The following is a 72,089-nucleotide window of genomic DNA, read 5'->3' on the forward strand; positions in this document are numbered from 1 at the left end:
TACAATTTTTTTCCTTGTTCAAATGACACTGGAAATGAAGTGTTCATCATTTCAGATTTGTCAATGGAAGAGCTTATATTAGGGCTTGATCCATTAATCCTGACTCAGACAAGTAGTTCCACCGACTTCAGGTAAGATGCTGACTTCAATGAGAAAATGGACATTATAAATGAACCATTCAGATTCAATCTTGCCAGCTGCAGAGCTGTAATCAGGGGGCATATTCCATTCAACCCTTTCTAACACACATAGACTCAGTCACATTAGGTAAGTAGTTGACTTCAGTGTGAATATTCATGTGTTTAAGGGTTGCAGGAACAGTCCTTTATTTATCAATTTATGCCCCAGTCCCACATACAGATATCCTAGAGTGGACCCTTAAACACACATGAAGTCTCATTAGTGTATAGAATCATAGAAGATTAGGGTTGGAAGAGACCTCAGGAGGTCATCTAGTCCAACGCCCTGCTCAAAGCAGGACCAACACCAACTAAATCATCCCAGCCAGGGCTTTGTCAAGCCGGGCCTTAAAAACCTCTAAGGATGGATCTCCCTAGGTAACCCATTCCAGTGCTTCACCACCCTCCTCGTGAAATAGTGTTTCCTAATATCCAACCTAGACCTCCCACACTGCAACTTGAGACCTTTGCTCCTTGTTCTGTCATCTGCCACCACTGAGAACAGTCAAGCTCCATCCTCTGTTCACAGATCAGATTCTTAAATCTGATAAACTCTTTCAGAATTGTACCCTATAGAAATTAATACCACAACTAACTGACATTCATTTATACTGACTTCATCTGATGAAGTGAGCTGTAGCTCATGAAAGCTTATGCTCAAATAAATTTGTTAGTCTCTAACATGGGGGGAGGGATAGTTCAGTGGTTTGAGCATTGGCCTGCTAAACTCAGGGTTGTAAATTCAATCAGGCAGGGCAGAAAAGGTGGGGGAGTAGCACTGTATGTAAGGGAGCAGTATGACTGCTCAGAGCTCCGGTACGAAACTGTGGAAAAACCTGAGTGTCTCTGGATTAAGTTTAGAAGTGTGTGCAACAAGAGTGATGTCATGGTGGGAGTCTGCTATAGACCACCGGACCAGGGGGATGAGGTGGATGAGGCTTTCTTCCGGCAACTCACGGAAGCTACTAGATCGCATGCCCTGATTCTCATGGGTGACTTTAATTTTCCTGATATCTGCTGGGAGAGCAATACAGCGGTGCATAGACAATCCAGGAAGTTTTTGGAAAGCGTAGGGGACAATTTCCTGGTGCAAGTGCTAGGGGAGCCAACTAGGGGGAGCGCTTTTCTTGACCTGCTGCTCACAAACCGGGTAGAATTAGTGGGGGAAGCAAAAGTGGATGGGAATCTGGGAGGCAGTGACCATGAGTTGGTTGAGTTCAGGATCCTGACGCAGGGAAGAAAGGTAAGCAGCAGGATACGGACCCTGGACTTCAGGAAAGCAGACTTTGACTCCCTCAGGGAACAGATGGCCAGGATCCCCTGGGGGACTAACATGAAAGGGAAGGGAGTCCAGGAGAGCTGGCTGTATTTCAAGGAATCCCTGTTGAGGTTACAGGGACAAACCATCCCGATGAGTCGAAAGAATAGTAAATATGGCAGGCGACCAGCTTGGCTTAATGGTGAAATCCTAGCGGATCTTAAACATAAAAAAGAAGCTTACAAGAAGTGGAAGGTTGGACATATGACCAGGGAAGAGTATAAAAATATTGCTCGGGCATGTAGGAAAGATATCAGGAGGGCCAAATCGCACCTGGAGCTGCAGCTAGCAAGAGATGTCAAGAGTAACAAGAAGGGTTTCTTCAGGTATGTTGGCAACAAGAAGAAAGCCAAGGAAAGTGTGGGCCCCTTACTGAATGAGGGAGGCAAGCTAGTGACAGAGGATGTGGAAAAAGCTAATGTACTCAATGCTTTTTTTGCCTCTGTTTTCACTAACAAGGTCAGCTCCCAGACTGCTGTGCTGGGCAACACAAAATGGGGAAGAGATGGCCAGCCCTCTGTAGAGATAGAGGTGGTTAGGGACTATTTAGAAAAGCTGGACGTGCACAAGTCCATGGGGCCGGACGAATTGCATCCGAGAGTGCTGAAGGAATTGGCGGCTGTGATTGCAGAGCCCTTGGCCATTATCTTTGAAAACTCGTGGCGAACGGGGGAAGTCCCGGATGACTGGAAAAAGGCTAATGTAGTGCCCATCTTTAAAAAAGGGAAGAAGGAGGATCCTGGGAACTACAGGCCGGTCAGCCTCACCTCAGTCCCTGGAAAAATCATGGAGCAGGTCCTCAAAGAATCAATCCTGAAGCACTTAGAGGAGAGGAAAGTGATCAGGAACAGTCAGCATGGATTCACCAAGGGAAGGTCATGCCTGACTAATCTAATCGCCTTTTATGATGAGATTACTGGTTCTGTGGATGAGGGGAAAGCAGTGGATGTATTGTTTCTTGACTTTAGCAAAGCTTTTGACACGGTCTCCCACAGCATTCTTGTCAGCAAGTTAAGGAAGTATGGGCTGGATGAATGCACTATAAGGTGGGTAGAAAGCTGGCTAGATTGTCGGGCTCAACGGGTAGTGATCAATGGCTCCATGTCTAGTTGGCAGCCGGTGTCAAGTGGAGTGCCCCAGGGGTCGGTCCTGGGGCCCGTTTTGTTCAATATCTTCATAAATGATCTGGAGGATGGTGTGGATTGCACTCTCAGCAAATTTGCGGATGATACCAAACTGGGAGGAGTGGTAGATACGCTGGAGGGGAGGGATAGGATACAGAAGGACCTAGACAAATTGGAGGATTGGGCCAAAAGAAATCTAATGAGGTTCAATAAGGATAAATGCAGGGTCCTGCACTTAGGATGGAAGAATCCAATGCACCGCTACAGACTAGGGACCGAATGGCTCGGCAGCAGTTCTGCGGAAAAGGACCTAGGGGTGACAGTGGACGAGAAGCTGGATATGAGTCAGCAGTGTGCCCTTGTTGCCAAGAAGGCCAATGGCATTTTGGGTTGTATAAGTAGGGGCATAGCGAGCAGATCGAGGGACGTGATCGTTCCCCTCTATTCGACACTGGTGAGGCCTCATCTGGAGTACTGTGTCCAGTTTTGGGCCCCACACTACAGGAAGGATGTGGATAAATTGGAAAGAGTACAACGAAGGGCAACGAAAATGATTAGGGGTCTAGAGCACATGACTTATGAGGAGAGGCTGAGGGAGCTGGGATTGTTTAGTCTGCAGAAGAGAAGAATGAGGGGGGATTTGATAGCTGCTTTCAACTACCTGAAAGGGGGTTTCAAAGAGGATGGCTCTAGACTGTTCTCAATGGTAGCAGATGACAGAACGAGGAGTAATGGTCTCAAGTTGCAATGGGGGAGGTTTATGTTGGATATTAGGAAAAACTTTTTCACTAAGAGGGTGGTGAAACACTGGAATGCGTTACCTAGGGAGGTGGTAGAATCTCCTTCCTTAGAGGTTTTTAAGGTCAGGCTTGACAAAGCCCTAGCTGGGATGATTTAACTGGGACTTGGTCCTGCTTTGAGCAGGGGGTTGGACTAGATGACCTTCTGGGGTCCCTTCCAACCCTGATATTCTATGATTCTATGATTCTATGATCTTGAGGGGACCATTTGGGATCTGGGGCAAAAATTGGCCCTGCTTTGAGCAGGGGGTTGGACTAGATGACCTCCTGAGGTCTCTTCCAACCCTGATATTCTAAGTACTCCTTTTCTTTTTGCGAATACAGACTAACACGGCTGCTACTCTGAAACCTGTCATTTATGTTTTAGCCATTTACAAACTTTATATTAGGAATCCTCACAACAACCCTTTGAAATAGTTTAGTGAGTAGGCATTATAGTTGATATTGCACTCAATTTCTTTGTTTTTGCACTGTGAGAACTGGGCAGTCAGTGAGAGTCATTATGGCTCAGAGAAATGTATATGCTCTTCTGAATTGCTTGTTTGACTGAAAAGTTAGAGCAAAAATGTTTGATAGTCTAACGACAACAGTGCTCTCTCATGTCTCATAACAAACCTACTTTGCATTGTGAGATAAACTTTAAAAAAAACGGAAGTAGTAAAATATGCTTCAGGGATTTTTCAAACAATTTCATGCTTTCTTACTAACTAGAAGCTTGATTTAGTGACATTTAATTTCAGATAATTATTTCCACAATAGCAAAAAGTAGCCACCTGCAATGTTATATTTAAATAGAAGAATGCTGGTCAACTTAACTTCATGATGTCATAGAATCTAGTTACCAGAAGTAGTCCTGGCATTTTTGATGTTCTATTCTTTTTCCAAATGTAAACTTGACAGATTTGTTTGTTTATTTTTTTAAAATAGCTTTTTGGAAACAAACAAACTACCCCCCAAAGTTCTTGGAATTTTTCAGTGGTTCCAAAATTACGACCAGCGCCTCCCCTCCAATCTTTGGTGTAGGGTACTATGTTCTCCTGTGTATGTTATTCCACTTATCCAAGTGGAATCTCTGCAAGGTTCAAGATATGGGCAGCATTCCAGGGGTTGTCTACAATGGAAGAAGCTCCAATTTCTACCTGATTGGAGTCATGCTGCTAAGGACTTCCTTGTGTGTGGTGAGGAATTGGGGAAGGAGTCATTATATGACATGGAGGAAAAAGCCACACAGATTACTACAGAGTCAATCTGAGCTGGAACCCAGAGTAGAGGGTGGGCCCGGTTCTGCTACCAGCCACTGAGGAAGTGGCACCATAGGGACAGTGAATGGGAAGACTGCCTAAGATTGCTAGTAAGGAAGGACTTTGATAACCCGGAAAGGGGAAAAACACGTAGTGAGCTGGCTGAAGGGCTAAGTCATGAAGAGACACAGTGAGTCTCACAAAGACAGAGAGAGAGAGAGAGAGAGAGAGAGAGAGAGAGAGAGACTAATCCCCAGAAAGGCCAGGAGGGAGCACCACCTACCATAAATGGACTCCATGCCAAGGCCCCAACCATGAATGGGGCACTATTTTACTATACAAGACAGACAAAGGGTGGGAGGGATAAAGGCAGAGAGAGGGGAAGTGACTCACACAAGACACACAGCACCTCACTGGCAACAGAAGAAGCCCTATTCACTGGAGCTTGCTGTCTCTCCATATGTCCATGATGCAATATGTGCTGAAATGTGTAATGGCAAAAATAACAGCCCTGCTAATTGCATTTTATTAGCATTCTCTTAGGGCATTGTGGTTCACTACTCTGTCAGCAACTCCTATCAGTCCTGACAAACTCACTACACCTAACACACTGCTGTCATGGTATTTATCTATAAAGATCACCTTGTAAGACATTAAATGAAAGTTGGTAATTCACTCTGGTCATTCATATCATTGTGAATTGTAGGTATTAAGCCCATATAAGAAATTATGGATACTTACATGTCTTTAAAATTTGCAACCAAATGGGGAAACAGGTTTTCTTCCAGACAGGAGGAAAGATAGATATCTCCCCAACTCTAATGTAAATTAAACATTGTGAAATCAACACAAAGGAGGTCCCATTTGCATGTAAGTGAACAGAAAAAGCCAGGTTGATTTAGGAATGTAAAATTAGCATGAAAGAGCAAGATGATCTGGGATCAAAACAATGCATTTTGGAGAAATATAAGGTGAAGCAAAAAGACATTCTGGGACCCTTTTCACTGAGGAACACTTCTGGCAGGGAAGACTGACTCATGGAAAATCTGGAGGCTGATATAACTGAAAATCAGCAAGCCCTGCAGAAAAGGACTTTGAGGGTGAGAAAACTGTTTTAGCCAAAGGATTGTGCATTTTATGTTTTAGTCACTAGAAATTGTGTTATTTAACTATTTTCTGTATCTATTATCTTTATTAATAAACCTATTCTTGTTTAATATAAGAGCACTGAGATGAATTTATAATAAAAGTAAAGTGTGCTTCCCCAGCTAAGCCAACAGGTTGGTGTGTATTCTGTCTCTGTGGAGACTTGGTCATTTCTGTGAGTGTCCAATGACAGGGACTGGATAGCACAAGGGAACACTTTTCAAGGGGGTTTGGAAACTGAAGTGCACCAGATGTTACATGCAAGGCAAAGTAAGGGCTGTCAAGGTCATAAGGTATTTGTTGGGCTAGCCAACAGATTGGAGGGTCAGGGAGCTGACACACAGATTAGCAATATCAAATCTCTTTCTTGCTGAGGCAGAGAGGTAACAAGGTAACTCACAGTTATGGACACCCTGATAAAATGTCACAGGTATGTGGACACTTCAAGCTGGAGTTGTAAACTATACCTGGAAGAGACATACCCACTCTAGCTCTGATCAAGCTAATGCATATCCTCCTATGGAACTGTGGTACAGTAAAACATGGGCTGTCCTTTTAAATGGAAAAGCTTTCCTACCAGGTCCATACACAAGAGAAGCACTAAAGAACATAAGTATTTAGAAATTTGCTCACCATTTGTAGCGTATTCAGAGGAGGACGGCTCCCCAGCCAGCAAGCCAGAATCTTTAGCCAGGTTCTTTGAATATTAATCTGATCCTGAATAAATAATGTGCAATGTAGGGTGTTAATATTTTATTGTAACTTTGCCTTAATAAAGGCAAATGTTGTGCACTTTGTGTATTTGATGTTTTGGGGACTGTAAAATGTCCAGTACTATCACCAGGGATCTGCAGTTCTCTGCAATATATTTCAGGTTAGCATGCATGTCTTCTACCACTAACAGACTGGCTAGTTCCCAAAGAACATATGTATTCCCTTGTTCCATTTGTTCATGCTCCATGAACCCATGGTACAACTGGTAGTACTGTACATGGTACTTTACACAATTGAACCATGTATTCCACCTGGTCACAAATGGTTTAGGTGGAAATGCTGGTGAATCAATGCTCTATTCATTCAAGTATCTGAAAAACCATGCACGATGAGCTGGAGCTTTCAGGAAAAGTGATTTAATCAAAGCAACAAAGCATTCACTTGCTTAAAGGTATCTCTCCAAGTGTTTCCTGCCAGAGAGACTATATGTGCATAGCAATTAATACATACTGTTATATACCAAGACCAGTTGGGTACAGCAGAGTAGTTGAAGGGAGATATACTGGCCACTGGATAAGCAGTTTTCTGTTCCCTGACTGACCAGAGCAGGGGCTGCTCCAGACTAGGGTGGACACATGACTCCAATTAGCCTGCAAAGAGTCAGTTGAAGCTGTTAAGCTCATGTGAACACCTGACTCTAATTAAGGCCCCCTGATACTATAAAAGGGCTCACTCCAGTCAGGCTGAGGAGAGCCAGGGAGCTAGAGGAGATGAAGTGTGGTTGAAGGGCTGGGTAATGAAGACATCCTCAAGCTACTGGAAAGGGAGCCCTAAGGTAAGGGTGAAGAAGGTGTTGAGAGAGAAAAGCTGGAGAGCTGTGGGGAAGTGGCCCAGGAAAATATAGTAATTCTGGCAGTGAACTGTCGGCTGCCAACAGCTACTGCCATTAGGGTCCCTGGGCCAGAACCCAGAGTAGAAGGTGGGACTGGGTTCCCCACAACTCGCCACTACAGGAACACCTCCTGGGAAAGGAAGACAGGCCCCTGTCAGGACAGGAGGCTAAACTGTTCTGGAATAAGCCTGTAGGGACAACAGAGACTGTGGGAGTTCTCCCACCAACTTCCTTGCTGGCTTATGATGAAAATGTCTCAGTAAGCTGTGACCCTTGCCTGTAGAGGGAGAAACACTATGTAGCGGGTCACAGTGAGCCTCTGAGGCTAGTGTAATCTGCCAGGAAGCGTGAGATCCACTGAAACAAGGTCGGAGCTCTGCCACAGTACACAGTTTGACCACAGGTTGCAAAGCACATCATTCCAAGCCTTTGTCAGGTAGCTCAGTGTCAGTTACAAATGCTAATATTGATCAAGTGAGATACCACCACACAAGAAATCAAGGCTTGTGAAATGGTGGCATGATTAACTTTTCTGAAGTACACTGTCTTTGCAAGCTGTGATGTGGTAATGTTAGCATGTTTAGGAGGATCTACCTTGAGCACCTGAATAAAAATATTGAAAACTGGTCTATTGTAGAAGTTGGTTGTCTCATCAGTGATCATGGCAATGGAGTTTCCTTTCATTAAGAAGGCACCACTTTTCTTCTTCAATTGATCTGACTTGGGAATGGCACCACAGCCCTTAACATGTTTGGTCAAAAAATCTGACAACACGTAAATCCATTTTATGCAGAGGAATATCTGCTTTTACACACACTCAAACAACATCTGGAGTGACAGTTTCATGCTGTTCTTTTGCAGTTCTAAAACACTGAAATGATCCAGTCATAGTGCATTGTTTCCTTACCATTGTCAATGGCCCTGCTGTTTCAGCCTCATGTTTTCATTTATTTTCATTTGGTTTATGATTAGAAATTTCCATGTGTTCTACAATAGTCTGCCTTCAAACACAATCTACAGCTTTGCTGCATACAGGACAGAACAGCACATTACCATCAACGTGAAATTCATCCTTGCCAAACTCAATGACACGGTCTTTAGGGGTGATTTTTAAAATCTTCTGTATCTTTTCATAACTTTAATTACTCACGTCTGGAGGCTGAAGTAAAATTTGAGATGCATTAAAACACGAATCCCTGAACGACATTCAGTAACCTCTATGCGTCGCAAGCTGTTTTTTGGAGTATGTTTAGCTATGTAAATGTAAAGTGCATTCAAAAATCGATCACAAGAGGGGGACACTGTGCACATTTAATAAGTGACTGTGATGGGGTGTATTCCCCACACTGGCCCTGAGAGGGTAAATTAGGCCAGGCAGGTGTAATTAAGCAGCAAGTAGGGGAGAGATGTAGGCTACTAATTAGAAGCAGGCTCAGCTGGGCAGGAAGAGGAGAGGCCTGTATAAAGCCCAAGAGCTGAGCACAGCAGGACGTTACTCCCTGAGAGGAGGGAGCTGGGAGGCTGGTGTATCCAGAGTGGGTGGGAGCCAGTTATGGTAAGAAGAAACCCAGGGAAACAGCAGCTAAGGCAAAGGCAGCACAGGCCTTGGCTGGTTGTTATAGGGTCCCTAGACTGGAAACCAGAGGGCAGGCCTGGGTTCCCACACCAGCCACTGGAGAGTGGCACAGGGCATTGGAGAATTCAGTCAAACAGCTGATCCACAAGGACGGTGATTTCCCTGGAAGGGGAGAAAGTTAGTGACCTGGCTGGAGGGCCAAGCCAAAGACAGCAAGCAGTATCTCCAACAGAGGCTTCAGACTGAGAAGAATATGGGCAGAGAGACCTCTAAGGAGGGCGCAGCACCTGTCAGGGGTAATCTTCAGGACAGCCAGGAGGAGGCGCTACAAGTGATGAGGGAACTCGGTTACAGTGACACTGGTACTTTCAGTAAAATTAAGTTAATAGTTAATGTTTTTATTTCTTTTCACAAAATGTAAAAATGCAAATTCTACATTTTTTCCCCAGCAAATGGATATCTAGGATCCCTGGTGATTACTATATTTGATCAGTTGTATGTGATTATTGAGGCCTCAGTCCTAGAACCACTTTTCTCATGTGAGTCAAGTAACTCACCACCACACAAGTTTGCAGGATCAAGGCTTTATTGTATAACTCAGGAAAAAGGCTGTGTTCCCCTCAGCAGCTAGATATCACGACCAGGGCATGGCGGTCAGAACAGTAGTGATCAGAGACCAGGAACAGCACTGAAGGTAAAAGTCAGCATCAGGAACCAGGAGTCAGATCCATCACGACAGCTCACAGTGGAGTCCACCATGTTGCATAGACACCTTCTGGAACTCCACCTAGGCTTAAATAGAGTGCCTGGATTATTCAAGGATCACGAGGGAAGCTGTCAGTGAAACCTTCTGAGGTGGTAGTTCTTGTGGTGGTGCTCTCCATAGAGTCTGTGATCATGGATACAGCCCTATCACAGCTGCTGGGTAGAACGGTATAGATATTGGCCATCCTGTGACCTGTATTGTAGTCCCTGCAGAAACTCATACCAGAGTAACAATGGTTTAAGGTACAAAAAAGAAAATACACTTATCTATAAATAAATCAACATTTTCACCCTTCTTGTTAGAAGCATTTAATAGGAAAATAGCAGATAGTTTTGTTTCCTTTTTCAGATTAAAAATACGGTTTGTTCTGCTGCATCACTGAGATCCTTGCCTATTTTCCCCTCTATTCTTTTTCAAAAGACATTAGTGCTTTTCAGATGCTATCCCTGGCCTGCTTCTATAGTTATTTTGCTCCCAGGACATATAAGACTGAGCTAGAAGGTGGTTGCATTTGTAGAAAGAGCAGCAAGAAAGGGGCACACACAAAGAACTACATGTATTTTATGTTTTACAGTTTTTCCTCTGTGCCATAACTGTCTTTGTTTGCTGGGAACACAGCAAAATTCTACCGTGTGATTTTATTAAAGAATTACTTTTAAAGGTCACTCTCCCCGTCTGTTCAGTCATGGGACTCTCTGCTGAGACTGTCATTAAGTATGCCAAATGAGTGCCGGTTGTGCTGGTGGTTTTGCTGATGGGGAAATCTGTCCACTAGAAACTGAACCGAGATTATGAAGGCATTTCCCAAAGGCCAGTAAACAAACCAACATTAGATAACAAAGCAAAACATTTTTTAAAAAAATGTTATCTGACTGTCTTGGTGCAAACAAGCCAGCGGTTTGCTGAAAGGCACTTGTTATTCTCTACATCTCTAAGGCTACTTCACCCAATTATCTCAGGTGCTTCTTTCATCCAGTTACCAGTAAGTCAATTAACAATACTAATCAAATCAATTCTGAAAAACCTCATGACAATAAAATTAGTGAAAAATGCATTTACATTCAGCATTCAAAGAAAGTCAAGTATTTTTAAGATTCGCTCCCACCATATAGAAACAAAGAAACCAAAAACTCAAACTCCAAACCAAAAAATAACGAACCAGACAAAAACCCCCAAGAAACCCCCCCCCCTTGTTACTGGAAACTAAAAGGATCAGGGATCATGAAATCCATCCTATTAGGCAGGAGCATGTGTCCCACCAAACATTTGTCTAACCCTGCAACCAAATCATATATAGTTTTATAATTCTTACTCTTTGAAATTCCATTGTATGTGCAGCCCATAATAAAACTACAAAATGAAGGGAAAATTCTGCATTCTGCTCCTGCCATGTAACTCTTTTGCCTTCACTATGAGCAGACTACAGCCCTAGTAGATACGTACAACCTTACCTGTAGCAACAGTATACAGGTATATACAGAAGCATACTATTTAATAGGTACACTATTGCAATTGGTATAGTTAATGCTATCTATAACTATTGGAGTAAAAATTATATTGAGGGCAGTGTGGCTCAGGGAGAGATGGTACCTTAGAGAGAAACAAGCCTTCCTTCAGGAAGTGGTAACATATGCATGAGTTTTCCAAACAATGTCATACCTTCACATTTTTTATACTCACAAGTATATATATTTTATACTGATTCTGTAGTTTTCGTTTTACTTTCAGATTCCATTTAGAATAGATATGGGGGAAAGCCATAAAAGAAAGAAAACAATCCTTTGAAATGAACAAAAAATACCTATTTTGATCAAAGCTTTTAGTATCAGCTCTTTCTACTGCTTCTCAGTTCTCATTTTGCTCTCCTGGTGATAAGGTCATTGGAAGTATGAATTGAAGCAGGAGAGCCAAAAACAGGCTAAATAAACTGGGTTCTGTCACTACCAGCACATAGAAGTTTTAGTGATGTGACTTATCTGATGACTGAACTCTCAAAAGCCTAAAATTCCACTGCAGCTAAATTAGTGTTTAACTGTTCATAAATCAATGGAGGGTTTTTAACACAAGGATTACAGAGATAGGGAACTTCCAGCATAACAGAAGAAAATACACTCTAAGCTCTCATGCCTCTGCATTGTGAGGGAATGCTTTAGGGAAACATCCTGGGCAGAAGTTACACAGAACAAATGAAAGTGAATACTGAGAGAACTCAGGAAAACCCATTGGGCAAGAAAGCTTACTGCAGTGTGAAAGGAAACCAAAAGGAGAACTTGTGGCACCTTAGAGACTAATTAATTTATTTGAGCATAAGCTTTCGTGAGCTCCAGCTCCAGCCATACAAATCCCTTGGGCATTGTTGAAAATTTCAGCCTAATAATATAATTATACATTATACTTTTTATAATGTTATATATAATTATATACTTTTAAACTTAAAGATTATATGAAGGGACAGACTTTGCTTGCCCCTTCTGTAGATGTGCAAGGGGAGGTTACAAGGGGAGTCCCTTCTCCTCAGTTTATGCAGCCTGCCCTTGGCTGTGTAGCGAAAGAATTGAACCAAGCTCTCCCAGGTTCTAAGCTTGTGCCCTAACCACTGGAACACGCTTCCCCTCTGAGCAAAGCATGACTTCTTACATGCTCTGTAAGGCTGTGAGGCTCTCAGTTACACCTGTTACAATCTGTGCCAATCTACACGGGACACCACTCAGTGTTAGCACAGTTTATAAAGCCTTTCACACAGAAGTTTAGCCTAAGTATCTGAGCAATCATCTCTTTGTTTTATAAACTGATAAAATAGTAGGACTAAACAATAAAAGAAATCTTGAGACATGCATTCTTATGAGACGCACACTGTAGTTTCTTTTTACCTGTTATTTACTGAAATTGAGGGATGGGGCATGTTATTGCTGGAGGAACACTCTTTCTTTCAGTGCTCCACCCTGTCTAGCAGGGCTTGTTTCTATTTAAAAAAATAAATAAAAAAATGGACCTGACTCCCCACTGCATCACTCCATTTTTATGCTGGGTTAATACCATTAATTTTAAACCACTTTTTAAAATATATGGTGAATATTGCTTGTTCTGCCATTAGATGTCTAAAGCTAAAGTCCTCATCCTGCCACCTATAACCATTTGGATTGTATGTCAAACGTGTCATCCAGATTAACACTCTGAACATTAAATCTCACCCACTTTGGATAAATATCTTACTTTTGTGACTCAGTATTATTTTACTAATAGGGTTAACCCGATGTAAAACAAGAGTAACCCAGTGATGAATCATGCCCAATAGCTGTTGAAGAACACTAAAAGGTTTTGCTGACCTGTTAAAGGCCCTGGCCTATGGGATGCAGCAGTTAAATAGTGCAAATAAAAGACTTCACCATTCTATTTTGGGGATGACAAGACCAAAAAAACGGGTAGTCCCATTCATTCAAATCACTTGGTTGATTATGCAAGAGCTTAAAGCTAAGCATGTGTGTGAGTGCTTTGCTGGATCAGGGCCTTAGCTTGTGGAGTAGATACATAGACTAGTTCCAAAAATGATCTGTACCACATACAGTTCTATTTCTCCACAGGCTATCTGTGATGTTGGCAGACCAGGTGCCAGCTCATGCCAAGGCCCCTTGCCTCACTGAATACTGATAAATGCATAGCTGGAAACAGTCTGACTCAACTGTGTGTCAGCAGTGTTAAAATAGATGTTAAGTTTATAAAAAAGTGTTTAGACTTGATTAAATGCTTGTAGAATGCTGCATATATTGATCTCACTTATAACTACACCATGAGTTACAGATGTTATATTGTTATATTGCAAACCTCTGTAACTGTGTAACACAAACAGAAAAGAAACATTAATTAATGTTAAGTGCTCATCCTGCACAAAAGAAGGGCAACTGAAACCAAATGAAGCATTGTGAAACATCAAAGGACAGAGACTTTGTCAATTGCACCCCCCACACACACACATACACACACACACCTCCATGAAGAGGAGACAGGTGCCAACACCTGCCCCATCAATTTGAACTCTGGGGGAAAGGAATAATTTTGGGGCAATATTTTTAAGCATAAGCAAGGGATCCCCAAGCTGCTTAGTGTAGGTTAGCCCTAAAGAATATATAGAGCTGCATATATAGCGACGACTATCACTTTTTTGATAGTAAGACTAACTTTTGTGTGCATATGTTTACCTGCTTTAGCCTTGTAAATAATGTGTTTCTTTTTCATAGTTAATAAATCTTTAGTTAGTATTATAGGATTAGCTACAAGCTTTGTCTTTGGTTTGAGCTCTGAGGAACAAGTGACCTGGGATAAGTGACTGGTCCTTTGGGACTGGGAGTAACCTGAACATTGTGATTTTGTGTGTAAAGGACCATCTATCACAAAGGCAAACTTGCCTATTTGGCAAGATAAACCAGCATACTCAAGGGGACTGTCTATGACTCCATATTAAGGCTGTTATAGTGCTTGAGGAGTTCAGACTTGATATTTGGTTGGTGAAATCTAAGTATGGAACCCAGAACCATTTGGGGGTTTGTGGCCTGTTCCTTAACAGTCTGCCCTGAGGTTGGCACTCACAGTCATGAGCCATGCCAGACAGCTTGACAGACGCACGTAAACTACTTAAAAAATAATCTGTACCACACCCTCCTGTTTCTTCCCGCCTTGTGTAGCCATTTAGGTACAAAGTGGGAGTAAAATGTTACTAAATCAGAATGGCAACATCTTACGCTCACTTGGCAGAAGTGTAAGTGACTACACAAGGTGCAAGCCAGCAGAGAATCAGGCTCTTTTTCTGTCTGTGTGCCATTGCTGATAACTCTCCAGGACTTTAGACTGTTTTCTTTGCATAGGGACAGTTGACAAAATGTTATACTAGGGTCTCTAGTGCCTCATTTTGATATATTTTTTTCTTATGTTCCTATGGTCTTATCTCATTTATACCTCTTCCTTTATCATATGGTGCTGGTGCTCAATGCTGATGCAACTATCAGGCCAACTAATCACGTCCACAATATTAGATTGGATGCAGTGGTGCAAGTAGAATTCATTTCTTACCAATACGCTGCACCAGCTAAAGGGAGGGGGGCACGTGACCGGCCCATGTGACCCCCCCACATGACTCCTCTTCACCCCGACCCCAGCCTAGGGCCCAGCGCTCTCCTCCTCCCTTCCCCATCCCATATTATCTGGATGGGGACTCTGTCCTCCTCCTGCTATGCCGGAGACTTCTGAACTGCAGGGCTCTCCGGAACTGCAGTGGCAAAAGGAGCAGAACATGGGGCTGCAGACTCTGGACAGGACTCAGTAGACACAGCTGCAAGGAAGGGCTGGGGGCGGTACAGCCATACCGGAGGAGCTGTCAGTGTGGGGCTGCTCCTCCTGTGTCTCTCCAGTATGGAGTATTGGCTATAAATATCTTACTGGTACAGTATACTGGACCAGACCACCCTACTTGCACCACTGATTGGATGAAAAAACATCTGAGACATGATTCAAATGTTTTCATGGTACCTTAGTGAGTACATTATTGATGAGAGAACAAGAGACATTTGAAAATATAGAAAAAGCTTGGGAATCCCTGGCTTAGAAATATTGCCCTCTCCAAATTCCAAGCAGCATAGTGATAAAGGCTATCTCCTGGAGATTATAAATCTATGTAGGTATATTTAAATTATATTTATATATTTATACACATGGATATGCCTAACAATAACCATTTTCCAACTAAAAGCTCACAGTTAGCCATATGTAAGTAACACCATATTTATTGCTTGTTATATGTACGACATTTTATATTAAATTGGTATGGAAGAGAACTTTTTTTTTTCTTTCCTGTTCATGTGGGGGGAATAAGAGTAAATTAACACTTCAGATATTTAATCTCAAACCCAATGTTGAGTATGTCCTGTTTATAGATATTGTTGCCTTTTTATCAAAATATGGGTATTATCGTATTACAGTAATTTCAGCTAATTTTCCTTGGAGCTGTCTGAATGGCCAATGCTAGATCCGGAGCATTTTAAGAAGGTCTTGATTAGGTTTCAAACATATTAAAATCTTTCTTAAAAATATTAAGGTAGTGCACTTACAAAACACTCCCAAATCTCATTTTCCCCAGTGTATTAACTACTCTGTTTCCCATCCTTCGTTAGTTAATGCTGCCTACAACCCAAGGAAGCATTTATTTATGTAAAAGGCTATGTTTGTAGGATAATGTAACAAATCAATGTATTGAAAATAGATACAATTACTAAATAAATCATATTCACATGCTGAACTGCGACTAGAAGCCTTGTTTTCTGCTCTCTCAACTTTAGTCTTTATCAAAGGAAGACTCCTTTAACACATGCTAGTAATAGTCTCCTTGCCCTCTAAGCCAGATGCTAGAAGGCATCATCATTCAGACTTCCAAAGCCACTGTATTTTATTAGGAACCAATATTTTCCAGGAAAGGAATGAGTGAACCTAAGGTGGGGAAGAGGAGGACAAAGTTTGTGTTTCACGATAGTTCTTTCTGCATAGTTTCTTTTCACTTAGTATTCAGCAAAAGTAGAATAAACTTACTGCTTGTTCTACTACTGTGGAAAAAACAGAGTAAATATGATTCACCTATGATGGGGAAAAAATATGATGCCTTCTTGACCCAATTTTAAGTTACTCTTCCAATATGAGTTTTCTGGGCTCAGACTCTCCAGATCCTGCTTTAAGACATTTGCATCAGGGAAAGATAAGATATGTTTGCCATTCCTTAAGAGATGGAATGTGTTGGAGAATGAGCAGGCTGACCCAGAGGAGGATTGAATAAATGGGCTTCTTTATTGCGGTACTTGTTCCCCTCGACCCAATTATCGAGTAAGCACTGAGTTAATCACCTCACACACTCTTTTATCTAAGTTAATATGTAAATAGCTACATTTACTACAACACCTCCAAAACTCTTATTTAGTAACATAAACACCCATACCATGAATATTAATAGTCATATCCTGAATATAATTATCCCCGCCCCTATTTACAGTTTACAGCATTAAGCATATTCTACAAACATTTTTACCTTGAAGATACATTTCTTTGAAGTAATTGCAGCCACAAATTCCCTTGATCAGCAGTCCATAAGAAAGGGAAGAAGGGGCCATGACCCCAAGCTCATTTATGTAGCTGGGAAAGAAAGGGAGGGGGGAGATAACACTTCTTTACACAAAGGGTGACAATTAGACACCGACATTCCTTATGCATCTGCAATGCTTATCAATCCCTAACAAGCAGAAGAGAAGGGAGAGGGATGGCATTTTATCTATCAAGCTCAGAAACGGTCCCGTGCTTCTACTCCCTAATACCATGTCAGCACACCAGTGGTTTCCCAGGTCTCTACTTAACCCTTACATGTCCCAACAGAATGCAACATCAGAGTGCTCAAAAATCCTGCTGCATGAGTGTCCAAGAGCACAAAATGTTTCTTACTTTACATATGAAATGGTCAACAGCCTTTTCGAAAAGGGAGTAGGCACTGAGAGGCTGGGGAGCTGCTGGGGAGGCTGGGGAGCTACTGGAGGCTCTCAGAAGATCTCTCAAATATCTACCACCTTGCATTAGGGAGAAGTTGGGATGGTTTCTAGTTTATGATAATTTATTCTTGCAGGAGATGACTAACAAAAATATTTCAGCAAAGATATTATTTTGCCTGAAGAATGGACTAAATTGTACCAAATGCCAGGGTTCCCTCCCAGACTCAGGCCCTACTTCCCAGGAGAGTTTGTCCTTGATGAAATATCTTCACCCCAACTATCCTGCCCTTCTCTTCTCATTTACATAAGCTGAACACTAAACTATACTGTTAATAAAGTCTATTTTTCCATTAATAGAGTATAAACATTTTATAACAAAGTGCAGTTTAAGATAAAGGGTTTGCCTCCTTAGTTGGTTATGGTTCTGATAAATTCAGCCCCCATCTAAAGAAAAATTCTTTAATAGCTACCCTAGTCCCTGTCCACTCTTCCCCCTCCCCCTGCCACAGATACCTCACTCACAGATACCATCCACCCATGCATGCACCTCTAGAACATGAGGTTTTTATTATAGACCCAGGTCAACTACAGACATTCATCTTAAGGCTCTCTCTTTCAAACATTAAGTAAATAAGTCTGACAACATTAGTATGAAATACAGTAGACAAGAGACTATATAGGATCACTAGGGTGACCATATGTCCCGTTTTGACCGGAACAGTCCCTTTTTTAGGCCCTGTCTCGGCTGTCCTAACTTTTTTGACAAAACTGGACATTTGTCTCTTTTTCTCTTGCAAGCTGATCTTCAGTTGGCAAGAGTAAACTGGTAAATGTACAGTTGCCAAAAAAGTGGGGTGGGACCCCTAGCAGGACATGGATGAACATGCGGAAGGGTGGAGGGGGGTGAATCGCAATGCCAGCCCTGTGCTGGAGGGAAGACTAGGGAGAGCTGCTTGGGCCAGCTGGTCTGCCACATGTGCATGGAGGAGGGCCTCAGGCAGCCCAGTGCATGGAGGGACTGTGCACTGGGCCTTCTGAGGAGCTCAAAGGACCAGCCCCATGCACAGGCAGGCAGTGGGGTGGCACGGATGAGCCCCACACGCAGGGAAGAAAAGAGCTGCAGGGGGGAGGAGGTAATGGGTGGGCAGCATGGGGCTTGGACCACCAGCCCCACATGGGCAGGTAGTGAGGGGGCTCAGAGGACCAACCCTGCATGTGGGCAAGAGAGTGGCAGGGGGAGAGGGTAATGGGCGCGTGTTGGAGAGGGGGAGGGTGACCTCAGGCTGGCCCCATGTGGGCGGGAGGCAGGGAGGGCTCGGGTTGGCCCTGCGCAGGGGGTGTATATCTTGGGCTGGCCTGGGTGTCCCATTTTCCCTTTGGGAAAATATGGTCACCCTAAGGATCACCTCACACCATAGAAAAGCAGCTACTTCTGTGTCCAATCAAAGAACCTATTTAACAGCACACAATAATTGTTTAGGATCAGGAACATACCATATCCAAGTGAAGTCGTACCTAAGTGGTTAGGATTTATCCAGGATATCCTGGTTAACATCCCTTATCCTTAAAACCATAATCTCAACTTTTGTTTACACCAGGTTAGGGTCTCACTTTTACATTTAATCTGAAAGAAGCCAACTTCAGCAGCACAGCACCTGAAGCATTATTTCAGTACTGAACAACAGGAAAGAGGATCTCCTTCTGAATTACTAATGCAACTTCATGCAATATTTTGGCATTCTTTAGAATACTCTTTCCCACTGCAGTAGTGACCAGTTCCAATCCTACTCTGTTTATGAGGTCTAACAAGATCACAGCACAAGGAAACACAACTGCAGGCTTCCTTCAAATAGATGGGAAATCAAAACTAAACATACTATGCTGTTTATGAGTTATGGAACCAGAAATCAATAATTCACAAAGAGCTTGGATTTATGAAACTTGGATTATTTCAAAACAAGCCACATCACAAAGACAAGTTCAGCCCTATTGGTGACATATTGACAAGCTCCCCATTTGGCTTATACTTTGTAACAAATCCCTCGGGCAAGAAAGCCGAATCTCATTAGGCAGATTCTTCAAGGTGTCACTCTTATTTAAGATAGATGTCATTTGGCTAGTTATTATGCCTAATAAAAGTACTGTGCACATACTTGGAGCTTTGCTGCTTGATAAAGTCAAAGCAAGCTAGGTAAAGGGATTTTGACGTAAGCATTCATTAAAATATAGCCTACTCTACTCTCAACTAAACTAGGGCAGGGTTTTTTTTCCCCTTTCTTTCATCATCTGCACCAAGAGCAATGTGCAGAAAGTATTCATAGCTGCAACAGTCCTTGAGAAAAAAATCGATACAGTAAATAATACAATACTTTTCTGAACCAACGAGTAAATTTAATACACTAAGAACAAAAGGTTACTTGATAAAGAAAGGTCTTTTTTTTTTTATTGGAAGGCTGTATTATGGTGTTCTTGTCTAATAAAAGAAGGGAGGTCACATATAACTGCTGTAACAAGAGTAATAAAATATAGAACTTTACAAAATGCAAACAAAATCTGACCATGTACAAAATCTACCATAATGTCCCACTATTTCCAACAGAGAGCACAGCAGGGTTAGTCAGGTTCCTCTTCTCTGCAGAGAGTGTGTGCTAGGGCTAGAGATAGCTGAAGTCACCTTTCAGAACAATTTAGTTGCCTTACGGAGAGGATACCTTCTCTTCATTTCCACCAGCAGATCTTCCCAGTGTCTAGCCAAGATACTCGTGCACGGCACTACGGACTGGATTTGACACCAACTGTAGCTGGGCACTGGACAGCTTGGTTGCATACATTGATTTGAACTTGGAAACCTGATGACTGTCTCCCACCGACTATGGACATCCTGACCAGTCCCATGTATTAAGAAAGCATTTGTAACACTGATTAAGCATTATGAATATGATAAAGTAATTAAGTATTCACCAATTGGTCCTTAAAGTGTGTGCCTTTTACTTTAAATAAGACAAAAGATTGAGTACTCTATTTAGCAGAAGTGTCTGTTCATAATTTTGCTAACACTATACTCAGAGGAGAATCTCCTCACCCCTGAGAAAATGCTTAGAAGAAATTCACTTCTTCAGGAAGCAATTTCAGGGGAAAAAACATATGCAATTAAACCACCATATGGTTTTTCAGCTTCATGAGTGATAAGCAGCACAGGCAAACAAAGTGCATGGTCATAAATATTAAACAGATACTGATTCTTTTGTTTTTATGCCACATAAATCAGGATTTGAAATCTACTAAAGAAGTTTAGGTTAATAAGACATATTGATATGAGCCATACAAAAAAAACAACAACCCGATGATCAAGTAATGCTAAGAGTTCCACTTCTATTCACAAAAACAAGAATGAAGGCTGCAATTTTGTCCTTAATTAAGCCTAGTGTACAAAACTCATGCCTGTGTACACAGCCAGAACAAGGCCTATGAAGTATTTACCTGCCCTTTATGTGCTCAAAATAAGGTACCAAGCGTGACTTCAGTGGTACAACAGATTTTTTGCTGGTCCTCTACAAAGAGGTGAATTTCACCTTTGGGGATTTTTTTTTTTATAAGAAAACGGAGATTTTCATAAATTATCATTCAGATTTATGAACCTGATTGAAAGCTATTTCTCCCAGTTTTCACCCATAACCCCATTTTTTTCATCATGCAACATAATGGTGACACTCTACCCTGGAAAAAATAGCAAATTTATATTTATTTCCTGTAAATGGAAAGAAGTAGGTTTTTCCCCCCATGGCAAAACTAGCAAGCATCATTTTCAAAACTCCTCATTAGTAGTGTGGGTTGTTGGATTTTTTTTTTGCACTAACGGTGTGATATTTTTCATATAATTATTTAGAATATTTTGAATCAAAAGGAAAAATATAAAACCAAATGAATGGTTTCTAATATTCAGCAATTGGAAAAGTGTGCATTTTCTAATCTTCTCATCACTGAAGAATGAGCAAAACCCCTTCAGTCAATCTACGTTTCTTGAGAGAAAAACCAAGAATGAAAGATTTCATCCTCAAAGGTGAACATTCTGGAAGGCTCTTGTGTATGAAAAGAGGGGGTTATATGACAACTGTCTTGCAGTCATGTCCATGGTAATCTCTTTTGGGCAATTGCTATGATACTTTCTAGAGGTGGGCAAGAAATCAACTGTTATTCTTTAATGTAGGCATATGATTAAAAAATCCAACTGAAATGGAGCTGCCTCCCGAGAAAATTCACAACAAGAAAAGGTAGAATTATACAGTATCAAAAAGGATTTTATCTAAATGAACACAGAGTTTAGAGCATTTATATTTATCTAGATGGTGACTGTGACCATCTTTAAAAGATCAGTAACATTTTGTAACAAATCCCAAGCTTATCTTGAACACAATGTACCATTTTCTCAGAATAGATGTAATATTTGCTTTGCCTGACAATCTCATAAAAAGGGTAATTATACAAGAAAAGACACACACACACACACAGAGAGAGAGAGAGAGAGATGGTTCAACTCTACATCCAAAAAGCCAGAGGACAGCTGAAATTTCTATAGTATTCTGACAGGTTTCAGAGTAGCAGCCGTGTTAGTCTGTATCCGCAAAAAGAAAAGGAGTACACAAGTACTTCTTTTCTATTGTATTCTGTTACTGTTCTTACACAGCATTTGAATGCCTTCCAGAAGCAAAGAAAGTGCTGTGACTAGCATCTTTCACATGTGTTTTGTTCTTTGTCTTTTCCTTTACCCCAGGGGAACCTGTGTGGTTTTCTTTAATTATATATTTACACTGTGCTATGTTTTTGAACAAAGAAGAGCACCTTTACTTGAAATGGAAGGTGATGAAGTCTGGTTCTTAGTTCCTGTGACAGTTTGTTCCTCAGTCTTGGACAATCTCCCAAGAAAATTCTGACGGGTTTCAGAGTAATAGCCGTGTTAGTCTGAATTCGCAAAAAGAAAAGGAGTACTTGTGGCACCTTAGAGACTAACACATTTATTTGAACATAAGCTTTTGTTAGCTACCACAGGTTCAGCTGATTGTGGCTCCCACTGGCCGCAGTTCACCGCTCTAGGCCAATGGGGGCTGTGGGAAGCAGTGTGGGCCAAGGGATGTGCTGGCCAAGGAAGCGGCAAACTACGGCCAGTGGGAGCTGCGATCGGCCGAACCTGCAGATGCAGCAGGTAAACAAACCAGCCCGGCACGCCGGGGCTTTCCCTGAACAAGCTGGGGACTGGTTTTGAGAACCACTGGACCACATGATAATTTCTAGCCAACCACAAGCCAGGAATTCTTTTGTCTGTAGCAATGATATTTACATCATCTCAGGGGAACATTTGTGAGGGTTAATTCATTTTTGCAAAGTACATTGGCTATATGAACCCAATTTTGAAAATTAGCTTTAAATTTTGTGGGCACAATTCTACATCTAGCTACCTGATTCTACCTGTCAGTCAAGTAGTCAAACACCTAAACATTAGCATTTCTGAATTTAGTCTCTGTTCCTGAATTGTTAGATTTTACAGTTTTCTAAAATTATTCATTATAATACAGTATTTCCTGAATAATTTCTATGAATAATTCTTGGTCTGTACACTATTCATGAACATTTTTATGAGTTCAATTCAAACTTTGAGCTGTATTTCTTAAGTATTGACTGGCCACTAAGGTCACACAGTATTGTTTCTATCTGGATTAGATAAGCATAAGTGAGAGAATCAGATTTCTAACATGAACACTGCTGTGAACAACTTCAAAAATCACTTTCCATACATAAATAATTTACAATACTTGACTTTTTGGTATTTGCTACTTTAATGAATATTTCTGCCAGTAAACACTTTTACTAGAATATTCACAGAAAGTGAACACAAAAAAAGGACACAAAATACATGTGAAATGTACACATTATTTTATTTTTTGAAAATATTTACCAAATGATTGGGTTTTGTTTATTTTTTTTTTAAACTATTCACCCAGCTGTGATGGGCAGTTTCCTCCTTTTGAAATTTATTCCATGCAGGAGACTGCTGTTTTGACGTTAACCTGGTTCTGCAAAATTATAAAATAGATCTAGGAGTTATCCCTCCATGGGTAGCTATCTAGCTTGACCTTACGCTATTCTTTACAAAGAATTAGTTTCCCTGTCTGTAAGTGCACTTTTGTTTTTACCTTCTGCTCCTCCCTATAATTCTCCCTCACTTATTTATTCATGCACTCATCAATACATGACTCAGAGCTGTGCAAAATTTTGCATCTTAAATTAAACCTGACAAATTTCCCCTTTTTCCTGACTTTTACTGCTCCAAACATAGGGAAACATCTGTGCGCGTTGCAGCCGGGAGAGAGAAGCAGCATGAGAATGGGAGGAAGATCACAAGTAAACCAGAAGAAGGCACCAATATAGCCTCTCTGAACACTCTCCTCATGACCACTTCAAAGGCAGAGGCAGCTGAGGTAGCATATAGTGTGAAATCCTAGCTCCTAGCTCAATGGCAGGACTTCCATTTACTTTAGTGGGGCCATGATTTCACCCCTGATTTATAAGTCAGAGCTTCAGACAAGAGGAAAAATAAGCAAGCTGTTCGCCCACCTTCATCACCATAGCTACGGAAATAGCAGCACATCCTCTCAGGTATAGACAAGAGAATCCGGAATAGCAGAATAATAAGTGTGGTCAGAGCTGCTCTGCTCTCAATCCAGTTAAAGACTATGGGTGAGATTCACCTCTGTTCACCTGATTTGAGGGCTCAAGAGAGATTTCAGTAGCTCATGGTATTGGTTCTCTGCACATGGGTGAGTAGAGAAGTAGACCCTATTGATTCATAATCTGTCAGTGTTAGTCTTGGTGCTCTCTCATTATAAAATGCTCCATTATCGACTTCGCTCAGTTTCTGCAGGACAGAAGGGGGCAGAAGAAAATCAGTTGTGGGTGCATGATCCACTGGACCTTGGGCAGAACAGAGCAGTCTGTTCATTCCATTCCACCCCCTCTGAACATCCCAGTGTCAACTACTCTGACTGCACACCTGATGGAGACCTCCAATGTGGAGAAGCATCAGATGGGAAGATCCAGCCAACTCCCAGCCCCCTTTCGTAGCCAGAGGGGCACAAAGCAGACTGTTAAATCTGGCCCTATATATTTATGCCTGGGACATTTTTCCCACAGACAGAAAGTAATTTCATACAATTTGTATTTTCCTTAACAGAAAAGAGTGACTGGCTGATTCTGTAAACTGCACCATTTATCTACAAGTGCCAAATTCACAGCACTTCTCTCATTTCATCAAATGTTTATGAAATGCCGCAGTTTCCACAGAGGCCTTTGGTAACTGAACAAACTGAGTAAAAAATATACTGTAATGCTCCAGAAATGCCTCAAGGGGGAGGGTTCTTGAGAAAAAACTTCAAAGCAAAGGGTGGGTCTGCTTGACTAAATGAAAGGTTGCGAGGTGATGTCTCAGAGGCGTGTAGCCAACAATGGCCCAACAGGCCACAACTACATACTTTCTTCAAGGGTCTCAGCAATTATTCCACTAGTGCATTTTAACATAGAAAGCACTCCTGCTGCCAGATTTATTTATTAATATTCCAAATAACTCTGCCCACAGTCCTAAAGCAGACCTTAATATCCCAATGTGATGTCCCCAGTCAATCCATTCTTCTCTCCCCCAGGTTCATCTAGTCCTCCATTTCCTTTTCCTGGGCACAGGCCCTCAGTGTTCCATCAAAAATGAAAGTTAACCAAGATAATATCCTCCCATCCCAGGGTAATTCCAATCTTTTAATATTCCATATCTGCCTTACATGGGCTACTTTCTTTCAAAGTGTTTCAAGCAACTTCTCAGACACTCTTTTTGTGACTTCCATTCCAAGGGGATCATTGTTGACCATGAATGCCTACCTCAGGGAAGACCATCAGAAAACAGGGCAGACACCCCAAACTGGTGGTGATGTGTTCTATAATTAGATTTCACCGAGCCAGTAACAAATGTGAGCACCTGGATCATTATACCATTCTTGTCATGGAGCCACAGACAGTCCCCTCAGATTCTCTAGTATGTCTTGCTACCCACACAAACTGGATTTAGCGATAAATGGTCACTTCCACCAAAGATCAGAATCATATTTAGGTTGTTCCCAGTCCCAAGAGACCAGTCACTTACCCCTGATTAAATGGTACTCTAGCTCTTACAGCAAAGACAACACTGGTAGCGAATTCTGTAGTAAACTAACTAGAGATTTATTAGCTAAGAAAAGGAAATGAGCGTTATTGAGAGATAACTGCAGGTAAATATATATGTACAGGTGAGTCACAGTCTAATTCCAAATGGTAGCAGTGATGTAATAAATTGCCAGTTTCCCAAAAGTCTAAAATTTGTTAGTCTGTAAGGTGCCACAAGTACTCCTTTTCTTTTTGCAGAAACTCTGGGGATCTCTGTCTTCTTGTTCAGTTATTCTGCTCTGTTAGAATCCAAGCAGTCCAGAGATGAAGGATCTTTCCCTGAATCCATACTCATAGCTTCTTCTCACAGAAAACAAGCTGACAGGGCCACTACCCACATGGGCATTTTCCTTTGATGATGAAGAGTGAGGAATACATTTTGAGTCTTTGACCTCCAAATCACACACAATGGCCACTTGCTTTGAAGTTAGCACTTTTCTGTTAAAGATCTTTATTTGCATTTCACAAGGCTTCTTTCTTGTGTGATGGGTTACTTAGTTACAGAGATATACACAATGTAAATGTTTGCTATTACATTATAGCAGGATACAGATAAGTGAAAACAATGCATATAACATCCCATTAGTTTTCATGAAGTTTAAACACCAAATACACTCTTCTACATTTAAAAATTACATTTATCTATACTAATACACAGGTGACTTGACTTGGGGCTTTGGCATGAGCTGGCACTGATCTGCCAGCATAACAATCACTACAGGAGCTGGCTCCCCTCCTGCCACTCTCTTCAGGGCTTTCCCCCAAAGCTCCCCTCACAGCCCCTTTCTAAGACTACCCTTCTGCAGAATTTGTCTCTTGCAGCTGCCTCTGTGCTACTCTCACCTTATCCTTAAGTCAGATACCATCTTGTCCCTCATTTAGGGCCCACACCTTTCCAAGAGATGATTTCCTGCTGTTTTAAGATGTGATAGTGGGACTCTTAAAGGGTGGGTGACATTGAACACAGCCAAGGCTCAAAGAGATCTCAGATATAGCTGGGCCATATACCATCAATAGCTTTAAAAAACAAACAGCACCAAATTAAAGTTAACTGGCCCCTTCACAGCAAACAAGTATAAAAATGCAGTGTGGGGATATCATGTTCCTGGTTGTTTAAACCATTGAGCAAACAAGCTGCCACATTAAGGATGAGCTGTAAGTGAGAGACAGTCAATGCAAGATGGCCTGATAAAAAAGAGTAACAGTAATCCTCTCGCTTTAAGGCATAGTTAAATACATTAAACAGGTAATTTTCCATTAAAAAGGGCATATTCAAAGCAAAATTCTGAACCCAGATTTGATATCTCCAAATGTGAACCCTAAATAAGCCCAGATGCAAAGGTAAAGAGTTCATTGTCACACTCTGTGATAGGTAGTTAGACAGTTCCTGTAGTACCTGAGTGCTTTACAGTGGTTTGAGCATTGACCTGCTAGGGTTGTGAGTTCAATTCTTAAGGGGGTCATTTAGGGAACTGGGGCAAAAATTGGGGATTGGTCCTGCTTTGAGCCGGGGGTTGGACTAGATGACCTCCTGAGGTCCCTTCCAACCCTGATATTCTATGATTCTATGATCCTCATACCAGAGAGGAAGGGCAATGCATAGAGAAATAGGGAGGCTAAGTGACTTATCCAAGGTTACACAGGAAGCCTGTAACTGAGTGGGGCTGGAATCCAGATTGCCAAGTCAAGAGCTAGTGCCCTAAACATTTGGACCATCTTTCTTCCATATAATGACAATCTCCTGTCCATTTATCATCCATTTGTTTTCTCAGGCTGAAGAATGACATCGCTCTGAAAATCCAGATGACAAGACAGCCCAAGCCCTGAACGTGCAAGGACAACAGGGCAATTGTTTATCATCAGCATGCCAATAGTCTTTTACTCCTTGTTTAGAATGATCTCCTAAGTGGCAACTGTGACATTTGGGGGTTCAACCCAGCTCAGTGAGGGGTTTTATCACCACCTTCCCTGTAACCCTGGGTGCTTGCTCTGCTGCTGTGGCTCACAGCCCAGATACCAGCAGACAAGCATGCAGGTCCCTGAACATCTGTATGCTGGGCAGCCCTGGTTCAGCACTCTGACCCCAGCAGTCTGCCTACAGCACAACAGCCCCACCTGGTGACCACCAGCCTGGTTACCACTTGCAGGTGACCCCAACACACTCCCAGTCCCAAATTTCCCCAAAACCATCTGCCCTGATTCATCCATTCCTCTCCTGCAAGAGTCAGGGATGTAATAAGGTCCATTGTTCCTTTAAAGAGACAAAAGCACTGGTGTTAACAGTCACTTCATATCAAACACAGCACTGGGTTGGTTGAGATTAAAAGTAAAACAACTTTATTAACAAGAAGAGAGATGTTAAGTAGTTCAAGTACAAGACAAATATGGTTACTAGCAAATAAAAGCAAAATACCTTTTCTAGTGGCTAAGACAACTAAAAAAGTTACAGTCTTGGATCAAGGTAAATTTCTTACCAGTCTTTCTTCTTTCCAGCCATGACTGATGTTCTCTCAGTCAGGACCTTCCACAGAGGTACAAAGTGCTGGTTTTCCTTGTCTTCATAGGTGAAAGGGGCCAAAATGGCTCTCTGTTTCCCCTTATCTTTTTTCAGAGTTGACTATCCTGACTATCAAGAGGCAGGATGACCTTATGTTGTTCTTCCCTTCCTGTGGGTTTCCCATCCCCCTGATTATTTGTATAAAAATGGGGCTTTGATTACATAATGCTCAGTGAGTTATTAGTTTTCCAATGATATATTACATGTCACCTTTGGGGTATATATCATGATAATAGTGTGTTAGGTGTAGTGAGCATGCCAGGCCTGAAAAGAGCTGCTGACAGGGTAGTGAACCAATGGTGGCACTCCTCTGTGCCACATCAACATACATATATTGACCAATATAGGTGATTGGATAGAGCCCAGAGATATGCTGTAAATCAAATCCCTTGTTCATGACACACAATTGTCAATCAACATCTACCTGTATTGAGTCCTATCTTCTAACTAGGACATGATATACTGAAGGAGAGTTCTAGATGCACCAGCTCCCTTAGTTGCTGAAGCAACAATCAATTGCAGCCATAGCTGCTGAATAATCCAGAATGATCAAAATCAGTATCTGACCCTGATCTAAAACAGCATTTTTTAACATGGATGGTCTTATCTCCAAAATGGAAACCAGAGTCCAGACTGGTACCATCCGAAGTTATTGATATCTAAGTGCACCTGGGACTGAATATTCACCAGCTGAACCATTCTACGCAGATGAGAGTTACGACTTGATGGTAATTGGCTAGGGCTCCAGTGGCAAGAGAAGATTTCTTGAAGAGAGTTGCACCTGCATGACTGATATGGTTGATATTCTCCTTTTGATAACATGACACCAGAAACTATACTGATCACTAAAGTCCTTTGACTCTCTGAGAAACCCCCAGCAAATGACAGCATCTTGCTTAGTACCAAGAAAACTTTGGTCACTTCTAGCGGAATAACAACTCATCCTCCTCTTAAAGGATTTAAGACTGCAAAGTCCATAAGAGAAGTAAAAAGAAATAGCTGCTATCCATTTTCAGCTAAAATATATTCAGTGTGGTCTGGTAAAGATTACACAGAAAAAATAGAAGATGTGCTTATCTTCCAGATCTAATCAATAAGCTTCAGCAATCCACTTCAAATTCTTGAAATGTTAAGTTCAAGTGCTGTTTTATTTGTATTTTATGTAGATGGCTTCCAACACCTACTCAAAAACTCACCCACCAAAGAGCAAAACTCATTTCAACTGGTATTTATGGGTGCAATTACAATAGGCAGATTTATGCTATGGATCTATAGTGTCGAGGGACCACTATAGAGTCTAGCCTCTCCAAAAAAACCTCACAAACTCTCCCCAGCTGACATCCGCCTGGCACAGATGAGGGGTGTTACCTGTCAGGTAACCACTGCTCTAACCTACACCAGCTGGCAACCCAAGGGACTGTCTGCCAGCTGAGAATTGCTGGAATGCAGAAGTGCTCCGGTTACTCTCCCTCTCTATTCCAACTTGCCTTCCTTACCAGGGCTTGGCTGGTGGGGTACCATGCAACCTACCTATGCTGGCTACACACCAGCAGATACCTTCTCATTACCAATGTTATTCTTATGTTGCCACATTCGGTCAGCATCCAACACCTTTGCACAGCCTGAGCAGCACAAAAGGGCCACCTTGGGGGAGATAATCTGGACCTATAGATGTGGAACACTCCAAGTCCAGATCCCTGAACAAATCAGCATGGCAAAGCCTCACACAGTAGCTGCACTGCCCAGGTAGAGGATAGAGGAGACTGTGCTTGAGGCAGATGCAATCTCTCAGGGGCATGATCAGTGCACATGTAGCATGAGCCGCCTGCTCCATTCATTAGGGTGGAGCAGATTGTTTCACTTGGATGCTGGTCTCACTCCAGGGCTTCAATTGCACCACGTTCCTATTTCATCCCCAGCCTTCTCTGCCTCCTTTTCTCTGGTCTGCTCCCAAGGATGTTGGAGGAGCAAGAGAGAGCAGGCCCTGTGCTTTGAAAAATACAAGAAACACAGGGACCGCAACTGTAAGATGCCCTTGCACACCCATTCAGCTGGAAACGGGGGAGTCTTGTGCACCCTTTCATGGCCATGAGGCATTTCACCTGTGTTAACTGACAATAGTCCCCATGTTCTAGCACCCAAAATGTTAAAATGTGGATTTGATTTTTCACCTTAAATTCCTGAAATTGTTTTTTCTCATTTTTATAAACCTGATTTAATTGAAAATATAACCCCTAAAATACCACTCTTCCCTTTAAGTTATCCCTGTTTCTGTTACATCAGTACATTGATAAAAAGAGAGGAAAAAAAGAAACCAAAATATTACAAGCCAATTATGTTTCTGTCAAAATGATGCAAACCCATTTTACTGCATGTGCTGTACCAGATTAGTCTGTGATGTAACTCTATTGAAGTCAATGGAGTTACACCCATAATAAACGTGGCTCAAGATCATTCAATAAAAAAATGCAGTTGGCACCACTACAATGTTGACATTTATCATTTTCAAGTTACATTTACCATGATATTTTCAGTATTTCCCATTATAAGTGTAACCCTTCTGCCAGATGCCAATAGTGGCAACAAGAGCTAGGTTCAGTCATTTTTTTAAATGAGTAAAACCATGACTCCCCACCCAGAGCCATACTCCTACATTAGGTTCTGAAAATTAAAATCTCTCATCTCACCTTTCCAGGTGTTTCTTCCCCACTTACAAGCATTCAAACTCCTTTAGGAACATGGGTCCCATTTATTTGGGGAAAGGGGGAAATCAGTGAAAAGAAACTTGGAAACCCTGTATATATATATCTGCATATAAGAAGTCTGAACAATCCCAATCAATACACTAGGAGTTTGGTCAACTCCTCATCCCAGATAACAAATATCCAATTTATGAAAAGTCCAGAACTCTGGATCACCATGCCCCACTCACCTAAACCCCAGTTTACTGTCTGTCTCAGTAGTTCTTCTCTGCTGCAGTCCTGCGAGAAGTGTTCTACTTCATCCTACTCTGATGGGCATCTACATGGTCCAGTTCAGTGTCTGAGGAAGTTCAGCACTGCTACCACAGGTCCAGGCAAGCCATACCATGGAGCCAGCTCAACTTCTGCTGCCACTAATCCAGACCAATTCAATCTCCAGGTGGGGAACCCAGAGTAGAGCAGAACTTTGAACAGAGTCACTGTCTGTAGTACTCCTCTTCGAGGCAGAGCCTTTCCCCCTTTCTTATTTGCTGAGCCCAAGTTTTGTTATCCAACCAAAGTCAATTACTCAAAAAAGCCAGGATGATCCCCTCACTCAGGTCTTCTCCTGTACAATTCCTATGCCGTTTCATGTGTACAATAGTGATTATAATCTATTAGGACATTTACACATCAAAGCAAACAAATTCCAAACCAAAAACCTCAGCAGATGAATTTATGGGTAAGCGACACTGTAATTCATGCACACCAAACTGATCAGTACAAAGAGGTGAGAGCTTGTAAGCAGGGTGGTCACCCCGCTGAGGCCCTGAAGGAGTTAAAACAGCCCTGGGAGAGGGCTGCCCTGGGGAGCCAATAGTAAAAGCAGCCTTGGAGAGGGCTGTGGCTGGGGGAAGAGGAGTGAGAACACCTGGGGGAAGCTGAGTGAGTAGCTGACCACAGTTGTTGACAGCTCAATCAGGGCCCAGCTGGCCCTTATAAGAGGGCTGTGGGCCAGAAGTAGGAGTCTCACTCTAGTCCTGGAGTGGGAAGGGATAGCTGCCTGAGAAGATGGTAACTAGAGAAGAGGGAGCTCCAGCCTGGTAAACCTGCAGGCCTTGGTAGAGGCCCAAAAAAGGTACTGGGGCTGCAGAGGGGTGGCCTGGGGATAGGCAAAGGCAGCAGGTCATAACCCATTGCCAGTGATGAGTGGCCATTACACTGTAGTCTGCCCCAGTGAGTGAGGGTTAGATGATGTCCCTCAGTAGCCACTGAGGCAAGGTGGGTTTAGAGGGTTGGGGGTTCCCCAGGGAGGGGAGACCCAGAGTGTAGGGCTATTGCTGGGGCAGAACCCTGAGGTAAAGGGGCACTGGGATCTGGGAGGGATACAGGGCTAGTGGCAGGTGATACACCAGCCTGCAGAGGGTGGTCTGAAGACTGGAAAGAGCTAATTCCTGAGATGACCAGCAGGAGGCACCACACCAGAGAGTTGTCACTCACTACAGAGCTCCATCCCTCTAGGGTTTTCTTTGCTCATGGGCTTGCATAAATCTGGTGAATCCCACAAGTCCTGTAGAACAGGTAACTAACATTATATAATAAGCAAGGAGGGCCAAACTAGCTCATATTTTCTAAAATCAATTGTTCTACACTGATTTATACTAGCCCAGGATCCTCACTTTTGGTCCAGTTGCTTCACTTTTATTCACAGTGAGTAGTATATTGACACACAAGCAATTCCACTGAAATCAAAAGGTACTATTCAGTGAGAGAAGGGGTAGCACAATTAGGTCCAACATGAAACTATAATAGAAAATATCATGCAGACATCAATAAAAATGAGATCTTTGATTTTTCTGGTGTAGCCCCTTTTTTCCATAAACCCCTTATTAGGGACTTTTATATATACATATATTCAAAGCCACACACTATTTACAATCTGCTTCAAGAACAGCTATTGAGACTTCTTTGAAAAGTCCTGAAGCCCCTCTGCTTTGTAGAACTTCTGAAAGGGGGTGATAAAATCTTCAGATAGTGCTCCAGCTAAGGCGCCTTGTTGCTTCTCTTTGCCAGCTCAATTTTATCAGAGATTGAAGATGTAAGAATGGATCTGTTTGAAATCAAGATAAGCAGCGGGGGTAGGGGGAGAGAGGAAACCATGTTCCAAATTATCCTCATTGCCTCTCCCAAAGTCTGGTCAAGTTCAAAATTTATTCTGATGAACTCTGATGCAAGTCAATCTTTCCACATTTTTATAGAGGCTCTGTTTTTTTTTTTTAAGGCTCTCAGTTCTTTTTAGAGCTGATAAGCCACTAAGAATGTATATACTGTACATACATTTCTTCTGGAGGTGGACAGATTAGATACAAATGGGTGTCCTTCTTAGATTGCATTGACTAAATCTTTGATTTATATGCTGTTTAAAGGAAGGGATCATTTTGCTGATAGCATTAGGTGACTCGGGCAGAAAATGAGAAATATAGAGACATAAATGTTTGCTCTGCTCCAAAAGCAGGTGACTACTAGAAAGGCAATAGAAAAATTGGAGCAGCTCATCTAGTTTTAAACAAACAGAAATTCCGTGCCCCCAACCCAATACAAACTCTGACATCCATTCCTACAGCCTAACATGCTATGACTTCCAATTTTGGTACTGAAAAAATGCTCAATTCTTGATATTAAAAAAACCATGAGCTGCATCATGGCTGTAAATAACTGAGGCTTTTACAGTTGTTTCTATTTTTGTGCCAATCCTAAGACTGAAGCCAAAAGAGAATCTAAATATAAAGTATACACATATAATATCACATATCAACCAAAATATAAACTCTACCTGTAGTTCACAACAGTTTGCCACTTTCCAGCTTTGCAAAGGCTGCTTTGCTCCCTCTATAGTTCCCTAATCCTCATAACTCTTTTTCCCAAAAAAACTCATTTCTCATCTTGGACAGGTGATTTATAGGAATTGGATGAGGGGAGTGACCATCCTCAAAGCAGCAGTCCAGGAAGATGTAATTTAGGTAGCTATCTCAAAGGGGGAAGAATGAAGGAGACAACTTCCCAGTACAGGCAGATGCCAAAGCCTTTACAGAAGTCCCCAGTCAAGTACCTTCTCCAAGCACTAATTATGCTTGGTTCACTCCAGCTGAAACAGGTGCTGCAGCGTATGGATAAATACTGATTTGTTGACAGATCTGTCTTCTGTTGCAGGCATTGCAAGCCTGTTTTTCCTATACTTAGAATTAGCTAACCTGTTAAAGGTCTTGGGTGCTGAGGAGCACTACTAGTTAGAGCAGGGGTGGACAAACTACGGCCCTCAAGCCACATCCAGCCCTCCAGATGATTTAATCCGACCCTCGAGCTCCCGCTGGGGAGTGGGGTCTGGAGCTTGCCCCGTTCCCATGCTCCAACCAGGGAGCAGAGTCATGGGCCGCGGCACGCAGACATGCTGCGGCTCCCAGAAGCAGCAGCATGGCAGCCCCCGCAGTTCTCATAGGCCAGGAATTGTGGCCAATGGGAGCTGCAGGGGCAGTTCCTGTGGACAGGGCAGCACACAGAGCTGCCGGGCCTCACCTCCGCGTAGGAGCTGGAGGGTGGACATGCCGTGGCTTCTGGCAGCTGTTTGGGGTAAGCACCACCCAGAGCCTGCACCCCTGAGCCCCTCACATGCTCCAAATCCTGCCCCAGCCCTGATCTCCCTCCTGTCCTCCGAACCCCTAGATCCCAGCCTGGAGCACTCTCCTGCACTCCAAACCCCTCATCCTCAGAGCCTGTACTCCCAGTTGGAGTGCTCACCCATACGTGCCCCAATCCCTGCCCCAGCCTGGAGCCCCCTCCCACACTCTCTGAACCTCTCAGTCCCAGCCTGGAGCACCCTCCTACACCCCAAGGCTCTCATCCCTAGCCCCACTTCAGAGCCTGCACCTCCAACCAGAGCCCTCGCGCCCCCCCCAGCAACCCAACCCCCTGCCTCAGCTCGGAGCCCCCTCTGGCACTCTGAATTCCTCATTTCTGGCCCCATCCCAGTGTCCTCACCCCATCCTGCACCCCAACCCCAATTTTGTGAGCATTCATGGCCCACCACACAACTTCCATACCCAGATGTTGTCCTCAGGCCAAAAATTTTGCCCACCCCTGAGTTAGAGCTAGCCAGGGGATAACAATTCTGTTTTGTGTCAGCATGTGAGGTTTGAATTTTTTTTTTTTTTTTGTTCCTCATTGGAACAAAAACCAAAACCTCTAGAAAGTTTTCACCAAAACAGAGTTGTGTTGAAATGCCCATTTTTGTACTGAAACCTGAGCCTTTCTATTTAGGAAGGGGCACGTGTACAAAGCTTGATGGCTTTGAGAGAACTGCTTTTGAGGGTTGGGAGCATCTTTGCTGCCTGATTCACAAGAGTTTTTCATCCCAGATTACTCTCAATGAGCCATAACAGGGACTTGAACCTAACCATCAGGCTATGCATTGAGATAATCTCTCTTGCTCTCAAAAACAGAGAGATTTTGCTGGAACTAATGCATCTCCCCAAAACATTCCAGCTTCAACAGAAGGATCATATTTGAACTAAATGAAATTTTATTGTAAATGGTTTGATTGGCTCTACAAGTAGCACTGGAAATGTCTGACTTGTCATTATCAGTCACTCACCCAGACTTTGGGCCAGAATCTCATGCCCTTACTCTGAGTGGTACTTTACTCCTCCAATAGTCCCACTGATTTCAGTGGCACTATTGATGCAGTGAATGGGAAGTACTCTTCTATCTGCGTAAAGTAATGAGAGTCTGATCCTTTATAATCAAGACATCTTACTAAAAATACCCGAACAGATCAATCACTAGTGTAACTCCATAAACTCCCTTCTTACATAAGAATGAATTCAGATCATTAAGATGGGACAAGGAAAGCAGCAGAACAGTTGCTTCACATATGAATTGGTATTTTCTGCAGAAAGTAAGGTAATTTCTGCATTCTAATACTGCTAGGATTTTTCTGTTCAGAAGACTCTGTGGCCTGGTAGCTATAATAAATCCAGGCATGTTGACTATGAGGACTTGCTGTGGATCCTGGATATTCCACTGTGCTAAGTCTCCATGTATGATCAACATCACCATGAAGGTTAATGGCTCTCCTTTGGTCAAAGCCGATAACTTCACCAAAATTAGGCCTATAGAATAGGCATACTCTGCATGGTTAACACATCTATTTTAGATATTTATAGCATGCCAATCACCATGGAATCCAAGCTCATTTTAGGAATGAATAAATATCCATTATTTGTCAGTGAACAATATGTTCATTACACGGCAATCCTTTTCCTGAAACCTGCAGTTCAAATATTGTTTGAGCTATCAACAGGAAACAGAATAGTTTGAGAATTATCATAATGAGAATGAAGCCAACAAAATGTATATTGGCTTGGACTGGTAACCATACATCTCCACCTAACATCTGGCTTCCGATCTTCCAACAAACTGATCACCAACGTACAGCAAATGCTGTGCTTGTCACTGTTCAGGGATATATAGAATGCTCCCTGCCATCATCTGTGTAACACAATCTCCATCCAGTTGATAAAATCAGCAGCTCACAGTTGTAAATAAAATTGGAGAGAGCCTCTCCCACAATCATAAACTCCTACATAATTACCAGGACAGTTGAATGGCTACCTGACTTTGGGCTCCCACACTGCCACTGAAGGTAGTTTAGTAAGTTCAGGTGTGGCCTGATTTGTTGTGCCAAGGTCAACCATGCTTAGGATGTCCAGGACAGCCCACTGTCCATTGGTGACGCTTTCAAGGATGCTGCACACATACTGGATGGTTGCTCTTTTTGTGCTGGGCTCCCCAGAGGTCTTCTCGAGCTAACTCAGAGCCCCTGGCCTGGATGAAGATCATTTAACTGTTTTTAAAAAATGAAACAAAAACAAACAAAAAAACCCACACACCTTTCCTTGTCCACACACAAATCACTGTAACGAGAGAGAGAGAGAATATGTTTCCTTTGAGCCCTATTTAATTGGAGTGATAATAAGTAAGGCTTGACAGGTGGAGAGAGACAAATTTAATCCCAAATATTTTTTTTAAAACTCTCTAAAATAGTTAATGCATCCGATGAAGTGAGCTGTAGCTCACGAAAGCTTATGCTCTAATAAATTTGTTAGTCTCTAAGGTGCCACAGGTACTCCTTTTCTTTTTTGTATATGGTGTCATAGTATAAAGTTTTCATTGTCACTTATTTGGGATGACCTGATTCCCCACAGAAAGCAACACACCCAACCAAACTAATGATGATGAAACTTTATGCTACCCCATAACACCATGTAGTCTGTCAGTGTTTATGTGAACAAAGTAGATAGGTTCCACAAAGAAGTTGACAATGCAGTCAGTTTAGAGAAGTTGTCATAAGAGTTCTTTAGCCAACTTCTGTTTCTAGTTTACACCTTTGCAGCTCCATTAAAGTCAGGGGATTTCACAGGTGTAACCAAAAGCAGAAGTTGGCTGCTTGAGGCTAACTATTTCTAATACGTTTTGTGATGATATAACAGTCAGAATGTTGTACTGCAATATACAGCATGTGGGTAATGAAGTTCTATACATTTTCTAGGAGTTTGGCACCAGAGATGAAGTGGAAAGGGAAGTGGAACACATTGCCAAAAACAATCAAATTCATGTGGGAAATATTCCTGATAAAAACTTCAACCAAATGTCTATTCTAACACTAACTGCATGATGAAATAATTGTGTATGTCTGAATTCTTTTCTACTGAGTTTGCTCTGACTTCAGCTCTTATACTAGTAGTATTCTACCAATATGTTTGCTGCTTAGATGAATTATTAGCAAGGATAACTCTCCTAAAAGTGAACTAATTATTTTCAGTTATGTGAGTTCAACTTGCACTCATAAAATTAACATGCAAGTTTTCAATGTCCTTATCAGACACTTTTTGGTATTCACAAAGAAATGTTCTTCACATTAGGCTTTCTGAACTTTGTATATTACTGTAAGAACTAAAACCACACTGTTTTATTAATGAGAAATCCTGTGAAAGGAGAAAATTGTTTAATTTAATTTTTAAATCCATAATCAGTCTTCTTCATACATCAACACATCTCTGAAAATACACAGAGGTATTTTTGACAGACAGGACAAACTGTTTCTTTGGCAAATGCCTGTGCAGGAAGTCAACCATTGGCAAAGTATTGTCAAGTACAGACATTCATTTCATCCATCCGCCAGCATCAATCAGCCCAAGCTAATCAGGCTTAAAAATAGGAAATGTAAAACTTTGGGGAAAAAATGTTTAAAAAACCATTAACAATTACCATTCCAATATGCCATTCATTTTTTTCATGGCATATAATAAATATCACTTACTCCAGATTGCATTAGCATCAACTTAAATTCCATTCTTGCATCCATAAACTAATGACAGTTACAATGTGAAGTTCGAGGAGACAAACCCAGGGACAGCCTTAGAGAAAATGGCAAACTTACATTTTGGCACCCGTTGCCTCCCCAGTTTACCTCCTCCCCATTGCCCCAAGCTCCCTTCTACTGCCTTGCACCCCATGCCCACCCTGCTCCTTGCCTAATGACCACAGTGCCTCCGGACTATGGCACTCGGGTTCATAGAATCATAGATGATTAGGGTTGGAAGAAACCTCAGGAGTCCAACCCCCTGCTCAAAGCAGGACCAACACCAATTAAATCATCCCAGCCAAGACTTTGTCAAACCTCTAAGTATGGAGATTCCACCACCTCCCTAGGTAACCCATTCCAGTGCTTCACCACCCTCCAAGTAAAATAGTGTTTCCTATTATGTTGGTTTCCTAAATCGCTCACCCGTAAGGTTGGCCCTGGACAAACCCATTTCTGTACTCCTTAGCAAGGTAAAACTCGTATTGAAGTCAATGGGAGTGGCAATTTTGCCTGTATAGGGCTATAAGTATTGGGCCATAAGAATATAACACTGTAAGGACTCAAGTCTTAAAGCAAGTCTGCTTATGTAGTGTCCCATTGATTTCCATGGGTAGTATGGGTCCAGCCTAAGGTCAATGGGGAGTATGGGTCTGCTTATAGGATTGGCCTCTTCAGAGTCTATTTGAAAAACAACCAGTATTCTCTTCCTTCACAAATACCTAAGTGTCTTTATTAGGTGTAGCGTAATGGTTAACTACTGACTGGTGCAATAGACAGCTGGAAAGAAATATTGTGAGTGCTTTTAATCCTAATTCTATGCACTCTTTTTTCTGCCTGTTTTCAAAAGCTGATTTTTACCATCTTCACACTTCACCTTCAGTTCTCTCCTTCCCATTTTTTGAAATGTTTTTGATTAATGGATGACTAAATACTTCTGCAACTATTATGAACTGCAGGAAATAGAAGTTGCTTGTCACATCTGGCATTATGCAAGTCTCTTTAATTGTTAAGTGATTGGTTGCCTAGGTAGTTACATTTTATTAAGATAGTCAACTTTCTATATATCCCTGTGTAAAATGTACGGTCTATTACTTATCCATTAGCAATACATCTGCTGTGTGCACTTAAAATTATTTCTAATTTGTCATCACAGCTACCTGTACTTTCAATCAATTATTCTGTCATCTGCCATTGTTTTGGTTAATTAAAATGACCCAGGGAAGAGATAACATCCATGAATATGTAATGGAACCCTGCTAATTCCTGAATAAGAATAAGAAATGTAAAGTCATTACTCATCCACCAAAAGCAGGTATGAAATTCATTTACATAATCTTCCAACCGTACAGTCTGCAACCCAGCAATAACTTCTAGAACTATATCTTAACTATCACAAATTGAGAGGTTTATATTTATTGTTCTCTTCCATGGTCAGACAGCTCTTTAGGATTATACATTTGGTACTATTCAATTGGCATACAGAATAGCATCTAGTGTTTACCACAGTGCTTTGTCACGTCCATTAAACACAACTGGGTCAGTTTCTCAGCTGGAGTAAACTGATTTCACTCCCTTGAAGTCAATGGAGTGTGGCTGATTACACCAGTTGAGTATCTGGTCCCTTGTGTTCATAACTTTCTATGTTATTCATCTTTTGGACCTAATCTTCTTGCACTCAGCTCAAAGGGTAAAGTTTGAGCCAGATCACATTAGTCATTTTAAGTTTTTGAGAAGGGGAATATTCTGTATGCATTAAACACACCATAATTAAGGGGGTTTTTTTTTGGCTTTTCAACAAGTAACAAATGTTTGAAGATTTTTTTTTTGTTCAGATTCCCCAAATGATTCATCCTCAGTATGATTTAATTGCTGCTGTTGTAAGTATGAAATGAAATCAAGCAAATCAATCCACACAACTCACATAATATATAATATATGTGCAGTTGCAAATTCTAAGATTGCAGTAGTGCAATATCCTACAACAGTATGGAGCTGTGAATAGTGTCCCATGCAACTATGGCTCTAATACATGGAAAGAAGCCCAAGGGATTGCCGGAGGGATCTTGGATGGAATTGGAAACTGCCAGAGACCTTTCCCATGACATCCGGTGGTATTAGGGACCAGTATAGTTCTTCATCCAGTTCTCTGGAGAGTTGAGAGGTGGCAGAACCTTCACTTGGCCTTCTGAATCAGATGGGGAGCAAGTCCCCAGATTTTCTACCCAGCTGGCTGGAGTAGGGGTTGTCAATGAGAACCAGCTTTCCCATGCTAGTTGTTAATGGGATAGTTGCAGTTTCATCTGCCTGCCTAAGATTTGTAGATCATGCCCATTACTACTGTGGCACCTGCCTGCATAGAAAAAAATTGACCTAAAAATAAAGTGAAATTGACTTTCCTCCCAATTCTCTGTGCTGTTCACAGCTATTATTTAACAGTATAACACTTCTCTCTACCAGCTGAAGGATCTGTGCAGATCTGCTTCTCCAGTGTCCCAGACTGCATAGTGCAAATTGCAGTAGGAGACTTCAAAACAGCCAGCACAGCATACAGCAGCAGGACTTCAAGAGAAGTGAGAATCACACTTACAATGGACAACCTGGCAGCTATTGAGGATTACATTTAAAGACCTTTTATAAATGAGCACCCATGAACTTGCATATAATGACAGCATTCCACTGTGTTAGTACAAGAGCACCCTCCCATGGTGGTAATGATATTTTAGATGTTATACAATTTAGATGGTCCATAATAAAGTTGTACCTAATGTAACTACCTCTTCCAATACCACTGCCACTGGGGAAGGTCCTGAACCTTCTTCTCAACTCCTCACCTGCCGGTGAAAGGGAGATCTAGGGGCCCACTCTATCAAGCCTCATGCAGCTACTTTCCTCGTACCCTGTTGGCCATTTCACCTTCTGCACTCCTTGCTTACTGTGCCCGTACTCTACACAGCCCTCACTGGAGAGGTCCGAAGGGGTGAGTAATGTACTTCTATCTATCTGGGAGAATCTGAGTGGCTAGAGGATTTTTTTTTCAATAATCTTTGGAATGGTCATTGTCTGGCAGTGTCCTTCCCTCTCCTTCTCCCCCTATCACACCCTAGGCAAGGTCACTGCTTGTGTCCTCCTTCTAGCATATTTTAGGGATCAAGAGCACCAGTGATGATTCCCAGAAAGTGCCAACAAATTCTCAGTATACTCTTGCCATTATAAAAATACTAAACAATATTTACTGTCTTCTTACAGTTAACATGGAGATCACTTTGCTAATAATATACCTGGTCAATATTTTATCCAAAAGTTTTTTCCCTCTACATGTTGCCTCTTTTTTTAAAAAATGAAAATTTTAGTAAACTGATTATTTTCCAAAATATTTCATTTAGAATAATTGTGACTTTATCAACTTTTTTATGGAAGTCATTACTAAAACTTACCAAAAAGAGAGAACAAAACAAGAAAACACCAATAGGTTTTGGTAAATGAAAAATTCTGATAATCGTTTCCATAACAGTTTTGATACATATTTTTTTTTAAAAAAAAAGGGTCCATTTTGTACCATACAAAAGGGTCACAATGTTGAAATGTGGACATTTTCCAAAAAATTTGTTCTTAAAGTTGCCAAGCAGCTTTACGAATAGGCAATTTTAGAGACTAGTGTGCTTACACACCAGTTGTAGACTTTGATATTCTTATTTACTACTGATTGTCCTTTATCTGTTGATTGGGTAATGCTAACAGTTATAATTCTTCAGATGTCCTAATTCACTTGGCTATACCTTAGTTAAAATTAGTTGCTACACAAATTTATTGTTCCTTACATTGATTTGAATTTTAGTTCTCTAAAAGATAGCTCAGTGAAGGCATTACTGAACTGAGGACATTTTTTCAAAATGACTAGTAACATTGATGTATCTCAACACTTTCTGAAACACAGTAAGTTACTCCATATGTCAAAAAGTTCTCAAAAATATTCTAACTGATTGAGAAAGAGTCACCTTTTCCACCAAGAAAAAAGTCTTTGGAGCTATTAGCACTGACAAGGCAAATTAGGTACAATCCTGCAATGACCTAAGTGTGGACTGACCCAGGAGTGCAGCTGCACTGAGCTCACTGCAGAATCAACAAGGTCTCACAGTAGAATATCAGATGAATAAATCAATTTGTTATATTCAGCAACAACTCATTTTGAATTTGCAGCCAAATCAGTGCACCTCTTATCAAACCTAGGCATGTCTACACTACAATTACACATCACCATCTGGTCCATGCCAGCTGACTCAGGCTCAGGGGACTCAGGCTAAGGTGGCTGTTTAACTGAAGTGTAGAGTAAGGGCTCCAGCAGCAGGTTCATACTGCTTTTGCTGCCTGTGGGTGCTGTTTATTAGTTGTAGTAGTATTGAGTTGTCGGCTTGAGCCCCATACCTCATTGTGCTAGGTGCTGTTCAGACAATGAACAACAATGACAATACAAGACGAGACAACAGGTGGAGACAGATGGTGGAGCGCAAGGAAACAATAAAATATTACTCAGCATTGTACCATCCATCATGGGCACGGAATGAGGCAGAGATCCTGTGGAAAAAATAGTATGTGAGCTTGTAATTACAGGCTGTATCATAATGCACACACATCAAGGTGAGGAATCACGGTTGCGTGGGCAAGTCTGATTCTTCCCAAATTTTGAGAGGTTGACTTTTTACCAGTTGTTCTTAGAATCTAGGATTTTTAATGTAACATACATATATGTACACATGCTCATTTTCTTTAATGAGGCTTTATTTTACTTCATTTTGGTAAACTGCAGAGAAAGCAAAGTTTTGAATGGGAATCACAGGAGGACTGTCACAGGAACTAGCATCAGAAGATTCAAAGCAGAATAAGCTGCATTCTAGTAATAGACATCAGGTAGTAAGCATTTTATGGATAGCTTGCAATATTACTTAGAATTTGTCCTTCAAGCTGGAAAGATTTTAAGCATGTGGCTGTAGTGTTCTGTTCAATCCATTACTGTAACTGTTTCCAACAAGATGGATCTTTTTTCTTCTGAAGAAAAAGCACCAAATAGTATGAGCTAGCAAGATTACAAGAGAAAATCTTAGAGTTGCTGATTATCTTTCTTCCTACTTTACACTGGATAGAAGCCTTTGTATGCTAGTAATTCTAGTTTCTAAAATGAAACATCAGCTCCCTCTTCTGTAATTTTGGGGAATTGCATGTATTGGCTATCAAATACTTCTAAAAGGAAGAGTAGTTCGCTATTTCTTGAGTGACAGTTTTCAGAGTAACAGCCGTGTTAGTCTGTATTCACAAAAAGAAAAGCAGTACTTGTGGCACCTTAGAGACTAACGAATTTATTAGAGCATAAGCTTTCGTGAGCTACAGCTCACGAAAGCTTATGCTCTAATAAATTTGTTAGTCTCTAAGGTGCCACAAGTACTGCTTTTCTTTTTGGGTGACAGTGTTATGGAATGGAGTGAACTCTTGCACAAAATACCAAGCAAAAATGTTTCAATTGGCTATAATTTTATTGACTGTACTGATCTTATTATATTTGAAGGGACTGACTCTGGTCTTGCCTCATGTGTGTGCAAATAGGGAATAAATCCTTTGAAGTCTATGGGTTACCTAGGGAGGTTGTGGAATCTCCATCCTTACAATTTTTAAGGCCCAGCTTGACAAAGCCCTGGCTGGGATGATTTAGTTGGGGTTGGTCCTGCTTTGAGCAAGGGGTTAGACTAGATGACCTCCTGAGGTCCCTTCCAACCCAAAAGGACCAAGGGAAATTAAATAGGGCCAGGATGTGTCAATAGGGAGAAAAAATAAGATGGGGGCAGCAAAAGGGAAGGGAAAAAGTGGAAGGTGACTTAAACAGCAGGGAAAGAAAGCATTGGTAGTATAAAGAAAAGGAGTACTTGTGGCACCTTAGAGACTAACAAATTTATTTGAGCATAAGCTTTTGTGAGCTACAGCTCACTTCCGATGAAGTAAGCTGTAGCTCACGAAAGCTTATGCTCAAATAAATTTGTTAGTCTCTAAGGTGCCACAAGTACTCCTTTTCTTTTTGTGAATACAGACTAACACGGCTGCTACTCTGAAACCTGTCATTGGTAGTACGTGGAAGATACAGATCTAGGAATCAGTCATAACTCCATAATTCAAAGTTTGTCTGGTTTTAACATTGTATGATTCTTTCAAGGGAATCTGGTCAAAACATAGAAATTTTAAGCTTCCCTCCCAGCTTTTACATTGTCAGCAAAATCCCTGACAGAATTATAGTTTTGTTACTCACAATTACCAGTCTGATCTATATTTATAACATGGCCATTGTCTGCAACAGTACTGATTAAATAGGTGTGCAATGACTGGAGTAATTGCAAAAGTGAAGGCTCATTAGTCAACTGTGACTAAATGGAGCTTTTTAATAGTAAAATACAATTAAAAGTGTACTTAAGATAAATACACTCACTCTGACTCAAGTGCTTTCAAAGATTTTAAGGCCATAAGGGACCATTATGATTGTCTAGCTTGAATTCCTGCGCAACACAGGCCATAGAATTTCACCAAATCCTGAATAAAACCCAATAGCTTGTGATTTAAGCTAGAGCATTTTAAAAAAACAAGTATTTTTGAAGATTTGGCTATATGTGACTTACTCAAAGTCACACAGGAAGACTGTGGCAGAGGTGAGGCTAAAATTCAGACCATCCCACCCCGTTAACCACAATCCCATCAATCCTCTCCATTAAAGACTGCACAGAAAATGTGCTTCTACTCTATACAGATTGTTTAGCTTTTCCTTTATATGCACCATTGAGAAGAATTCACATTTGAAATGGAAAACATTTTTAAAATAGTATCCTTTCTGGGCATTGACTCCTTCTACAGACCACCCCACACTAGCAGTGATGCAAGCGGTGTCCTGCTGTACCTTTTCACCTACAAGACAATACTTTTAAGCCAAAAGTTAACTCAGCAGATGCTTTGTGAAATAAAAACTGAAATCTAAAAACATTTTAGCTACAATAGAAAAGCTGTTGAAAGAAGTGGCCTTACAGAATGTAGACTGAAACTTTGGGTTGCTTGTTTTCCTGAAGTGCTGAGTTTTGATTATTCCTCTGGGAATAAACAGACCCATCTATGTGTTTGAGGAAAAAAAATGCTTGAAGATCCATCTCTTTATAATGTTTCAGAGCTCGGCTTTGCTCCCAGGCACATGAGGAGGATGGAAGATTATGGGCTATGCGTTGCTGAGGAATGAGAAATGTATTAAGTTACTATATGATGCTTGCATGTGAAAGGACATGAGAATGTATATGTTAAGTACTTTGTAGTGTTGTTATGTAGCCATGTTGGTCCCAAGATATTAGAGAGACAAGTTTGGTGAGGTAATATCTTTTATTAGACCAACTTCTGTTGGAGAAAGAGACAAGCTTTATATCTACACAAAATCATCTTCTGCCCAGTTCTGACGAAGAGCTCTGTGTAGTTCGAAAGCTTGGCTCTTTCTCCAACAGAAATGACCTCATGCTAAGTATTGTTAGGGTGTTCCGAACATGGGAGTATTGCCTATTAATTGAATGATCACTATCTTGGCTTGGCCCAGTGCATGAGGCACTAGTCTGAGGCTCAGGAAATCTGGGCTCAAGTCCCAGCTCAGCCACAGACTTCCCATGTGACCTTTGCCAAGTCACTTAAGCTATTCTGTTGCACCTCTGTGAAAGGGAGATAGAATCATAGAATATCAGGGTTGGAAGGGACCCCAGAAGGTCATCTAGTCCAACCCCCTGCTCAAAGCAGGACCAAGTCCCAGTTAAATCATCCCAGCTAGGGCTTTGTCAAGCCTGACCTTAAAACCTCTAAGGAAGGAGATTCTACCACCTCCCTAGGTAACGCATTCCAGTGTTTCACCACCCTCTTAGTGAAAAAGTTTTTCCTAATATCCAATCTAAACCTCCCCCATTGCAACTTGAGACCATTACTCCTCGTTCTGTCATCTGCTACCATTGAGAACAGTCTAGAGCCATCCTCTTTGAAACCCCCTTTCAGGTAGTTGAAAGCAGCTATCAAATCCCCCCTCATTCTTCTCTTCTGCAGACTAAACAATCCCAGCTCCCTCAGCCTCTCCTCATAAGTCATGTGCTCTAGACCCCTAATCATTTTCGTTGCCCTTCGTTGTACTCTTTCCAATTTATCCACATCCTTCCTGTAGTGTGGGGCCCAAAACTGGACACAGTACTCCAGATGAGGCCTCACCAGTGTCGAATAGAGGGGAACGATCACGTCCCTCGATCTGCTCGCTATGCCCCTACTTATACAACCCAAAATGCCATTGGCCTTCTTGGCAACAAGGGCACACTGCTGACTCATATCCAGCTTCTCGTCCACTGTCACCCCTAGGTCCTTTTCCGCAGAACTGCTGCCGAGCCATTCGGTCCCTAGTCTGTAGCGGTGCATTGGATTCTTCCATCCTAAGTGCAGGACCCTGCATTTATCCTTATTGAACCTCATTAGATTTCTTTTGGCCCAATCCTCCAATTTGTCTAGGTCCTTCTGTATCCTATCCCTCCCCTCCAGCGTATCTACCACTCCTCCCAGTTTGGTATCATCCGCAAATTTGCTGAGAGTGCAATCCACACCATCCTCCAGATCATTTATGAAGATATTGAACAAAACGGGCCCCAGGACCGACCCCTGGGGCACTCCACTTGACACCGGCTGCCAACTAGACATGGAGCCATTGATCACTACCCGTTGAGCCCGACAATCTAGCCAGCTTTCTACCCACCTTATAGTGCATTCATCCAGCCCATACTTCCTTAACTTGCTGACAAGAATGCTGTGGGAGACCGTGTCAAAAGCTTTGCTAAAGTCAAGAAACAATACATCCACTGCTTTCCCTTCATCCACAGAACCAGTAATCTCATCATAAAAGGCGATTAGATTAGTCAGGCATGACCTTCCCTTGGTGAATCCATGCTGACTGTTCCTGATCACTTTCCTCTCCTCTAAGTGCTTCAGGATTGATTCTTTGAGGACCTGCTCCATGATTTTTCCAGGGACTGAGGTGAGGCTGACCGGCCTGTAGTTCCCAGGATCCTCCTTCTTCCCTTTTTTAAAGATGGGCACTACATTAGCCTTTTTCCAGTCATCCGGGACTTCCCCCGTTCGCCACGAGTTTTCAAAGATAATGGCCAAGGGCTCTGCAATCACAGCCGCCAATTCCTTCAGCACTCTCGGATGCAATTCGTCCGGCCCCATGGACTTGTGCACGTCCAGCTTTTCTAAATAGTCCCTAACCACCTCTATCTCTACAGAGGGCTGGCCATCTCTTCCCCATTTTGTGTTGCCCAGCACAGCAGTCTGGGAGCTGACCTTGTTAGTGAAAACAGAGGCAAAAAAAGCATTGAGTACATTAGCTTTTTCCACATCCTCTGTCACTAGCTTGCCTCCCTCATTCAGTAAGGGGCCCACACTTTCCTTGGCTTTCTTCTTGTTGCCAACATACCTGAAGAAACCCTTCTTGTTACTCTTGACATCTCTTGCTAGCTGCAGCTCCAGGTGCGATTTGGCCCTCCTGATATCTTTCCTACATGCCCGAGCAATATTTTTATACTCTTCCCTGGTCATATGTCCAAGCTTCCACTTCTTGTAAGCTTCTTTTTTATGTTTAAGATCCGCTAGGATTTCACCATTAAGCCAAGCTGGTCGCCTGCCATATTTACTATTCTTTCGACTCATCGGGATGGTTTGTCCCTGTAACCTCAACAGGGATTCCTTGAAATACAGCCAGCTCTCCTGGACTCCCTTCCCTTTCATGTTAGTCCCCCAGGGGATCCTGGCCATCTGTTCCCTGAGGGAGTCAAAGTCTGCTTTCCTGAAGTCCAGGGTTCGTATCCTGCTGCTTACCTTCTTCCCTGCGTCAGGATCCTGAACTCAACCAACTCATGGTCACTGCCTCCCAGATTCCCATCCACTTTTGCTTCCCCCACTAATTCTACCCGGTTTGTGAGCAGCAGGTCAAGAAAAGCGCTCCCCCCTAGTTGGCTCCCCTAGCACTTGCACCAGGAAATTGTCCCCTACGCTTTCCAAAAACTTCCTGGATTGTCTATGCACCGCTGTATTGCTCTCCCAGCAGATATCAGGAAAATTAAAGTCACCCATGAGAATCAGGGCATGCGATCTAGTAGCTTCCGTGAGTTGCCGGAAGAAAGCCTCATCCACCTCATCCCCCTGGTCCGGTGGTCTATAGCAGACTCCCACCATGACATCACTCTTGTTGCACACACTTCTAAACTTAATCCAGAGACACTCAGGTTTTTCCACAGTTTCGTACCGGAGCTCTGAGCAGTCATACTGCTCCCTTACATACAGTGCTACTCCCCCACCTTTTCTGCCCTGCCTGTCCTTCCTGAACAGTTTATAACCATCCATGACTGTACTCCAGTCATGTGAGTTATCCCACCAAGTCTCTGTTATTCCAATCACGTCATAATTCCTTGACATCACCAGGACCTCCAGTTCTCCCTGCTTGTTCCAAGGCTTTGTGCATTTGTATATAAGCACTTGAGATAACCTGTTGATCGCCCCTCATTCCCAGTATGAGGCAGGAGCCCTCCCCTCACAGACCTTCCTGCCTGTGCTTCCTCCCGGTATCCCGCTTTCCCACTTACCTCAGGGCTTTGGTCTCCTTCCCCCGGTGAACCTAGTTTAAAGCCCTCCTCACTAGGTTAGCCAGCCTGCTGGCAAAGATGTTCTTCCCTCTCTTCGTAAGATGGAGCCCGTCTCTGCCCAGCACTCCTCCTTCATGGAACACCATCCCATGGTCAAAGAATCCAAAGCCTTCTCTCCGACACCACCTGCGTAGCCATTCGTTGACTTCTCTATCTCACAGTAACATGGTGAAGACGAAAATCTACCAGTGATTGTGAGCTCCTGAGATACAATGATTTGGAGAGCCATTTAAACAGATTTTATACATGAAAATGCGTGTGTGTGTGTATATAATGACATTAAATAAAGAATTCCTGTTTAAGTATAGAATACTCTTCATCTAACACACCTATTTAGTTGCTTAGATTTATGTTGGGGAACATTAAACATAAGTTTTAAAAGGTTGGAGCCCTCAGAGTGTAACTGCTTTGAATAGCCTTATGATTTTTAATTTCCTTTCACTCAGCTGGTGCACAACACTGCCATGTAAATATACACACCAGAGCAAAATGGAAATATAATTATCTTATTGTCATATTAGTTCAGTGGGGTGTGTGTGGTTTAATTTCAGTCATTTATTTATGGTGGGGTTACAGATGCAGTCATTTTTTTAAAAAGAAACATGTTCTGGCTCAAACAGGATAGGAACATTACCATAAAATGATTTGGCAATTTTCACAGAATTATGATATCACCATGCCAGAATTTAAATTCTCATAGAGTATCTCCTGGAGCCCTCTACACTCCCCAAACATGCTATAAAAGCTCCCGGGGGTTGAAAATATTTACCGGAGCTCCACACCAGACAGCCCTGGATGAATTTAAGACCTGCATCACTCTCATGTAACTGCTCAATTTAGGACACCCCGCCTATACCCCACCAAGGGATCAAGGTATGACCCAATAGATTTAGGCATTCCCACCCTTTCCCTTCCGAGGGCTCAGGGTGTAAGGCACCTACCCCTACCCATGGGGCTCAGGAAGAAACCTGGTCAATTTAAGTACTTTCCCTTTCCATAGGGGCTCAGGGCTCTACAGGTCTGCAGAACCTTTTCCCAGTGAAAGAGCCTTACACAGTTGTGCTCTAAACATCTGTTTATTAGCAGCGCACACAGAAGACATATACCAAGCAAATCTCTTATGCTCACCACTCCCAATATACAGACACATTTCACCCGATGGCCAATCAGGATCCACTCATCTGGGGGTTCCTGCTATACCTCTGCATGTCACGGTCATGCAGGGGGATCAGAGTTCCAGTAGCTTGATGTTGAACTGCAGTCCAGAAATGGTTCCCAAAGTGCATTGTTTTTCATTTACATTACATAGGTAAAACTAGCTCCCTCCTTCAAATTTACTAAACCTATCACATTATCCTTTAGAACAAAAATTTTAACCAATTACACACTGGCACCTATGTGTCCTCCTTCCTGCCCAAGTTTTTTACATTTTATCTTTCATGTCCAAATTGTAACTTAGTTGTGACCTTCTGTTCGTGCAGATGATCAGCATAAAAATACTGGTTAGAGCTTATTTTACCATTTATTGAACCTCTCTCTGTATCCTCTCTAATTTCATAGAATATCAGGGTTGGAAGGGACCTCAGGAGGTCATCTAGTCCAACCCCTGCTCAAACCAGGACCAAGCCCCAATTTTTGCCAAAGATCCCTAAATGGTCCCCTCAAGGATTGAACTCACAGCCCTGGGTTTAGCAGGCCAATGCTCAAACCACTGAGCTACCCCTCCCCCCTAAAACAGTGCTCCAGGTGAGGCTTGAACTCACAACCTCAGCATGTCTCTACTCAGCACTGCCCTATAAATACTATGCGCTAACCAATTGCGCTACTGGAGCACCCAAATTTCCCAGTGCCTGGGTGTTTCTGCTTTTCAACCTTGGTGGTTATAACTCTTGTTAGGGATGTTCCTGAGGTGAGGGAGCTTTATCATCAGCAGAACATTCTTTTTTTTTTTTTTCAGTTTTAGTGGTGAACACCCTGAGTTTCAACCATGGCTGGTTTAACAGGGGGGTGGGAGGGGTTTCTCAGGTCTCACACCTACACTCCTATTAACCCAAAGCAAAGTGAAATTTATATGATCTGAATCTCAAACTTGCCATATCATGAAAGTGATAGATCTAATTGCTCAACTGACATCTAAACTGGCAAATTTTGCACACATTTTCTGCGTGCTTATATGGCCCCTAACACCATATCTGAGCCCCTAACAAACAGTAATGAATTTAATCTCACAGCACACTGAGATTGAGGGAAGTCTTATTAACATCACCTTACCAATGGAGGACTAAGGCACTGAGTGACTTGCCCAAGTAAACACGGCAAGTTTACAGTACAGCCAGGAATTGAACAGAGGAATCCTGAATCCCTATCCAGTGCCTTAAACATGAACCCACCCTTATTCCCCCTGTCCCCCAAAGACAGATCCACAAACTGGGCACAAAAATGTGGAAGTTGTGTGCCTGTGCCTAGCAGCACCATGTCTGCATACAGGGCTCAGGTGAAGGAGGGAATCTGGTCAGTAATTTTGTGTTATCTGTCTGAACTTCTATGTACTTGCTGCATGAATAAACTGCACTTCTGTTCCTGAGCAAACCGAGGTGGGACTGCGGATGGGATAGAGAATATGTCCAAATATCATCCTCTACAGATATTGATTGGGGATTGTTAGCACACACAAAACAGATACTAAAAGAGATTCTAAAAGGGTGATGATTTATCTCTATACATTGGAATTAGGAACAAAATATAAGTTGCCTATAAAGTGGCTTGGTTTGAGCTGCTGCCCTTTTAATTTGAGATGTGACTTGAAAATCAGCCAGTAACAGAGGTATGTGACTGAAGTGAAAACAGGTCAAACATCTTCCTGTGAATCAGTCATACTTTGCTGAACATGTCCCTAAAGTGACAGCAACACATTTGCTGCATATCTGCTCCCATGCAAATGGGCAACAAAAGATTTTGTGCTACAGAGGGTTTGAGCTAGCAGCATAGCTCTTTGTAACATATTTCTGGACTATCTAGATATTTTATCAATATCAGTTTTGGTTTAGGTATACTTGAGCTGGTAAAATAATACAAAAAATGATTCAAGAGTGTTTCCAGCTGTAAGAGCTGTGAGTTAGTTTGCTGTTATTTGGGGGAACATGTTACCATTTTTCACATTTAATCAAATGACCACTTGGTATTGGTGAAAATGTTTGCAAAGCTAAAATGCTTCACCATCAACAGAGGAAAGACCATCTCTGGAGCCTGACAGTCAAAAAAATCTCATAGACTTCAGTGGACAAAGAGTGCAGGGTAGGACTTGTGAAAATTACATGATATTATCACTAATATTTTCATTTTTTATTCCCTCACAGTAATTGTTGAGCCTGGGGTAAAAATTTCTAAAGTCCCTGATCTAAAGCCCATTGATGTGAACAGAAAGACTTTTTTGATCAAGTTCTAAACGTCTTCATCTGTAGAACACATTCAAATAGTGGCACTAAGAATCTATCTGATGAGCTTCATGCCCATGTCTGAATTTTATCACTGTCAAATTTATTTTCAAGGGGAAGAAATAGCAAAACTAACATCAGAACACAAAACAAATTATTTTTATCAGTGTGAAGAGGGATTAGTTTTCTAAAATTTCTTTGCTTTGTTGTCAGTTCAATAAATCTTGTTATAAATGTTCAGGGCTATATTGTTTGTAAGCCAGATCTTTCTCTCGTGATTTGACCAAAAGTTTGGATGGGAAGTTAGCCTCATTCTTCATAAATAAAAGTTAATATCTCAGCTATAGTGTTTCTAAAGTACCCTCTTACAGTAGAATTTAGATGAGATCATGTTTATGCACTGTAGTTCATTTAGGCTTTAGATTATAACACATTCTAGGAAGAGAGGGAAGAGCATCTTCGCAGGCAGGCTTGCTAACCTAGTGAGGAGAGCTTTAAACTACGTTCGCTGGGGAGCGGTGACCAAAGCCCAGAGGTAAGTGGGGAAGTGGGATACCGGGAGGAAACACAAAGAGGAGGGTGCAACAGGGGAAGCCTCCTGATTCATACTGAGAAAGTAGGGCAATAGGCTAGTTATCTTAGGTGCCTGTACATGAACACAAAAAGCCTTGGAAACAAGCAGGAAGAATTGGAAGTCTTGGAACAGTCAACGAACTATGATGTGATTGGAATAACAGAGACTTGGGAGGGTAACTCACATGACTGGAGCACTGTCATGGATGGGTATAAACTGTTCAGGAAGGGCAGGCAGGGGAGGAAAGGTGGAGGAGTTGCACTGTCTGTAAGAGAGCGGTATGATTGCTCAGAGCTCCAATAAGAAACTGGAGAAAAGCCAGTTGAGAGTCTTTGGGTTAAATGTAGAGGTGAGAGCAACAAGGGTGGTGTTGTGGTGGGCATGTGCTATAGACCACCAGACCAGGAGGGTGAGATAAATGAGGCTTTCTTCGGACAAGTTTCCAGATCACAGGCCCTCGTTCTCATGGGGGACTTCAATCAGCCTGACATCTTCTGGGAGAGCAATATAGCAGTGCACAGACAATCCAGGCAGTTTTTGGAGAGTGCTGGGGACAACTTCTTGGTGCAAATGCTGGAGGAACCAAGTAGGAGCCATAGTCCTCTTGATCTGCTGCTCACAAACAGGGAAGAATTGATAGGGGAAGTAGAAGTGGGTGGCAACCTGGGCAGCAGTGACCATGAGATGGTCGAGTTCAGGATCCTGACAAAAGGAAGAAAGGAAAGCAGCAGAATACAGACCCTGGACTTCAGAAAAGCACATTTTGACTCCCTTACGGAACTGATGGGCAGGATACCCTGTGAGGGGCTAATGTGAGGGGGAAAGGAGTCCAGGAGAGCTGGCTGTATTTTAAAGAACCTTTATTGAGCATGCAGGAACAAACTATCACAATGTGCAGAAAGAATAGAAAATATGGCAGATGACCAGCTTGGCTTAACGGAGAAATCTTCAGTGAGCTTAAACACAAAAAGTAAGCTTAAAAGAAGAGGAAACTTGGAGAGATGACTAGGGAGTAGTACAAAAATATTGCTCTAGCATGCAGGGGTGTAATCATAGAATATCAGGGTTGGAAGGGACCTCAGGAGGTCATCTAATCCAACCGCTGCTCAAAGCAGGACCAATCCCCAACTAAATCACCCAAGCCAGGGCTTTGTCAAGCCTGACCTTAAAAACCTCTAAGGAAGGAGATTCCACCACCTCCCTACGTAACCCATTCCAGTGCTTCACCACCCTCCTAGTGAAAAATCTTTTCCTCATATCCAACCTAAACCTCTCTCACTGCAACTTGAGACTATTACTCCTTGTTCTGCCATCTGATACCACTGAGAACAGTTTAGATTCATCCTCTTTGGAACCCCCTTTCTGGTAGTTGAAAGCAGCTAGGAAGGCCAAAGTATAATTGGAGTTGCAGCTAGCAAGGGATGTGAAGGGTAACAAGAAGAGTTTCTAAGGTATGTTAGCAAGAAGAAGAAGGTCAGGGAAAGTGTGCGACCCTTAATTAATGAGGGAGGCAATCCAGTGACAGATGATGTGGAAAAAGCTGAAGTACTCAATGCTTTTTTCGCCTCAGTCTTCACAGACAATGTCAGCTCCCAGACTCTTGCACTGGGCAGCACAGTAAGGAGGAGGAAGTAAGCAGCCCTCAGCGGTGAAAGAACAGGTTAAGGACTATTTAGAAAAGCTGGACATGCACAAGTCCATGGGTCTGGATCTAATGCATCTAAGGGTGCTGAGGGAGTTGGCTGATGTGATTGCAGAGCCATTGGCTATTATATTTGAAAACTTGTGGCAATCAGAGGAAGTCCCGGATGATTGGGAAAAAGGCAAATATAGTGCCCATCTTTAAAAAAGGGAAGAAGGAGAATCCTCACCTCAGTCCCTGGAAAAATCATGGAGCAGGTCCACAAGGAATCTATTTTGAAGAACTTGGAGGAGAGGAAGATGATCAGGAACAGTCAACATGGATTCACCAAGGGCAAGTCACGGCTGACCAACCTGATTGCCTTCTATGATGAGATAACTGACTCGGGGGATATGGGGAAAGCAGTGGACATGACATAACTTGACTTTAGCAAAGCTTTTGATACAGTCTCCCACAGTATTCTTGCCAGCAAGTTAAAGAAGTATGGATTGGATGAATGGACTATTAGGTGAATAGAAAGTTGGCTAGATTTGTTGGGCTCAACGGGTAGTGATAAATGGTTCACTACCATTAGATGGCAGCCATCATCAAGCGGAGTGCCCTGAGGTTGGTCCTGGGGCCGGTTTTGTTCAACATCTTCATTAATGATCTGGATGATGCAATGGATTGCCCCGTCAGCAAGTTTGCAGATGACACTAAGCTGGGGGGAGAGGTAGATATGCTGGTGGGTAGGGATAGGGTCCAGAGTGACCTAGACAAATTGGAGGATTGAGCCAAAAGAAATCTGGATATGAGTCAACAGTGTGCCTTTGTTGCCCTTGTTGCCAAGAAGGCTAACGCATATTGGGCTGCATTAGTAGGAGTGTTGCCAGCAGATCGATGGAAGTGATTATTCCCTTCTATTTGGCACTGGTGAGGCCACATCTGGAGTACTGCGTCCAGTTTTGGGGCCCCCAATACAGAAAGGATGTGGACAAATTGGAGAGAATTCAGCAGAGGGCAATGAAAAGGATTAGGAGGCAGAGGCCTTGACTTATGAGGAGAAGCTGAAGGAACTGGGCTTATTTAGTCTGCAGAAGTTAAGAGTAAGGGGGGATTTGATAGTAGCCTTCAACTACCTGAAGCGGGGGTTCCAAAGAGAATGGAGCTAGGCTGTTCTAGTGGTGGCAGATGACAGAACAAGGAGCAATAGTCTCAAGTTGCAGTGGGGATGGTCTAGGTTGGATATTAGGAAATACAATTTCACTAGGAGGGTGGTGAAGCACTGGAATGGGTTACCTAGGGAGGTGGTGGAATCTTCTTCCTTAGAGGTTTTTAAGGCCTGGCTTGACAAAGCCCTGGCTGGGATGATTTAGTTGGGGTTGGTCCTGCTTTGAGCAGGGGTTGGACTAAATGACCTCCTGAGGTCTCTTCCAACTGTAATCTTCTATGGTTCTATGATTCTATGATATTAGATACCTGTTTAGTTGTGAACATGGAGTTAGGGCTTGAACATTAGATGTAGGAAGAAAAGACAATGATGAGGAAGGTTCAACTGGAACCGGAAGAGTGGAATGAAAAAATGTGATGAGAGATTAATAATGTCATGATGCTAGTTATAAAAAAAGCCACTCTGATCAGTGCAGCTTTCTGAACATTAAATTCTCATGGTAAGAAACTCCTCTCACTACATATAAATTCTCAGGTGTCTTTGAATGTAACATTTCTGATTCTCCTATTAGCAACAGCTGTATAATTCTAAATATGGCATCAATTGTACCACCAACAGTATACGAACCAAACCTCAATTTGTTTCCATCCTGGTCTTACAATCAAAAATAATAGTCACCTGCTTTAATAGTTAAGAAAATGTTTTATGTTTAAACAAAAAGAAAAGGAGTACTTGTGGCACCTTAGAGACTAACAAATTTATTAGAGCATAAGCTTTCGTGAGCTACAGCTCACTTCATCGGATGCATTTGGTGGAAAAAACAGAGGGGAGATTTATATACACACACAGAGAACATGAAACAATGGGTTTATCATATACACTGTAAGGAGAGTGATCATTTAAGATAAGCCATCACCAGCAGCAGTGGGGGGGAAAGGAGGAAAACCTTTCATGGTGACAAGCAAGGTAATGCATCCGATGAAGTGAGCTGTAGCTCACGAAGGCTTATGCTCTAATAAATTTGTTAGTCTCTAAGGTGCCACAAGTACTCCTTTTCTTTAAGCAAGGTAGGCTAATTCCAGCAGTTAACAAGAATATCTGAGGAACAGTGGGGGGTGGGGTGGGGGGAGAAATAACATGGGGAAATAGTTTTACTTTGTGTAATGACTCATCCATTCCCAGTCTCTATTCAAGCCTAAGTTAATTGTATCCAGTTTGCAAATTAATTCCAATTCAGCAGTCTCTCGTTGGAGTCTGTTTTTGAAGCTTTTTTGTTGAAGGATAGCTACTCTTAGGTCTGTAATCGAGTGACCAGAGAGATTGAAGTGTTCTCCAACTGGTTTTTGAAGGTTATAATTCTTGACGTCTGATTTGTGTCCATTCATTCTTTTATGTAGAGACTGTCCAGTTTGGCCAATGTACATGGCAGAGGGGCATTGCTGGCACATGATGGCATATATCACATTGGTAGATGCGCAGGTGAACGAGCCTCTGATAGTGTGTCTGATGTGATTAGGCCTATGATGGTGACCCCTGAATAGATATGTGGACACAGTTGGCAACGGGCTTTGTTGCAAGGATAGGTTCCTGGGTTAGTGGTTCTGTTGTGTGGTGTGGCTGCTGGTGAGTATTTGCTTCAGATTGGGGGGCTGTCTGTAAGCAAGGACTGGCCTGTCTCCCAAGATCTGTGAGAGTGATGGGTCGTCCTTCAGGATAGGTTGTAGATCCTTGATGATTAGTTGGAGAGGTTTTAGTTGGGGGCTGAAGGTGATGGCTAGTGGCGTTCTGTTATTTTCTTTATTGGGCCTGTCATGTAGTAGGTGACTTCTGGGTACTCTTCTGGCTCTGTCAATCTGTTTCTTCACTTCAGCAGGTGGGTATTGTAGTTGTAGGAATGCATGATAGAGATCTTGTAGGTGTTTATCTCCGTCTGAGGGGTTGGAGCAAATGCGGTTATATCGTAGAGCTTGGCTGTTGACAATGGATCGAGTGGTATGATCTGGATGAAAGCTAGAGGCATGTAGGTAGGAAAAGCGGTCAGTAGGTTTCCGATATAGGGTGGTGTTTATGTGACCATCGCTTATTAGCACCGTAGTGTCCAGGAAGTGGATCTCTTGTGTGGACTGGTCCAGGCTGAGGTTGATGGTGGGATGGAAATTGTTGAAATCATGGTGGAATTCCTCAAGAGCTTCTTTTCCATGGGTCCAGATGATGAAGATGTCATCAATGTAGCGCAAGTAGAGTAGGGCATTAGGGGACGAGAGCTGAGGAAGCGGTTGTTTAAGTCAGCCATAAAAATGTTGGCATACTGTGGGGCCATGCGGGTACCCATCTCAGTACCGCTGATTTGAAGGTATACATTGTCCCCAAATATGAAATAGTTATGGGTGAGGACAAAGTCACAAAGTTCAGCCACCAGGTTAGCCGTGACAGTATCGGGGATAGTGTTCCTGACGGCTGTCTGTATTTTTGCGAATACAGACTAACAAGGCTGCTACTCTGAAACCTGTCATTATGTTTAAACAGTAAGGATTAAAGGCAATGGGCTTGGAATTAACTAAATGACTCCAATTAACATCAGTAGAGCTGTGTGTCTAAGCCCCATGCACTTGAAAATGTATTCCTAAAGCTCTTTGCTGATGGGTAACCCAGTAATACCATCAAAAGGAAACTAGCTAATGATCCATGATATTGGGTTTCTCTGCTGCTGGTGTCACAATTAATATAATTTTTTTAGCAATATACCTGCCAGCAGCTAGCAGCTCAGTAAATTAGCATACATGATAAATTAGGGTCTTATTCTGCTCCCAGGGTTCTCCAGCATTCTTCGCTGGTAGCCACATTTCTTTCATGATTGAAATTACCTGATGAATCCATTCCATAGACATCCTGCTGGTTCTTTCTTAGGGGGAAGGGGATTTTTTTTCAAATGCAGTCCCTCCATATTCATAGCTCTTCAATCTCTGTGTGAGTATAGCATATCAAACAGTTAGCAAAATCAAATTTCTCTGAAACCTACTGGCATAACTCTCTGATGATCTGTTATGATATGGTTGTTACTGTGCTCCACCTTGTGGATGCTCAGAATTTTGTGGTACCAATGGGCGTGGAACAGGGGTGGGCAAAATTTTTGGCCTGAGGGCCACACCTGGGTATGGAAATTGTATGGCAGGCCATGAATGCCTACAAAACTGGGGGGTTGGTGTATGGGAGGGGGTGAGGGCTCCGCCTGGGTGTGCAGGCTCTGGGGTGGGGCTGAGGATGAGGGGTTTGGAGTGCAGGAGGGGGCTCTGGGCTCGGACCAAGCGGTTTGGAGGGCAGGAGTGGGATCAGGGCTGGGATAGAGGGTTGGAGTATGTGGGGGGAAGGGTCAGGGTTGCAGGCTATGGGAGGTGCTTACCTCAAGCAGCTTCTGGAAGCAGTGGCATGTCCCCCCTCTGGCTCCTAGGCAGAGACGTGGCCAGGCAGCTCAGTGCACTACCCTGCAGGCGCCACCCTTGCAGCTCCCATTGGCCACAGTTTGTGGCCAATAGGACCTGCAGGGGCCATGCTTGGGACAGGGACAGCGTGCGGAGCCCCCTGGCTGCCTCTACACATAGGGGCAATAGGGGGGACATGCTGCCGCTTCTGGGAGCCGTGCAGAAAGCCCCCGACCCTGTTCCCCAACTGGAGCACCAGAGTGGAGCAAGCCCCTGACCCCGCTCCCCGGCAGGAGTTCACGGGCTGGATTAAAAGGCCTGATGGGCCAGATGTGGCCTGCAGATTGTAGTTTACCCACCGTGGCATAGACTCTAGATTCTAATTCCCCAAACGTCTAAGACCCTCCCACTTGAGCCATTGCAAAATCTCTGCTATTAGCAGTATAGGGCTTATGTTAATAAGTATTCAATGGGGGATGTTGGAACAACAAAAAGGAGAGGATAAAACATATTTGTCATCCAGATATTCTCATTTCTCACTCCTGGAGGGTCGGATTACTGATGAACTCAGGGATATATAAGAATAACTTCTCAGTGGGTACACAGATTTAACAGCAGTCATTCCACTTTATTCAGTGCAGCGTAAAGTTATAATGGATATAGTTTCAGTGCATCACTAATTTTGGCTCTGATTCAGAAAAATATCCATACTGAACTTAAGCATGTGCATTAAAGCACATACTCAAGTGTTTTCCTGAATTTGGGGTCTTTATTTTTTGCAGCACATGTTATAACCTAAATTTCTTGCATATGTAAACTTCCTATGGGATTGATTCCCATACTCCCTCTAAAGGAACATGTAGAATCACAGAAATGTAGGCCTGGAAGGGATCTTGATAGGTCATCTAGTCCATTCTCTTGCATTGAGGCAGGACTAAGTATTATCTAGCTCCAGTGGTTTTCAAGCTTTTTTCATTTGCAAACCCCTAAAAAATTTCAGATGGAGGTGTGGACCCTTTTGGAAATCTTAGTCCACCCATATAGTGTAATCAAATGCGGTCAGAACCTGCAATGAAGTTCCATACAGCTCCTGACCATCTCAATAGGGACACATGCTGGCAGGCTGTGGAAACATTATAAGGAATGGGAGAGTTCACTGGAACTCCGTAAGCACATGGCCATTTCAGAATCCCTTCTCATGTATTATTGTTACCATACAGAATAGGAATTATTGCCAGATGTCCTTATGCACACAGCTATAGGGTGTCCCTGGCCTTTGTGGCTCCCTACAGGAAGCCCCATTGCTCTGCTTCACCCTGCCCCAAGAAACCATGAGACAGAAGGAAAAGAGCAGCAAAGATGAGGTCTCCAGGTCGGCCTACAGATGCCTTATTGAAACAGCCATCTTGGAAGCTAGAGGACTTAGTCTTCAAAGGGCTAGAAGGACTAGCGACAGCCAATCAGATAGGATTGCCAATTGTCTAATCAAACAAACCCAACTACCCTTTCCCTGCCCCCTGCCCCACCCCTGCCGCAAGGCCCTGCTCCTTTCCCAAGGCCCTGTCCCTGCCCCACCCCTTCTCTGAGGCCTCACCCTGCTCATTCCATCCCCCCTCCCTCCGTTGCTCGCTCTCCCCAACCCTCATTCACTTTCACTGGGCTGAGGCAAGGGGTTGGGGTGCGGGAGGGGGTGTGGCTCTGGGCTGGGGCTGATGGGTTCAGAGTGTCAGAGGGGGCTTCGGGCTGAGTCTGGGGGAAGGGTTTGGGGTATAGGAGGGGGTGCAGGATACAGGCTCCAGGAGGGGGCTCAGGGCTGGGGCAGGGGATTGGAGTGCAGGAGAAGGTGAGGGGTGCAGGCTCTGGGAGGGAGTTTGGGTGCTGGAGGGGACTCAGGGCAGGAGGTTGGGGTGTGGGAAGGGGTGAGAGGTGCAGGCTCTGGCTGGGCGGCACTTACCTCAGACAGCTTGCAACTGGTGGCACAGCAGGGTAAAGACAAGCTCCCTGCTTGCCCTGGCCCCACTCTGCTCCTGGAAGTGGCCGGCATGTCACTGCAAACCTTGGGGAGGACCAGGGGTCTCTGAGCACTGCCCGTACCCTGAGCACCAACTCCATAGCTCCCATTTGCCAGGAACTGCAGCCAATGCCTGCTGTGGGAGCAAAGCCTACCTTATCCCCACTATGCACTAACCAGGAGCCATTGGAGGTAAGCAGGGCAGGGGGCTCCACATACTGCCCCCTCCGTGCACTGCTCCCAGAAGCGGCCAGCACATCTTTGCAGCTCCTGGGGGGAAATAGGGTGTTCTACATGCTGCCCCTGCCTTCAGGCACCACTCCGCAGCTCCCATTGTCCGCAGTTCCCAGCTAATGAGAGTTGCAGAGTCGATGTTCAGGGCATGGGCAGTGTGCAGAGACCCCTACCCCCTCCCCCCGCCAGTGGCCGCAGGGATGTGCCGTCCACTTCCGGGAGCAGCACAGGGCCTGAGCAGGCAGGGAGCCTGACTTAGCCCTGCTGTGCCGCTGGACTTTTAGCAGCCTAAAATCTAGCTTCAGTAATCTCTGGGAGATAGAGCCTGTTTCTGGGAGAATCCTGGCAAAACTGGGAGGGTTGGCAACCCTACAATCAGAGCCCAGCAGGCTCAGATGAAAGGAGCTGCCTTGCTTTAGGAGTTCAATTCCTGGCTGGGCCCAAAGACGTGGAGAAGGGGGCTACTCTCTGGCTAAAGGAGCCTTACAATCAGACAGAATTCATGGCTAGCTTAATTTATGTGGCTGGGAGTGCACAGAGAGATGGACCTGAGGATCTGGCCCTGAGGGAGAGGATTTATTTAAGTTAAGGGCTAATTTTGGCACAAGAACAAATGGATATAAACTGTCCATCAACAGTTCGAAGCAAGAGAACTCAAAGCACTTCACTACAGCAAGGAATTATTGCCAAAACATCATTGTCCTCATCTCCGTGGCCTGAAGTCAAACTACCAGATCCAATAGAAGAGGCAAAGTACCATGCAGAGGTCATGCAAAAGGTGAATGAGATAATTGCCACTGGGCAGTATGGAAGGTTCTTTGCTGTGGTTCACTTTGCCAGTAAGCAGTGGAAGGTAACCAGCGAAGATTTGATTTTAATGGAAAACGTGCTGCCAGCTGAATGTGGAGACCGAATCCAACTGAAAAAGGTTTTGCTGGTTGGTGCCAATGACTTCACGCTAATTGGAAAGCCATTTCTGGGGAAAGATCTTGTCCGTGTGGAAGCCACAGTTATCGAAAAAACAGAATCTTGGCCAAGAATTAACAGGAGATTTTGGAAAAGGCACAATTATCAAAGGAAGAAAATTATCGTGCAGCCACAAACGGTCCTCCAGATAAACACCATAGAAATTATTCCCTGCTTGTCATGATCGATTGTTGTCTAGTAGGGCTTGGTTTATTTTTAGTGCTTTAGGAAGTATGGAAATAAAGAACTCTTGTCATTGGGGGAAAAAGAAGAAAAAACAAGTTTAGGTTTGAAATTAGGCAAAGATTTCTAACCATCAGAAGAGTAATATTCTGGAACAGCCACAGGAAGCAGTGGGGACAAAAAAACTAACTTGTATCAAGACTGAGCTTGACATGTTTATGGAGAAGATAGCATGATAAGATTGCCTACAATGAAATATGGCCTATCTGCAACCAATATGTCCAACAGCTAGAGATGGAACACTAGATGAGACGGGCTCTGAGTTACTACAGAGAATTCTTTTCCAGGTGTCTGGCTGGAGGGTCTCACCCACATGCTCAGATGTTAACTGATCACCATATTTGGTGTCAGGAAGGTTTATTCTCCCAGGTCAGATTATCAGAGGCCATGAAGGTTTTTCACTTTCCTCTGCAGCATGGAGTATGAGTGCTTGATTGAACTAGAGTAAATGGAGATTTGAGGACTTCAGTAATTCAGACAGAACTTATAGGCCTATTACAGGAGAGTATGGGTGAGGTTCCATGGCCTGCAATCATGATAGTGCCGTCTAGTCTTAAAGTCTATGAGATAGGGCTGGAGATAAAGGGAGTCATGAGGAAGAGTCCTAGGGAAATAGCAGAAAAGGATTGAATTTGAGTGGTGAGTGGCCGTAGGATCCCTGGGTTGGAACCTGGAGTAGTGGGCAGGCCCAGGTTCCTCTAACAGCCACAAGTAAAGAAGTTTAAACCCCACAAAGGGGATAGGGCTTAGCTGTTTGGGAACCCAAACAAAGGGCTGAGTTTGAAGGGCCCAGAGCCAGTGCTTAAGACTCTAGTCTTTAATACCCTTGAAGGAGATCATTTGGACTTTGTGACTCTGCTGAAGGGGCAAGCTGCGGCTGACCAGCCAAGGTTGACCAGCAGCCTGCAGCGGGTACCAAGGATGAGAAAAGGACTGCAATACCACACTACCTTGTAGGATGGGGGAAGGGATAGCTCAGTGGTTTGAGCATTGGCCTGTTAAATCCAGGGTTGTGAGCTCAATCGTTGAGGGGGCCATTTAGGGATCTGGGGCAAAAATTGGGGCTTGGTCCTGCTTTGAGCAGGGGGTTGGACAAGATAACCTCCTGAGGTCTCTTCCAACCCTGATATTCTATAATTTGAAGAAGGTGTGAGTACCCCTTTATACACAAACAAATAAGACAGCCACACCAAAAAATATTAAAACACAGAAGAAAAAAGAATTTTAAATGCAATCTAAAAACTTTTATTTTTAAAAGGATTTACCATAAATTATAGTTCTGTAGAGTAAATATAGTACAGTGCTCCAAATATAGAGAAAATACATTTATTGAAAACTTTCTAAAATGACATTGTCAAAATTTAAATTCTAGACCTCATATAAGGGGATGAGCATGTAGAATTTAATGTTTAATTTTTTTAGCTGAGATTGGATCTGTTTAGACATTATTCAGACTGCTTTGACATAAAGTTGAACTGCATGTCTAAAGGTATTTTCATTTCTGAAGCTTAACATGAAATCCCTGAAGTTCATCAATCAAGCTCTTGGTCTCCAAGACTTTGTACAAATACCAAGTGCTGTCACATCTTTCTTGAAAGAACTACCACCTCAGTCCACCCTGCATTTCATTAAAATCACTAACTTTAGAAGTTTAACCACAATATCTTAAGAGTGGTAGATCAGACTGCCTCATGTAGAAAGACAAAATAGGTTTTGGCACCCACTGAGTACAATATGAGGTTTTGGTCCCATAAAATCAGCATTTGTTAATATTTCTGCCACACAGTCATATCAGAGAGATACCCAGTTTTGATGTTTTAACACAGCCCATGTGTAACTGCACTGATTCTATATGCCTGGGTGCATAAGTGCTGAATTTGGACGACATAAATACATTTCTAATATAAGAATAACCCTTTCCAGTCGGGGTTGGGGGAAGAAACACCTCATGTGCCCATGCAAGCCTTTTGTGTACATAAGTAAAGTTAAGAGAGAAAAATGTTGCCTCTACGTGACATGAAAAAGATAAGGTCTTTCTGGTCTCTGGTGGATATGTTTGGGATAACTGTCCAATATGTCTGAAATCCATTAAAGAAGGCATGACACCGAATTTAAACTTTTCCACACATAAAATTTGTGCAATTAAACTAGATATTTTCAGGTGACAAGCAGTGTTAAAGGGATTTGATCAGATCCACACTCAGCTAGCAATGCTATCAGAATTTCTTCCAACTGAGCAAATAGAATGTTCTGCTCCTGACTTTATAATACCTTTGTTGCTCACTGATCCCAGGGATAAACAGGAGGTCCTCTAAGTTGTGCTCATCTTCACTAGACCCCAAAGGACACACCTTCAGCTGCAGGTCACAAGACTTCAGTGGCACTCTGGTCACATCCTCTTTCACTTGGTCATACCCTTGACACTCCCACTGGGAGAGAGGATGGCATCAAGCTAGTTACACCAAATCTGTACCACCAGGAATTCACCATATATCTTATAAAATATATTATATAAATGCATGAGAACCCAGAGAAAGACGAAGGAAAGTGTAGGTCCTCTATTTAGTGGGGAAAGAGAGCTAATAACCGATGTCATTAAGTTTAATGCCTGTTTTGCTTCAAAGGCTAATGGATACCAGATGCTTAACACAATCAATATTAACAACCAGGGGGAACGAATGCAAGCCAAAATAGGGGGAAAAACAGGTTACACAATATTTAAATAAGTTAGATTCAAGTTGGCAGGGCCTGATGAAATTCACATTAGGGTACTTCATGATCTAGCTCAAACAATGTCCGATCTCTTAGCGTTTATCCTCAAGAACTCACAGAGGGGGTCCCAGAGGATTGGGGAAAGGCAAACATAGTACCTATATTTTAAAAAGGGAACAAAGAGAATGTGGGGAATCATAGACCAATCAGCCTAACTTCAATACCTGGAAAGATACTGGAACAGATTATTAAGCAATCAATTTGTAAGCATCTAGAGGATACTAAGATGATAAGAAATAGCCAACATGGATCTGTCATGGATCTGGGAGGCTAATGTGATGGGGAAAGGAGTCCAGGAGAGCTGGCCATATTTTAAAGAAGCTTTATTGAGAGTGCAGGAACAAACCATCCCGATCTGCAGAAAGAATAGAAAATATGGCAGATGACCAGCTTGGCTTAACAGAGAAATCTTCAGTGAGCTTAAACATAAAAAGGAAGCTTACAAGAAGAGGAAACTTTGACAGATGACTAGGGAGGAGTATAAAAATATTGCTCGAGCATGCAGGGGTGTAATCAGGAAGGCCAAAACACAACTGGAGTTGCAGCTAGAAAGGGATGTGAAGGTTAACAAGAAGGGTTTCTATGTTAGCAACAAGAAAAAGGTCAGGGAAAGTATGGGATCCTTAATGAATGGGGGAGACAACCTAGTGACAGATGACATGGAAAAAGCTGAAGCACTCAATGCTTTTTTGCCTCGGTCTTCACAGACAAGATCAGCTCCAACACTGCTGTCCTGGGCAACATAGTATGGGGATGAGGTAAGCAGCCCTCAATGGTGAAAGAACAGGTTAAGGACAATTTAGAAAAGCTGGACACGCACAAGTCCATGGGTCCAGATCTTATACATCTGAGGGTGCTGAGGGAATTGGCTGATGTGATTGCAGAGCCATTGGCCACTATCTTTGAAAATTCGTGGTGATCAGAGGAGGTCCAAGACGATTAGAAAAGGCAAATATGGGCCCATCTTTAAAGAAGGGAGGAAGGAGAACCCAGGGAACTACAGACAGGTCAGCCTAACCTCACCTCAGTCTCTGGAAAAATCATGGAGCAGGTCCTCAAGGAAACCATTTTTAAGGACTTGGAGGAGAGGAAGGTAATCAAGAACAGTCACCAAGGGCAAGTCATGCCTGACCAACCTGATTCCCTTCTATGATGAGATACTGGCTCTATGGATATGGGGAAAGTGGTGGACATGATATATCTTGACTTTAGCAAAGCTTTTGATACGGTCTCCCATAGTACTCTTGCCAGCAAGTTTAAAAAGCATGGATTGGATGAATGGACTATAAGGTGGATAGATCGTTGGGCTCAATGGGTTGTGATCAACGGCTCGATGTCTAGTTGGCAGCCGGTATCAAACAGAGTACCCCAGGGGTGGTTTTGTACAACATCTTTATTAATAATCAGGACAATGGGATAGATTGCACCCTCAGCAAGTTCACGGATGACACTAAGCTGAGGGGAGAGGTAGATATGCTGGAGAATAGGGATAGAGTCCAGAGTGACCTAGACAAATTGGAGAATTGGGCCAAAAGAAATCTGATGAGGTTCAACAAGGACAAGTGCAGAGTGCTGCATTTAGGATGGAAGACTCCCATGCACCGCTACAGGCTGGGGACCGACAAGCTAAGCAGCAGTTCTGCAGAAAAGGACCTGGGGATTACAGTGGATGAGAAGCTGGATATGAGTCAGCAGTGTGCCCTTGTTGCCAAGAAGGCTAATGGCATTTTGGGATGCATTAGTAGGAGCATTGCCAGCAGATTGAGGGAAGTGATTATTCCCCTCTATTCAGCACTGGTGAGACCACATCTGGAGTACTGCATCCAGTTTTGGGCCACCTACTACAGAAAAGATGTGGACAAATTGGAGAGAGTCCAGCGGAGGGCAATGAAAATGATCAGGGAGCTGGGGCACTTGGCTTATGAGAAGAGGCTGAGGGAACTGGGTCTGTTTAGTCTACAGAAGAGAAGAATGATAGGGAATTTGATAGCAGCCTTCAACTACCTGAAGGAGGGTTCAAAGAGCATGGAGCTCAGCTATCCTCAGTGGTGGTAGATGACAAAACAAGGAGCAATAGTCTCAAGATGCAGTGGGGGAGGTCTAGGTTGGATTTTAGGAAACACTATTTCACTAGGAGGGTGGTGAAGCACTGGAATGGGTTACCTAGGAAAGTGATGGAATCTACATCCTTAGATGTTTTTAAGGCCCGGCTTGACAAAGCCCTGGCTGGGGTGATTTAGTTGGTGTTGGTCTTGTTTTGAGCAGGGGGTTGGACTAGATGACCTCCTGAGGTCTCTTTCAACCCTAATTTTCTATGATTCTATGAAATCATGCAAAACCAACCTAATTTCCTTCTGTGACAGGAGGAAGCTGTAGACCTGAAAACATCCACTCAATCTGAAAATATCATAATGCTACTATATAAATCTATGGTATGTCCACACCTTGCACTGGTTGTCCTATCTCAAAAAAGAAACTAGAATTGGAAAAAGTACAGAGAAGGCAACACAAGGAATTAAGGGTATGGAACATCTTCCATATGAGAATAGATAAAAGAGACTGGGATTTTTCAGTTTAGAAAAGAGATGACTAGAATATGACAAAGGTCTATAAAATCGTGACTGGAGTGGAGAAAGTGAATAAGGAAATGTTATTTATCCTTTCACATAACATAAGAACCAGGGGTCACTCAATGAAATTAATAGGTATCAGGTTTAAAACAAATATAAAGAAATACTTCTTCACACAACCCATGAAACACAATGTGGAACTCATTGCCAGTAGATGTTGTGAAGGTCAAAAATATAAATGAGTACAAAAAGGAATTAGATAAATTCATGGAAGATAGGTCCATCAATGACTATTAGCCAAGATGGATGAAACCCCATGCTCAGGGTGTCCCTACCTTCTGATTGTCAGACGCTGGGAGTGACAGGGGATGGATCACTCGATAATTACTCTGTTCTGTTTATTCTCTCTGAAGCACCTGCCTCTGACAACTATCAGAAGACAAGTGCTAGGCTAGATGGACCATTGGTTTGACCAGTATTACCATTCTTATGTTTTATGTTCCCTACCCTCCTCCATATCCTCTCTCCCACCACCCCCTTCTCACACTCCTTTCAGGACATATTCACCACTAGCATAAGTGGGTGCAATTTCATTGACTTCAGTGGGGTATCACTCACATACCTGATGTGGAATTTGGTCCTCTTTCTCCTTCTTGCACTCACACTTCATTCCACTCTGGCTTCAGATAGCCTTTGATTTCCCATGCCTTAAGCACCTTCACTTCCTCCCCTTAAATCCTTTCAGATTCATTTATTTTGCAAATCTTTCCTATTTTAGTCTCCTTTGTAACAACATCTCCAACACCATGTTGCATCTGAACTTTTGTTCCATGTACTATATAAGCGGTTCAGTATAGGAGTTGTGTCATTCTATGTTTTAAAGCATCCATGTGCAACATTGTGCAGTTCTAGCAAAAAGTTCTCATAGGTGTTAGACTGAAGCTTCTCTAACATTCTTCTCGCTAGATCTTCCCAAGACAGCTCTTTAACAGTAGACAGATCTACAAATCAGCCACCGATCATGATCAGAAAGCCTGACCATTAGAAAAATGCCCTACAGTATATCATTTTACAGCTACCACCATTGAAATTATTAGTGCATCTATGCAAGCTGCACTCAAATACAGCTGGTAGGTCTATTATGTATTCTATATGGTCTGGAAAATAGAAAGCTGGGAAGCAGGAAAATTGTATGCTAACAGGGTCTTTTCTACTTAAACAGGGGCTTCAAGGATTATAAAACAACTTGTTAAGTAAAACCAGAGAACAAGATCCTCATCTGGAGTTAGCATAACTCCATTGAAGTCAATAAAGATGCTCCACCCTACACTAGCTGAGAGTCTGGCCGTGAATTCTTATACAACAGTTTTTCCAAGGAGAACTGTGTCTACTGTTTAGAATGCACCTATTGAATCGCCAGGGATCGGCGGGCGCAAGGCTGCCCACATCTAAAGGCCCCTCCCCGAGCCTAAGGGGACGAGCCACTGAACCTTGGAAGACAGGCTCCTGCATGCTATCCCCTTTGATAATAGCTAAGTCACTCAACTACTCTGTATCTGCAGTTTAATCCATCTCTAAGGGATATTTAAGGCTGATCCATCCAGGTGCTGAGTGCCTTCAACTCCCACTGGTGCCAAAGGGAGTAGAGGGAACTTGTCCCCTTGCAGAATTGAACCCACAATGCTTACACAAGCATGCTGTGATGCTGAGCACACTAAGAAGATGTTCTATAACTGAAGATTATTGTATATATTCCTATTAGCAAGTGTCTTACTTCATAAATATTTCAGTCTTGATTAATCTGCCCTCAAATAGGTGAAAGGCAAAATCAGAGGCTACATTCTCCCCTCCCAAAGGAAAAGAAAACAGAGGGAAAGGAAAAGAACTCAGAATATAGTTGTCAGTCTTACAAAATCTCTGCTGCATGATGTCCTCATAATGGGAGGAGCCTGAAGCTCTACATAACAGTCAGTGTGGACAAGGCTTTAAGGCCTGCAGAGACTATACAAAACCCCAGGTGTCAACAAAGGGATCAGGAATCTCCACAACAGTCCCCTGACTCCACCTGCACCCTGAGACAGGCTACAATTGAATCTCCCTTGCCCTGCCCAAACCTCTGCACAGCACCTTTCTAGGTGGGGTGAAGGCAGTGGTGAGCTGGAGCCGGTTGTTAAATTTAGAAGCCCTTTTAGAACCGGTTGTTCCGCGAGGGACAGCCAGTTCTAAAAGAGCTTCTAAATTTAACTGGCCAAAAGTGGCGCCTTAGGTGCCGACTCCATGGGTGCTCTGGGGCTGGAGCACCTAAGGGGAAAATTTGGGGGGTGCAGAGCACCCACCGGCAGCTCCCCGCCCCACCCCCGGCCCCAGCTCACCTCTGCTCCGGCTCCGGCTCCGCCTCCTCCCCTGAACGCGCCGCCCCGCTCTGCTTCTCCACCCCCCCCCCCCCCCCGGCTTCCCGCGAATCAGCTGTTCACGTGGGAAGCCGGGGCGGGCTGAGAAGCAAACGGCAGCTTCCCGCTCAGATCCAGGGAGGCGGAGGTGAGCTGGGGTGAGGGGGGGCCGCGAGGAGGGCCACCTGCACCGCAGCAGGTAACCCGGGGCGGGAGGGCACGTAGGGGAACCGCTCGCCGCCCCAGCTCACCTCCGCCACCCTCGGCCTGAGCAGGAAGCCGCCGCTGCCTGTTTCTCAGCCCTCCCAGGCTCCCCGCCAAACAGCTGATTCATGGGAAGCCGGGGGAGGGGGCAGAGAAGCAGAGCGGGGCGGTGGGTTCAGGGGAGGAGGCAGAGGCAGAGCGGAGTTGAGCTGGGGCCGGGCACGGGGCAGGGAGCTGCCGGTGGGGGCTCTGCACCCCCCAAATTCTCCCCGTGGGTGCTCCAGCCCCGGAGTACCCAGGGAGTCAGAGCCTAAGGCGCCACTTTTGATGTGGTCAGTGGGGGGAGCGGCCGCTCCCCCTGCTCCCCCCCCCAGCTACGCTCCCCCACCCCTAGGAGCCAGAGGGACCTGCCGGATGCTTCCTGGGAGCTGCCCCAGGTAAGCACCTCTGGGACTCCCCACCTCGCCCCCTGGCAGGTGCCTCTGGCTCTTAGGGGTGGGGTGGGCACCCACTACGGTGGCCCACGAGACCTACTGCCCAGTTCGGGGGCAGTCAGGGGACAGGGGGGTGGATGGGGCTGCGGGGGGCATCAAGGAATGCGGGGGGGGTTGGATGAGGCAGAAGTCCCGGGGGCGGGGGTGGGCAACGACCCCCTCGTGGGGTGAGGAGGGAACCCGTTGTGAAGATTTTGGCAGCTCATCACTGGGTGAAGGTATGGAACAAATGTTTATGTGGCTATGTTAACTCTTGCCAGGTTCCACAGGATAGCATGCTGCTCAGTGTGACATGACTTTGCCTCCTCCAATCTTGCTGAGCACAAACTGCAGAGCGGTAACTGCAGGACTTCTGTAGGCTGAGACAGGGAGGAGCATGTTATCTCATTTCTATTCCCTCTCACCAGCAGAACTGGAAGGAGATCTTAGTTGCAATGTTTGCAATGCTCAATTTGAGGCTTGTTGTTTAATGTTTGCTTCCCCCTTTTTTCCTAAATAAACATTGCTAGTTGATCTAATAAGATCTGGTGGAGATGGTCAAATAAATTAGGAAACGACATAGTGACATTTTTCAGAAGTGCAAAATTCCATTTCACAGAATTAAAAACTGACGATTTTTGTGAATTTTTCTGAAATATTTTTATCAAAATTATTTTCATTGAAACATTTGTTTGACAGCAAACCTGGACTTTGGGAGGAGTTTTCCAGTTTATACAAAATTTACTGCAGCACTTTTAGACATTTTGATTTAAATCAATTTTCTCAATCATATTAGAAGTTTTCTTGTTACCAAAAACCCAGTTTTCAGTGAGAACATATTTTCCCGTAAACAAAAAATGTCTATTATTATTTGGGTGAAACTATGACAGAAAATGTAATTGACCACTTTCTGCAAAAAGTTTTGCTTCTGAAAAAGGGCCACTTTTCTATGACAAAATATTTTGTGTGAAAACTGTCAGCCAGATCAGTTTAGAATCAACAAGACAATACAGTGTCCTCTGAACTCAAAAGCATTGGGCAATAGCTGTACCCCCCCTTTTTTCTCTTCTTAATAGTCAGTAGTAACAATGGAGCTATATCATTTCTA

At 43.0% G+C, this 72,089-nt stretch overlaps 1 protein-coding gene, 2 long non-coding RNA genes and 1 other non-coding gene across 4 annotated transcripts; 2 read left to right on the plus strand and 2 right to left on the minus strand.

Moving 5' to 3' along the window:
- Positions 1-9,440: 9,440 nt before the first annotated feature.
- On the minus strand, positions 9,441-31,346 carry LOC122459150. Its single transcript, XR_006279650.1, has 4 exons — positions 31,001-31,346; positions 16,820-16,923; positions 16,035-16,230; positions 9,441-9,962 (listed from the first exon to the last, which is right to left on the minus strand). It is a non-coding gene; the product is annotated as an uncharacterized LOC122459150 (long non-coding RNA).
- A 429-nt stretch (positions 31,347-31,775) lies between these two features.
- LOC119853327 lies at positions 31,776-43,268 on the plus strand. Its single transcript, XR_005292021.1, has 3 exons — positions 31,776-31,887; positions 39,323-39,481; positions 40,627-43,268. It is a non-coding gene; the product is annotated as an uncharacterized LOC119853327 (long non-coding RNA).
- Positions 43,269-50,637: 7,369 nt separating this feature from the next.
- Positions 50,638-50,731, minus strand: TRNAI-UAU. The gene is made up of 2 exons: positions 50,694-50,731; positions 50,638-50,673 (listed from the first exon to the last, which is right to left on the minus strand). It is a non-coding gene; the product is annotated as a tRNA-Ile (tRNA).
- Positions 50,732-61,976: 11,245 nt separating this feature from the next.
- LOC119853326 (39S ribosomal protein L21, mitochondrial-like) lies at positions 61,977-62,610 on the plus strand. The gene has a single exon (XM_038396282.2). It carries the CDS (start codon positions 61,977-61,979, stop codon positions 62,511-62,513), a length of 537 nt encoding a protein of 178 aa, XP_038252210.2. The 3' UTR covers positions 62,514-62,610.
- The last annotated feature ends 9,479 nt before the right edge of the window (positions 62,611-72,089 follow it).

This window comes from Dermochelys coriacea, chromosome 3, assembly GCF_009764565.3.
Source record: "Dermochelys coriacea isolate rDerCor1 chromosome 3, rDerCor1.pri.v4, whole genome shotgun sequence".
Taxonomy (NCBI): domain Eukaryota; kingdom Metazoa; phylum Chordata; order Testudines; family Dermochelyidae; genus Dermochelys; species Dermochelys coriacea.

Coding starts and splice junctions, on each gene's coding strand:
- LOC119853326 (XM_038396282.2), top strand. CDS start 61,977: ATGGATATAAACTGTCCATCAACAGTTCGAAGCAAGAGAACTCAAAGC.